Genomic DNA, 71,511 nt, shown 5'->3' on the forward strand with positions numbered 1-71,511 from the left:
CGGAGGTGGCAGAGTAGGTATTTCAACAGCTGCGAGCACTATTTCATTGTCATTTCTCGGAGATAACGAGTTCCTTTGGTTCTTGGGAGGTTTTTCACTCTGCTTTGTCTGGTCTGAGACAGAGGGTTTCGATTCTCTCGGTTAACTGGTTGGCTCCTAGGGCAGGATGTAAGCTGAACTCAGATGGCTGCACTAGAGGAAACTCGGGACCGAGTGGGGGTAGGGGTGTGGTTCGAGATTGGGAAAGGAAGCTCACCTTTGGTTATTCCTGTTTCTTTGGTTCCTTGACAAGTTTACATGCGAAGCTCAAGGCCATGCTTTTTGGGGTGCAGCTATGTGTTGCTCGTGGTTTGCATGTATTGCATGTCGAGGCTGAGTCGCTCGGCTTGGTGCAGATAATACAAGGGCAGCAGGGTTGTCCGTGGAAGCTGCAACGGAAGGTGGATGAATTGCTCAGCTATAAGCGGCACTTACGGGAAATAACACATTACTATAGAGAGGCGAACAAGCCCGCGGATTACCTAGCCAACTTTGGAGCAGATACGGGGCAAGAGAATATTTTTAATAGCCACTGCGCTTTGCTAGCAGTTGTCCGTGGGGAGATTACCATGGACCGTTTAGGTTTTCCTAACTTTCGTAGGAAATTTGTATGACTTTCGCTTATCTTGATCAATAAAATTATATATTAAAAAAAATAAAAAAAAAAAAAGAGTTAGATAATCCACAATAAAGAAGTCTAAACAAATCAATGTAGTTATGTCAATGTTGCTAGCAATGTTTATTTTAAACGAAACAAAATTAGTTAGTGCGTTTGGAATTAAAAATATTTGCTTATATATTTTTTTATTGTTACACTTTTTAATGTGTTTTATATACATGATTAAAAAATAAAAAATGTAATGAAAAATGTATTTAGAGAATCCTCAATTGTTTTTAAAAAATGTAGAATTCAAACAACATACAAAACAAGGTAAGAGTGAGATATAAAAATGCCAAATAGCATCTTATTGATTCGTAAAAATCTTGTGAAAATTGCAAGGTAAACGAAAATTATCAAAATCAATCCGTTTACAATTTAAAGAAAGAAATATAAGTAATGACAAACTTGTGCAGAAGTTTTAGGAATTTTTAAAATTTTTTCTCCACAATATAATTTTGAATTCTTTGGTATTATATTATCTCTTATTTTTTAAGTTTTTAAATCACGTGACTTTGTGTTTTTTCTAACAAGATATTTCATATTCCGATTAAAAGTATAGTATTATTCTAGAACCATTATATAGGGGCATTGATATCATTTTGTTAAAATTTTGAATAGAGAATTCAACATTAATATTTGACTAGTCAATGAAGGGAGTAAAATGCATATATTTAAAGTTGTTGGAGGAGGGAAGGGTTATAAAGAGTCAAGTTCCGAGGACAATTATAATTAACCCTATAAAATAAGAACTTAGGCCTTGTTTGATAACCTAATTCAGCACTTAAATATAATGGATTTAAATTTTAACATATTCAAACGCATTTGATAACAAAAAAAATAGAACAACTGAATTAATTAAGTAACATTGAATTTTGTACGCAAAACTTGATCCAAAAAATAAGTGATAAATCATTCACTTATTATTTAATGCGATATACACAACCCAATAATTTGACGGATTCAAATTTCAGATTTTAAATTTTAGTTTTTAGACTTCAATTTTATGAACGCACTCTTAGACCCAAAAAAAAAAAGCCTACAACAAATGACAATGGTGCACCGAGCCCAACTTAAGCAGCCCAAAACAATGCATCAACTAAGCATACACGGACCAAACAACAACCAAACCCTGCTTACTTAACGTCTAGGGCCCAATGTTCTAGTATTTAATAAGCATGCGTATGTTTCTAGTAAGAACAAATCTCGGGGGCCTTTTTTTTTTTTTTTTTTTTTTGAGATTAGCAAGCCCTGTCAACTCGGATGCAACACAAATCAAAGAAACTAAGGGTCCATTTGTTTCGGGTGAAAATGTTTTCCAGGAAAATATTTTCCTAATTTCCCGTGTTTGGTTGCACAAAAATTACTGCAAATATTTTCCTATGTAAAATATTTTCACTCATCTTATGGAAAACAACTTCCCTTCCAAACTTATTGAAGTTGTTTTCCGAAATACATGCATCCCACCTGTAGTATGTTCCAAACTTACTGAAAACATCTTGTAGTATGTTCTTTTTTTTTTTTTAGTGTAAACAGGAGGATTCGAACCCAAAACCTCTTCCTTACACTCCCTCCCCCGTACCACCCAATCCAACCCTCCCCCTAGTATATTCAAAATAAAAGAAAAAATCTCATCATGCTCATCCTATGCTAGTAATTAATTATGTATAATAGGGACATTCTTTTCTAGAGAAACTTTCAGCACTGAGAGTGCAAAATATATGTCACAATAAGCATTGCATATGATTGATATTTGACACTAAATGGCCAGCAATTTGTTTATTGTTTAAAGAGATATTTTTATTCATATATACATTTCTCTAAGATATTTTAAAATTAAACAATGAGATAAAATTTCTTATTTTGCATGGGAAGAAGTATGTAGTTATAATGTGTAGAAAGTAAAGATAGAGATAAAAGTGAAAATATTTCAAAAGTTAAACAAACACCAGAAAAATGAAGTAAGAAAATATTTTCAATAAACTAACCAAACACCTGAAAATGATGAAAGGGAAATGATTTTCATGGAAAATTACTTCCACGAAAAATATTTTCCCAAGGAAAACATTTTACTTCCAACCAAACAGACCCTAAAACCAAAACCAATGCATTCAATGCTTTAGATTACAGAGATGAATAGGCTTAGATCACGGATGAAGGAGGTTGTGGAATCCTCTCACCATCAGAATTTTATTGCAGATGATGTTCTAAGTCAACTTTAGCTTTCAAGCTGATGACTTGGTATAGAAACGGATGCCATGAGCCACACCCAATGTAATTACAGGAACCAAGAACTGGAGGAGCTTGATGACCAACTCCGATGTCTTGTCAATATGACCAATTGCGTACAATGGCCAAGGAATGGGCATTGACATTTTTTTGAGTTGAATTTGACTTTATCGTTTGATGAAATATCACAAGTTGTTGAGGTTCTACGGTGATTGTTGATTTTGTTTTTGGATTTTGTTCTTACAACTGATTGTCAATATCATGTACAGAAGATCATACTCCTAATTGTTTATTGTAGCCAAGGTGTATGACAAATTGAGAGTTAATTCTGCTTCAAATAATCAAGAGAATGATATTGCTCTCCAATAGAGATGCTACAGAATTTTGAATTCTACCCCATTTAGTCCAATTGAGACATTGAATTCTACAATAGGTTACCATTCATATCTAGCACTTTGATCAAAGTAAAAGATAGCATAACATTTATTTTCTCTATCCCTTCTTACCCTGAAAAAGCAAAGCAACTTACATTCTTGAACCGATAACCATCTTTCTGCTAACCTATCCTCCTCCGTCTCTTGGGACTGGCAAATGATAGTACAGAAATATTCACCTATTACCCATCGACTACATTTTTTGACCTAATCTTAGGCCCTAACTCACCATTCCTGGACGAACCTTGCAGAGGAACCCTTCAGTTTTTGGGGCATGTTTCTACCCGGGCTTCGGTGGTTAACATACCTGAGTTTTCTATCATTTGTGGCTTTTAATTGTTATATAGCTTTGGGAAAACTTAACTTCTTGTGTTTTCCTGTTTCATTTTTTTTTTAATCTTGTCGAATTATTTGTATTTATGCTTCCTTTATGGTTGATCTTTCTAGTTTCTATCGGGGAATGTAGATTCCTGGTACAACAGTTTCTTGGCAAGGAACTGGGTACAACTTTCCACTGATTCATTGACTTTGCTACACCTGCAACTATCAAGAAATTTAAGACGGGGGTGGTGATAGTAACCTGCGAACTGAAGATTTTGTGCTCCATCTATCATCCATGTGAAACACGTAATAAAAATACTCATCCATTTCCAAATTCTATATTTAGCCTTTTGTTTATTCCGACTTTTATTAGATATAACTAATGAAAACATAACTGGGTAACCTCGCGTAGCGCGCGAGGCCCCAATTAAGTAGTTTAGCATACCCGTTGATAGTTTATACGAGTCTGATTAATTTTATTATTTTTCTCATATGTTATTGTCTTATTGTGCATATCTGTTACATGTTACGTCCCATTTGGATTGTGCGTATTTTATGAAAAATTTTTAAAAATATTCTTCTAACACATTGTTTTTTGGAAAAATCGTTTAAAACATCCCTCACATTTTGCAGAATAATTTTTTTTTCATCATTCATTTTTAAAAATGTAAGTTTGCGTTCCTTAGAAATTCATATTGGTCAATTTTGGTCCCTACCTATATTTTCAACTAGTTTTTTGCTGAAATCCACTACGTGCCTTGGACGTGACCATTTTTTAGGAGTACAATTGTTAAATTAAATTTCACATAATCCAATTTTTTCGTTCCTCATATTTTATAAAATGAATTTTTTCATCCTTCACATTTTACAAAATGAATTTTTTTCATTTCTTACTGATCATGTGTACGAATAGTTTTCTTTTTTAAACCCATACATATATCTATTTGATTTTATCTAAACAATACGAATAGCATGTAATATATTTGTATTTGATTTCACTTACAATTACAATTAGTTTATTCAAATAAAATTAAATAGAGATATATTACATGCTATTCGTACTTCAATGCTATTTGTACTTCAGTTGAAATCAAATAGACATATACATAAGTTTTCAAAAATAAGCAAAGACTATTCATACACATGATTAATGAAAGACGAAAATTTTCATTTTGCAAAATGTGAGGGACGAAAAAATTTATTTTGTAAAATGTGAAGGATAAAAAAATTCATTTTTGTGAAATGTGAGGGACTATGGGTCAGATCATGTGAAATATGTTTGACAATTTTACCCCTCAAATTATCTGGATGATCACTAAACTTTTGAAATTATCGAGTTTTGACCATTGAACAATTAAAAGTTTGGTTTTGTCCACTAAAGTTTAGATTTTGGGTCATTTTCTCTCAGATTAATTGTTAACTATACCTCTTTCATTTGTCTCGTGATCGTGTGAACACTTAGATCTGACATAATTAACGATCAAATCTAACAGAATGGTCCAAAATCTAAATTTTTAATAGTTTAATGAGCAAAACTCAACGATTCTAAAATTTTAGTGGTACTTTGCACTTTTTCAAAAAGATAGATTCTAGAATTCTTTTGCTTTAGTCAGCGGCCGCTTCCAGCCCAATATGGTTGTGGAATTTCAGCAACACTAATACTATATTTGATTACAGGTTACAGGTATTATTCTATCAATTTCACTGTGTCAATATTCGAAATCTTTCCTCTAGAACTTTTTTTTTCTTTCCATTTTTAATCATGTAAAAAGACATAAATACTCTACCTTAATTGCTATTCCGACCACCTCATTTACACCATATTTATCAATGGTTCTTCTTTCACATGATTAAAGTCAATTAATGTGTCCTTAATGCTGATAGTGTCCAATAACAGGTAATGGCATTGGAGTTGGGAGAGCACAAAATCAGGTGATTGACTGAACGTGAAAAACTTTTGAATTGTCGAGAAAAATGGAAAGATAATAAATGTTACCAAACTCAAGGACGGCTTTAATGGAGACTCTATCAGTCCTAAATTGGATTTTTTTTTTGTTGGGGTGCTTTTGAAGACTAAATTGTTACCTTTCCTGTTTAAAGGACCAAATTGAGATTTGAAACCACTTTGAGGGGATTAAAATAAGATTAACCCTAAATGGCTACCCCACAGCCCCATCCATTGGAATCCGGAAAAAAATGCACTTTTTCATCCTCAAAATTTGGTTTGATGACCAATTTTGTTGCTAAAGTTTCAACAAGAATACACTTCATTCTCAAATTTCCTAAATTTGGGCAAATTAAAAACAATTGACAGAATAACATTCAATTTGGACAGAAAGTTGCACGTGAGAAGCATGCTCCGTTAGAACCAACGAAAAAGAGGTAAAACCCATTCATTCTTCATTTTTCTCCTTTCCTCTTCTTGTTGTAGCCTGTGTTTTAAAACTCGAACCGGACCGGCCGATTCGATCGGTCGAATCGGGAACCGGACAACTGTCCGGTCCGAGTCATGCTTAAAAACCGGATAAGTAAAAATCCGGTCAAATACGGTCAAAACCCGGGTTTGACCGGAAAAAACCGAATTTTTCGGTTCAAACAGTTTAAAAAAAAAACTCAAACTTTTTTAATATTATGTTTTGACGCCTAAATTATTAAAAATTATTAATATACCTCAAATATTTCATGCTTTATCAATATTTTCTTAAAGTTTGGTGTTGTTTTTCAATTAAGTCCATAATTTCAATTCTAAACTTGTTAATGCTCATTAAATAATATAAATTGTTACTTGATTGTTCTAATTTCTTTGTATTTTCTTGTTAAATATATTTAAAACATCAAATATATATAAATATACCTTTATTAATATTAACATGTTATTAGGTATTTTACATATAATATTTTAATTTTTAAATAATTTTTATTTATGACGTTATCCGATTCAATCCTTATTGAAACCCGATTAAACCCATTGACCCCTAACCCCTAAGTTTGACCGAGTCGATACCCAGTCCGGTTTTGAAAACATAGGTTGTAGCTCTAAATTTCTAACCACCCCCACCCTCCTAAATCCAAGCATCTGGCGGCGAGAAGGCCCACATAAACAGACGTCATGAGAATCCAACCAAAGAAAAATGACATTGCAAAAAAAAAAAAAACTCAATAATTGTCCACCCGATAAATCAACATGAAAATACAAGTAGCTGGCAGTTTTTTCATATAAAGCCATTTTAGGTTGGAACTAAAATTCACGCCTATAAACAGCTAATAGTTTTTCATATAGTAGGAAAGTCATAAACAACTGGTAGTTTATGGAAAATAAAAGAAGCCCACAAAAATTTCCATACACAACTAGTATTTTATTCGTTTCTCAAGAAAATAAAAAAGAAACTATAAAGAGGTAGTAGTTTTGGACAAAATAAAAGAAAAACTATAAATAACTAGTAGAATCTGTACAAGACAAAGGAACAAAAAACCACCTTTTGTTTCTGGGTTTCCTCTATTTTATCAAAAAACAACCAACTGTTGGGATTGCTATTATAACTTGCAAATAGGGTTTCCTTTATTATATATTTTTATGATAGGTAAAAAATAAAAATCAAATGGGTGGGCTAATTTAATGGGTGTGGATAGGTACCCAAATTCAAGCCATTTATAACCAAGGTTTGCAAAATTGAGATCCTACGTAGGATCAATTTTAGTTTCACAGGATCGGATCGTAGAATCGGATCGTAGGATCATAAGATCCCACCAAAAACTCCCAAATTAACTAAATTAATTAATTTGAAGTTCATATACAGTTTTGTACAAGTTAAAAAATATCAAATAAGTAAATTATTTATAAACATATAGCATTTTTTACTTATAATTTGACAAGAAATAAAGCAACGGAACTCTAAAATGAAAAGAAAAGATTCGGGCGTCTTGTCTAATTAGAAATAAGAAACAACCTATCTTAACATTTGATAGTAAAAGCATTTAGTACACATATATAATTGATAGGCATAATTAAAAGAAACAATCAAATTAGGGGTTACGAATACTCGTAGTTGTTTTCGTTGGGTGACTTCTTTTGCTGAAAATTCTTTGAACTTGGACAAGGATACAAAGACAATAGAGAATTAGAGATGGGAGATTGGCAAAATTTTGTGAAATTTTATTGGAATCTAGATGGGGAAAAAATATGGAATGGAGATTGGGAAGAACCAAAGAAACTTTCTCTTTTTGTCCTTTGTGACTTTGTCTCTGCTTGTTTCATTCATTTGTTCCCAAATCCTTTTTTGTTGTACCTTTTGTTTTTGAGACAAAAGTTGTTGCAAAATTATAATTAAAGGATCTATTTCTTTGATAAGTTACAAAAATGCTCAAAATGTTTCCATTTAGTTTCAAAATTTAGCCCCACATTTATAAAATTCTCAAAAATTTGTAGGATCACAACGGGATCGTAGGATCGTACGATCCTATATACGATCCTACGATCCCATGAACGATTCTAACGATCCTATGCAAATTAAGACAATTTTCTATTCTATGCACGATTTGAATCGATTTTGCTTATCCGGATCATAGGATCGTACGATCCTACGATCCGGATCGCGATTTTGACAACCATGTTTATAACCCATAAATAAGTGGCTGTCCGCCGTTTATATTGACTTTCTGGCGCATAGATGACCGGATTTATGATGGTGAATGTGACCTATGTTTTCAGAACCGGACCGGATAGCGACTCGGCCGAGGTCAGGGGTCAGGGGTCAATGGGTTCGACCGGGGGTCGATAGGGGTCGAACCGAATGACGTCATAAATAAAAATTATTTTAAAATTAAAATGTTATATATATAATATCTAATAATATATTGATATTAATAAAGGCATATTCATATATATTTGATGTTTCAAATATATTTAACAAGAAAATACAAAGAAATTAGAACAATCAAGTAGCAATTTATATTATTTAATAAATATTAACAAGTTTAGAATTAAAATTATGAATTTAATTGAAAAATAACATCAAATTTTAGGACAATATTTATAAAGTATCAAATATTTGAGGTATATCAATAAGTTTTAACAATTTAGGGGGTCAAAACATAATATTAAAAAGTTTGAATTTTTTTTTTAAAAAAATACTGTTGAACCGGAAAAACCGGTTTTTTCCCGGTCAAACCCGGTTTTTGACCGGCTTTGACCGGGTTTTAAATTTCCGGTTTTCTAATGTGACTCGGACCGGCTACCTGGCGGTTCCCGGTTCAACCGGTTCGACCGGCCGGTCCGGTCCGAGTTTGAAAACAGAGAATGTGACTACAAATTTTTTTTTAGGGCTACAACAAGTAGAGGAGTGGAGAGGACATAAATGAACCAAGAACGAATTTTATCTGTTTTTTATTGGGTGCAAAGTTGGTTCTAACTTCTAACTGGGCATGCTGCTCACATGTTCTTTTCTATCTAATTTGAGTGTTATTCTGTTAATCATTTTTAATCGGCTAAAATTCAAGAACGTTGAAGATGAAATGTATTCTTGATGAAATTTTGGAGATGAAATTAATCATCAACCCAAATTTTGAAGATGAAAAGTGCATTTTTCCCTTAGAAGTCTCGTCATCGTTGCAGTGCATTTTGCCCTGTCACCCACAGAAAAGCACACGGTTGATGGCTTCGTTATGTGTCAATTTGTAATGGCACCCCCCATACAGTTATCTTTCAAAAGATGTTCTACTCATTAAGTCTAATACAGGTTTTATACGATGTTTAATGGTGATAATGAATTACAATGGCTATAAAAGTTAGACTAATAACTAACAAAATGAGATTTTGCTTAACAATAAAAAATCACGTACATTAAAATCGACTGGCATTGAGCACAAAGTGATGATCATTTCGTCACACTACCTACAGCAACTAACTCTTGGCATGCGGTTTTAGCGCAAGTCAGTTTTTTTAGACGCTTAAAATTTATTGTCTAACATTCATGAATTTTCGTGCAATTGCTGGCTCTTGGGTTGCAGTATCATGATCCGATTTGAATGGGACAATCTAAGTGGGTTTGAGCCTACAATATCAACATTGAGTTCTTGGTTTGAACCATCAAGAATCAAGCATAATTGAAACTAGTTTTAAGGCACATCCAACATATGTGCAGTTAAAAATAATTATTAATTTTTATGAATATATTAATTTTATTTTTTACAAAATTAAATTTCATATAAATTCTTTAAAAAAAATTTACAATTTTTGTCAGTAATATTTTCTTTAACGCAATTATAGTTAATTTGGTAGTTACGGGAGATTATTTTAGCAAATGCGATTAGGTGGTTAAGATAAAAATTATTTTTTTAATGGCAAAATTTGAAGTTCAAAAAATGGCACAAAATGTTCGTCTCAATTGACACCTCTCTTCCTTTATTATTGTGTAGATTTGAGCCTACAATAGTTCAATATTGGGTTCTTGGTTTGAACCATCAAAATCAAGCATAATTGAAATGTTTGTACGTAGTAAAATTATGAGGAATGGCAGGAAACTTGTGAAATAACAAACCTACGGGAAAATTCTACTTTTCGTCCCCAAACCTTGGGCTAGATATATATTTTATTCCCAAACTTTGTGGTACAACACATTTAGTACATGAATTATCAATTTCTAAACATATTTAGTCCAAAAACAACAAATTGATCAATTTAGACAAAAAAAAAATGGCCACATGACCTTGTCAATACAGTTCTTTATTGGTAAAAATGACGACAATTTGTCCAAATTAGCTTGTTAATACAGTTCTTTATATCTACAATGCTTTTGGTGATTAATTGAGTCACCTTTTTATATGCACGGCACAAGTAAATTGACCAACTAAGGAATTTTCATTACTAGATTTTGCAGAATATACAGTGCACAGTAGGGTTAGTTTTTGATAAAATAGAGGAAAGGTATAAATAGTTGATAGTTTTTTTGTTTCTTTATCTTGTACAGAAACTATCAGCTGTATATAATTTTTCTTTTTATCTTGTCCAGAAACTACCACCTCTTTATAGCTTCTTTTTTATGTTCTCTAGAAACGGAAAAGATACTAACTGTTTATGGGATTCGTTGTGGGTTTCTTCTATTCTCCATAAATTACCGTTAGTTATTGGCTTTCCTCCATATATAGGTTAAAGATATTTTTGTTATATTTGTTAACATGCTAATGAAAGAGAATTTTGGCTATATTTTTAACATAAATTTATTTTAGGCAAACAATATTTTTCTAATAGTTTTCTAATGAAGCCAATAAAAGCTGGTAGTATCTTTTTTGGAATTTTTTTTTCCCTTAATGGTCGCGTGCTTGTCACATGACCCTTTTTTTTTTTTTGTCTAAATTGATCAATTTGCCATTTCTAGACTAAATGTGTCCTGAAATTGGTAATTCATGTATTACATATTTAAATGTGTTGCACCACAAATTTTGATAACGAAATGTGTCCTTAATCCAAAGTCTGGGATGAAAAGTGGAATTTCCCCCAAATCTGCTGGTCCTGCTATGAGTAGTGGACATTGAGATAAACACTAGCATAGACATTGTAATTGGGACAAGATTTGTTGCTTCTGTATATATTTTTATGCTTTGTTTTTTTTTTTCTTTAATTTTTTAAGGTGGCTATATGTCCTCCATTACAAAATTGTAATGCCATAAAACTAGGCAAGATCAGGAATACAAATAATAATGGCATTCCACAATTCTTTTATATATGGAGATGAATATGCGTGCACTTTTTATAGTTTCAACAAAACTGTAGAATAATTTTAGTGTATCAATTTAAAGCGCATTATACATAAATTGACTTAGAAGTAATTCTCACTTAGAATATTTCCTTTTCAATTATTATACATTCGTTTGGCCAGTTTTTGTTCTCTACCAACTCAGTACGTTCTCCGTGGTTAAAGCCTAAACCACATAATTCACTAATGTGCTTCAAAGTAAAGAATAAAGCATTATGGTTGTTGATATAGTGGTTTTTTTTTTTTTTTTTTGTTGCATAGTCTATACTCCATGGGTTACTGGTACATTAAATTATTCAAGAATACCAAAAAATATTCCCAACCCTTATCTTTTTCCATCCTAACATGGCAAAATGACAGAGTTTAGAGAACACTCTTTTTCCCTTTTTTGTAGGGTAGCAAAGAACCTCAGCTTCAACTCTCATCACCTTACTCAATTCTACACACACACACACACTCTCTCTCTCTCTCACACATTTGAGGCGAAATGTAGGAAATCACCAAGAAGCAAAATCTAAAAGCTACTCCCTCCGTCCCACTTTGATAGTCCTGTTTTTTTTTTCACACAATTTAAGAAAAAGTAGTTAACTTTGTTGGAAAAGTAAATTTAGATTGCTATTTTTCTAAAATACCCTCACATTAAATATGGTACAACTTTATTGGAACTTGAATTGATGGTAAAAAAAGAATCAGCTCTCATTAAATGGGTTAGGTTTATAGTAACAACTACTTACATTGAATAAGGGTATTTTAGAAAAATTAAAATACAACTACATTCTTCAATTGGAAGGTGTGCTATAATTTGGGACAGATGAAAAATGAATACAATTGAAATTTAATTTGGGTTTTTGTACAAAACTATTTATGTAATTCATGCCCTTTATGGTCTCAAAGATCCAAGGGATTTGTTGTGTTTGATAAGTGTTGGTTTCTGTTTGTTCTTGATGCTTGTGTTTCAATTGGATATTATGCACCGTTCTCTAGGAGACAGACGAAACAAAATTTGATTGGAGTCGAACACTGCTGTCGATTGTGTTAGATAGTGATTTGCAAGTGACATGTTATCAATTGTGTTGGTTAGTGATTTATACAAGTGCCTTATAATTTCATCAACGTACCTTGTCTTGTAAGAATAACTAGAATTGAATCCATTCAAATTTTTTATTTCGAAAAAAAGATACCATGTTCGAATACTGAAATATTTTCTATCTTTGGTTTCATTTGTAAATTATTTATAAAATATCTAATAAGTGTATATCCTGACTTGTAAGAATAACTAGAATCGAATCCATTCAAATTTTTTATTAAGTAAAAAAAAATGCCATGTTTGAATACCGAAACATCTTCGATCTTTGGTTTCATTTGTAAATCATTTATGGAATATTTAATAAGAATATTTTGACGTCCGGTGGGTTTTGCGTGGACGTTTCTTCGAAGATTCTGATGGATGGAATGAAGTTTTTCGATAAGAATAACGCTCGGGTTGTTCGATTTGAAAACACGCATTCCCACAGATACGATAATTGACTTGTCAACTCTCTGGGTGACTCGATCCATGTGCCAACAAACAACCCTTTTTCTGGATCTTATTCTTGAAAGTTGACTTCAAAGGGTAGCTTCTGACCTTTTTCAAATATTAAACAATTACTATATGGTAGTTATAACGACCTTGGTCCAAGTCAGCCCCCCAAGCTTATAAAGGCCGTTAATTCGGACCTCGTTATTGCATAAGTTGGAAACCCGACCCGAAAGGCAAATAGTTGTCCTGGATCCAATCTCATCTGTCCAAAGGATTTTGTGACCCAATCTTGAACATTTTTGTCAGTCATGGCATATTGAGACCCGCTGTGAATGTATGAAGATCCATTTTATGTAGATTGGATATCTTTCTTTCTTTTTTTTTTTTTTTTTCTGACGCAGGAGGTATTCGCGCTTTTACGGTTCGAGAGGAGAGGTCCCATCCTCCGGAATACATTAATCCTGGTTCTCGAACCCTTGTGGAGATAATGAATAACGTATTCGGAGGAGGGAACGTGACCAATCGACCTATCCAGGAGGCGCTGTAGATTGGATATTTTCAACCAGTCACAAATATATTTATTTGAAAATTGGTGGTAAAGATCCCACTTAATTAGTAGAAATGTTAATTACATGACCGTTTTGTCACTGTTTCGATTCTCGAGCCCTTCTTTATCTTTTTTTTTTTCTTTTCTTTGTAAAGTTCAGAATTTCCTTGAATCTAAAAGGAAAAAAGGCACAGTAAATTGGACTCTACCTTACCCAAATTTACACGTCTCCATGCTCGTGGCACAAATCAACTCACATAGGTAAAAAGAAGGAAATTTACGTGATTTTGTGCATTACATAGCATTGCCAGATGGTATACGTGGACTAACAGGAATTCTATATCAATTTACCATACAGTTGATAGTTTGTACAAGTCTGATTAATTTTATTATGTTTTTTCATAAGTTACTGTCTTATTTGTGTATATTTGTCACACGTTACATTCCATTTGAATTGCAAGTATTTTACTAGAAAATTTAAAATATTCTTTTAACGTATTTTTAATTACTTTTTTATTATACGTACATCACATTACCAAATCCGTTTGAATCGTCACTTTTTAGAAAAAATAAACAAAAATATTCTCTTTACATATTCTTCTATTGTCTTTCCTTATTTTGCATACAACACAAAACATACAGTATATTTTTTACAAAAAAAACTTTTGAAAAATTGCGAGATCCCGTTTGAATTGCAACTTTTCAAATTTTTTCTCCCGAAAACTCCAATGCAAACAGATATAATAGATTATCTATTTTGGTAAATTGATTATCATCACATGCAAATGTTTGTGGGGCAAAATCTGTGTCTCAACCCCCACTTATTTTTCGGTGATTTGGGAATAGAGCGTAAATGAGAGGTAACCTTCCTATTTATCCCCAAAAAAAAAAAAAGAAAAAAATTTGTCCCAACCCCCAACCACCCTTCGGTATAGGTCCGCCCTCAAGTTCAAACGGGGACGTCTTGCCTTAAAGGCATTGGTTGGTCCAAGTCAGCCACTCAAATAGAGTAAGTAATAAACCATTGCTCCATAATTTCCATTAAATTTCTCATCCTAGTACTATTTAATCCCTCCTTCCCGGCTCTTCTCCTCGGGCCTGTACAGAAATGACGAGCGAAGTCGCGAGCCGGCTGGAGCCATGGCACGAGCTGAGGGGCAAAGTGGTGATGGTAACCGGCGCGTCGTCCGGACTTGGGAAAGATTTCTGTCTGGACTTGGCTAAAGCCGGTTGCAAAATCATTGCGGCCGCTCGCAGAATCGACCGGCTTGAGACGCTCTGTGATGAGATCAACCGAATGAGTTTCAATTCCGACGAGTCGGGAACGAGTGAACTCAGGGCCGTGCCCATTGAGCTCGACGTTAGTTCTAATGGGCCGGCCATTGAAGCCGCCGTTCAGAAAGCTTGGGACGCGTTTGGACGCATCGATGCTCTCGTGAACAATGCCGGTGTCAGAGGTAATAGTCGTTATCACTTTTTTTTCTCCGAGAATTTGAATTGTTCTTTTCTGTTGTTCTATGAGAATTGAATTTCCAATGCTTGCTTATTTGAATTTGGATTAATTGCTTTTAAAAAGGCTTAAAATTTGGTGTTAGCACTTTTTTTTAATCTTTTTCTAGCAGTGGAGGGTTGAGATTTAAAAAGCGGGAGGGGCTGGGAATTAGAAACCATAACCTCTAACCCTCAATAGTGTTAGCACTTCTATTTTCTATATGTTTGTTAATGGAACTGTAGTGAAAAGACAAAAATACCCCTGTATGGATTGCTTACCACTACATCTTAATTGCGAAATAGAAAGGAGAATTTTGGTATCTTGGTTTTTAAGAAAAAGTTGAATTTATATTAAAATCGTGTTTTTGGTTTGTGGGGTTTGGCTGCTTTTAATTGTCAAAGTTGGAAATGAGATTTTGATTTTGCATAATGGTTAAAGATAAAATAAAAAAATTTTAAAAAAATGCAAGTTTCAGCTATTGAGGATTAGAAGGAAAAATTGTGGCCTTTTTAAGTAGGGGAGATTAGAGTGATTTTGGTGGATATTTTTGGACCTCAATTGAAATTAGATTGGAATGAGTTCATGATAGCCTAAATAGAAGTAGAAGACGCAGTCAACTCATGCATTAGCTTACACCTGTGCTTGCTAATGACGTTAAAATTTTATTTTGGAATTTCTAAAAAAAAATGTTATAAAGTTGCCATGTAAGTCCAAGTGAGATATGGTCTGATAAAACGTATCGTTTTTTTATTCTTAAAGGTACCCTTTAACATGTATTTCAAAGAAGTTGACCTCCTCCTAACTTTGGTAACATGTTCTTTTGGGGCTCATATTTAATCTTGGTAATTCACTCTGGCTGTTGTACAAAAATCTCTACACTGATATGTTCAACCCATTTAAGTTTGATTATGCTAGCAATTGCAATTCATTGAGACACATGTATGACTACAAGTTGGAAGGGAATTATGTTAAGCATTCTGGCTACTTGTAAGTCTTATTTTGCTGTACCTTCATTGGATAGAGTACCAGTGATTTAGAGGAGAATCCAAGTTGTAATTTTGATTTTCGTTTGACTAGAATAGATAACATGGGGATCCTCAATTTCTTTCACTGCAATTCCCTGCTAAGCAGTAAGCTAGTCAATTTCTACTTTTCTAGTGTTGATCCATCTAGTTTCATAGGGTTATTGAGCACTTCACTGCATCAGTTGTAGTTTTGTTATGAAAATGTCTTATGTACTTGTGAATTCTAGATGTTTAGAAAGAATTCCTGGTGAGGTACTAGTTGAGCACTCCAAATGAAAAGCTGTGGGTTTAGGCTTCAGCAATTCTCGAAGCATCAGTTCTCCAGTTTCATACATGCATTATGTGTATTTCGACTGAGCATGCTGAGATCCACAACCTGTGTACTTATTCCCATTATGTGTATTGCAGGCCGTCTGCATACTCCATTGGACTTGTCAGAGGAAGAATGGAATAATATCATTAAAACAAATCTGACTGGAACATGGTTGGTGTCAAAGTATGTCTGCATACGCATGCGTGATGCTAAGCAAGGGGGATGCGTCATCAATATATCCTCCATTTCTGGTCTCAATCGTGGACAGTTGCCTGGAGGTCTAGCATATGCTTCAGCAAAGGTTGCCATTAACACAATGACAAAGGTTTCATCCTTGACTGTTCCTAAGTTTAAATTCTGATGGATAAAATACAAGTATTTGACTTGCCATGAACTTCAATTAAGATAGAAATAGTTTATTGCTCTTGGATTGCCAATAAGAATCTCATTGATTCTATCATATCTGTACAACATGCTTCCTATTTGTGTGCATGTAAGGGATAATAATAGAAAATATTGATGGGACTGTTTCAGCTTTATACAGTAGCGGAGCCAGAAAAGATTTTCAGTGGGGCAAAAGCAACACTAAAATTTTTTACCTACTCTTTTTCTAGTTTTTTAAGCAAAAAAAAATATATTCACTAACAAGTTGAAATGAAAAGCCTTTTTTTAGCTTACTTCAAATGGAATTTTGTGGTCCACATATCCTTTTAGAATATTAGTTCATGAACCAACTTAGAGGACCATGTAATTCTTTCACTTTCTTCGTAAAAAAACTCTGGGGGCACACTTAAAATTATATCAAAATTTTACAGGTATTATAGGAATTTAAGGGGGATAGTGGGGCCCGTGCCCCCACCTTAAATCTGCCATTGGCTTCATGTACAAGTGAAGCTCAGGTGGTTATTATTTTTGGGTTGTTTCTGGCATAATTAAATTAGGAAACATGATAGAGTATGCTCTTAAATAGCCATATGCAATAAGATCAAGTAAGTTCTCAGTCCTATACTGAACTGCTTCTGTTAACCAATGAAAGTTTAAGTTTCTTGCTGTCTGGAGTTCAAATAAATGTTAAATGGAAGGGTAGTAAAAAAGATGGCTCATGTTAACTAATAAAAAGATTTGTGTAGTAGAGTTGCTTGATTTACCTGCATCCTAATCCTTTAAGTGTTGCACTTGTCTGGCTGTGTGTATGGAACCTTCTTGTTTTTTAAAATAAAGATCTTGTACATCCTAATGGTAGACATTGTAACATCTAAAATTGAGCATAAGCTGAAGATCGATGCAACAGAATTGTAGCTTTACATTCAATGAATATGTGCCTTCTTGCTGAATTAGTGCTTTGAGGAAATTCCTGTATACTCCTGATATCATATTGCATTGAGTTGTACAGAGTTTTTTTATGTCAAGTTATTTGATAGTGAAGTTAAAGTGGTTTCTGAGCACTGAGTATGGATCGAAAAAGCCATAAGTTCAACGATGTAAATGGTTTCCCCCAGATTAGAAGAAACTAATAGCATTATCTTAAGCTCTACACTAGGCAGTAAGATTTCCAACTTGGCCTTTTGTACAAGACATTTGTAGATGGCCATTGTATGTGGCACTCGTGCAATTGTTGGTATTAAGTTAGACAGGCAGACAAATTGGAACTCTCAATCTTGCAGCTTAGTTATTGAACACGCTTGGAAAGTGCTATTACATGCTGTTTTGAAGCCTCATGTTCTACTTGAAGTTCTTTTTTCATTCTGCAGTTATTGCATGATTTATAATTTGTTTGGCGTTGAAATGTTCAAGGCTTTTATCATCTTATCTGAGTTTTGCCCTATATCTTTGCTGGATTATCATTTGGATTTCTAACTCTCACTCCCTTCATGAACCAAAAATCTTTTGGATTCTCACTTTGCCCTTTCTTTTGCTGCTTCTTCAAATCATAAATAGGTTATGGCAATGGAGTTGGGGGAGCACAAAATAAGAGTGAACTCAATCTCACCTGGACTTTTCAAATCTGAGATAACTGAGGGGCTCATGCAAAAAGACTGGTTGAAGAACGTTGCTCTTAAAACTGTCCCTTTAAGAACATATGGCACCGCAGATCCAGCATTGACATCAGTTATTCGATATTTAATCCATGACTCTTCTGAGTACGTATCAGGCAATAATTTTATTGTAGATGCTGGAACAACCTTACCTGGTCTTCCAATTTTCTCCTCTCTGTGAATGTCTCTCTATCTACTTGAAATCAGTTACCTGTAGCATGGAACTTTATTTTGTTGAAGAAATTGGTTTTCAAAAAAAAAAAAAAAGGGTTTGATTGGTTTTAGTTTCCCAGTTTTTACTTTTAAAAGATTCTGAGGGCAGGAAACTCTGCATATCTTTTCCCTAGAATTATTCGTTCTCCATTTTGTTTGGTTCTTGTTTCATCAGTAAGTCATCAACCACTTCGTTTGTCATCAACATAGGCTTTCAGGTTCTTTTTCTGTATGTGATTTCTTCTCCTACCAAAATGAACATGAGGACTGACAAGGGGAAAGAACATTTGTTTGATATTCAAGATTTATACAAGAAATTTTTAAGCCTGTGGTGATGTAGATGGCTCTCAAATCTTATACAAGAACGTCCGACAAATTGTACTTGGACTTGGGAGTTGAAATGAGGCTGGCTAGGAGTCCAATCTTCTGATATGCTGTCGTTCGTTGCCCCACGCAGGCTGGAAGATGCAGTCGACTAGTATGCATTTGATCTCAGAAATTTCCAATCCTTCAATTGCAATTGCAACTTCGAACAAAAAGTCCAAATAAACAATTTGTGAAGAGTATAAACTTAATTACTTTAAGGAAACAAAATTACAATTAATTTTTTTTTTATGGTACAAGGGGCAATTGGAGGACTAGGGATAATGGGGCTAGCCGTAGTAATGAAGAAATTCCTTAAGAACAACAATTTTTTCAATAAAAACCTAGGATTAATCTTATACACACTGTCAGTGTATACACTATTATGATTAGATATATGCCATACGTGCAAAATTTGAATTTAAAATTCAAAATTTGATCATGTGCCATCCGTCCAATCGTAATAGTGTATACATTGACAATATGTATAAAATTTACTCAAAAACCTAATGTTAAGGTAGAGACGAGCATATTTGGGGCAGACATATCCAGATTGAATTCATATCGAAATTGAAATGAGTTTGGTAATTTGAATCCCGCAATTTGGCAATTTAGTTGATGCAGAGTAAGCACCGTGTTTGTTGAATTTAAAACGGACACCTAATTGGTGGGAAATTTTACCAATATGGCCCACACCAATATCGAATACAAATGCAAATTTCAAGACATAAATTGTAGCATATATTACTGATTACTATCATTTCATTATTTCTACACAATTAATATCATAAATTTTAACTAGTAAGTAGTAACCAATAAAGCATATATACATAGGTATAATCGTATAATAAATACTGATTCGTACCATAATAAATTGAGCCTGCCCGTATCTTATTTAAGGATTAAAAGGACTATCAATGTGCAAGTTAAGGAGAAAGAAGGACTAATGTGAAAATATTTAGTAAATCAAAATTAAAATATTGAGAAAAATAAGCGATATTTAGAATTTAGGGTCCCAATGAAAATGAACTCAACAGGAGATCTTTTAAATTTCTTTTTTTTTTTTTGGTGAACTACAATACGTGTTGTTTTTGTATCAATTTCTAATTGAATTTGGAATTGAACTCAATGCTATTGAATTTGAGAGTGAAATAGGTATAATATTTTGGAGCTTAGACAACCAACAGCAGCGATTTTTTTTTTTTTTTTTTTGTATCGAGAGCACAGATTTTGTACTAATGCACACCCTATATTAAAGGATGAATTGTGTATTTTAACCTCTATATTTTAAGGATTAATTTTATATATACTGACAGTATATACACTTTCATCAGACAACTAATTTCAATTTAATTTAAAATCTAAATTTTTATGTGTCATACTCATGCATCCAATGATGATAATGTATACACTACTAGTATATATAATATCAACTCATATTTTAATCTCCAAGTAATGAGAAATGTAAAATAACAACATAGTAAGATCATCATATTTCAGAATTGTACATTTTAACCCCTATATTTTAAGCCCCAAGTCATGAGGAATGTAAAATGGTCAAACCATCATATCTCAAACAATCAAACGTTCTCAAAACAAGACCAAAAAAAAAAAAAAGAAATCCCCAGAATGCAATTGGTTTAGAAAAACACATTGCTATTAATCTTTTAAATGCTTCAAAAAACAAACACGCTTCCAAAATAGATTTTCTTTCGGGTCATGACTGCAATTGCCTAGTGGTTAAGGGGACCAAAATTGAAAAGATTCAGTGAGAAGTATGGGCTCTAACAAGATTACGACTTACTAACTTGTTAAAAGCCCATTAACCGGCAGTCTTAAAAATCTTAATAATCTTTAGGATTAATTACATTTTATCCCCTTAAAGAATACCTCATTTTTCAGTTTACCCCCTGACATTTAATTTTGTTCACTTAACCCCCTTTAAGACAAAATTGCCCTTGCATTATTTTGACTTTTCATTTACTTTATTTTCCTTTCTTTTATTTCTTTTTCTCTTTTTTCTTTATTTAATTCTTCCTCTTTCCCACAAAAATCTTTACCTTAATTATTGAAATTAAAAAAAAGGAATTATAGAGATCTATTTTCTCCTTAAATGATTAAAAAAATATTCAAATCACTTTCATAAAATATAATTTTTTTAACCTTTCAATTCTTTTAATTTTGGATTTTCCTCTTTCTTTTCTAGTTTCTCATTTTATTCCCAAGAAAATATTTTAAAATGAAATTGTGACATGATTAATAATCATCAATTGAAATTTGTGACATGTGGTATCATACAAAAAATAAGAATTAGTTTTTGATACCTTTTAAACCTTCACCCAAAAATATGCAATTACAAACTCAAAACAAAAATTTTCGTTGAAATGGAATTTCTATTGGGAAGGATAAAAGAGAGAAGAAAGAGAAAAAGAAATAAAAGAAAGGAAAACAATTTCATCTTATGATATTTTCTTGAGAATAAAATGAGAAACTAGAAAGGAAAAAGGAAAACCCAAAATTAAAAGAATTGAAAGGCTAAAAAAATTATATTTTATGAAAGTAATTTGAATATTTTTTTTAATCATTTAAGGAGAAAATAGATTTCTGTTATTCTTCTTTTTTAATTTCAATTATTAAGATAAAAATTTTTATGAGAAAGAGGAAGAATTAAATAAAAAAGAAAGAGAAAAAGAAAAAAAAAAAGAAACGAAATAAAGTAAATGAAATGTCAAAATAATGCAAGGGAAATTTTGTTTTAAAGGGGGTTAAGTGAGCAAAATTAAAGGGGGTTAAGTGAGCAAAATTAAAGGTCAGGGGGTAAAACTGAAAAATGAGGTATTCTTTAAGGGGATAAAATATGATTAACCCTAATCTTTAAGCCTATAGTTAATCCGCCTCAACTTCTAATCCCACATCGCTTTTCCAGAAACTAATTAGGCAGTTTATATGAGAACATCTTCTGCTCCTTGAGCGTCCCTTCGGGGACATCCGATAAAATTGGAACGATACAGAGAAGATTAGCATGGCCCCTGCGCAAGGATGACACGCACAAATCGAGAAATGGTCCAAATTTTTTTTTTCCCTGCTTCCTGTCCTTCTCCTCCACTTCGACCCTGAAATTACCAAATCATCCCTCTGATTTATCCAATTCTTCGTCTTCGGCAAGAACAGTCCACTGCTAGTCTTTATCAATTCACTTTCAGGTTTGTCTTAAACAGTTTTATCATTTTTTCTTTATCTTTATGTGGGTTTTATTTTATATAAATAATTGGAGGAGGGTTTTTCTTAGAGCATGTAATTCACTATTGATTGAACTCTCTTTTTTTCTTTTTTTTTTTTCACTTTTTCCTCTTTCGGATGAGGTGCCACAAAATTGTTTGTGGGTTTTCAATCAACAAAATAGAAAAAGCTGTAAACTTTCTTATTTTGTTGTTTTTGTAAGTACTCTGTAAATTTGTCATAAATTTTCAAAAATTTATGCTTGATTTATCGGAATCTTCTGTTGCAAACGGTTGATAGATTTTTATTTTATTTTATTTTATTTTTCTTGGGTGCAGTTAGTTTGATATCAAATGTTAGCTGCAAAAGCCATTGATGGTAAACTTTCAAGGTGGAGGTCTTTTGTGCCCATTAAATATTTTGCTTCACTGCCTGCTTTCGAGAGGCCAATTTCAGCTCATGAAGATTTGACCAGTGGTGCCAATGCACTTATGGGTTCCTTTTCCGATACTTTCTGCGGCAGAAATGATGCTATGGAAGCTGAAAATTTCAAAAATCAAGGAGTAAATGGTTTCAATAGCCTAGTGAAGTATAGAAAGTAAGTGTATGCTCCCTAGTATGCTTTCTTCAAGATTTTGTTATTGGTTTTCCTGTTTTTTGCTGATCTTATTGCACTTGGGATATGATTAATGGTTATTATTGAAGTTTTTGACAGTCTTGAGAGATTATTATCGTTGGTGATGATATCAGATGGTATTCTAGTGTTTTTTTCCCAATTGCATTCTTTGTTTATAATTTTTTAATCTTTTCAACAATTCCAGGGGTGTTTTAATTGCTAGTATCGAATTCTTCGGAGATTGGAGCAGACTAAGGAATTGAGAGTTGCCAGGGCAAGATTAGTAGAGGTGTATACTTTAGAGACAACTGTATACTTTTGCTCGAAGCTTACCCGAGTGAAATCAAATGTTAAAAGGATATAACTGAAGTTTTACTTGGTTAAGAGGATATTGGGCAATTGTTTTGTTCTTTTGGGGGTAAGCCCCTCACCGGCTTCCTTAGAGAAAAGAGTTCATGGATTTATTTCACGAAATTTACTTGTATCTCAGACTGCTATTAGAGTAGACAATAGAGAGGTGCTGTTGGATTGACTAGTCTAAAATTATACAATGAGAGGAGTGCAACTTGGACTGTGTCAAGAACAGTGTACCAATTTTAAAGTTATTTGCAATTACTTTTACTACGTCCTAATGTGTCAGATACAGAGATGCTGGTTCAGAATTTTATGTTTCTCATTTTTTGGAAACCTGTGATTTTGAGTCTAGCATTTGAAGTTTGTTTGGTTTTAGGTAAGATGTATAGCGGGTAGTGCAACATGATTGGAATAGGTGATCATTAAAAGTGCACTGTTTAGAGAATCTATTCAAACTTTTCCATGACAATTTGAGCTGTTTTTGTGCTAGGATTTGTTCAGTATGCCACAGAATAGCAATTCATGTTTTTATCTATAATTGAACTGCTGGACAACTTAAACTATCACTATTAGCTATATTAGTTTGTAGCACCATTTTGATTGGCTTATTTCCCAACCCATACAAGTTAGAGTACAACATATCCTTGTTTTGAGGGTAAGCTTATCAAGTGGTTGTATTTATAATGTTCAACAATTACTGTTTCTTGTTGCATCTTAATATTAATAGGCAAAATTATTTTTCCAAATTTAAATTTTAAGATTTTTTTTTGGGTGTATTACACAACTGAAAGTGATAGTGGAAAGTTTTATGCAGTGATGAGAATATAAGAAGACCATCTCCATGGAATGGACAAAAGGCAGTTGCATCATCATATTGTTTCCCCAATCGAGTACATGACATGTTATACATGCCATTACGTAATTTTAGTTCTCAGAGCAGTGCTACGTCCTTTTCGGATGTGAAAACCAAGGTCAGCGATTATTTTGAATCTGTTTACTGCATGCCGCAGTTTGAATATACTCTGCAAAATCCTTTACATTCCTCAATATTGCAGCAATCTCAGTATTGCTTTTGTGCATTTTGTTGCTGGGGCTATGTCACTTGGTTACGCCACAATGTTGCAGTTCTTGGGATCAATTCCTAAATTTGTGAAGATTGTGGAAGTTGGGCCTCGGGATGGACTGCAAAACGAGAAGGCAATCGTGCCTACTGCTGTGAAGGTTGATCTAATAAAAATGCTAGTTTCTTCAGGATTATCTGTCATTGAGGCTACTAGTTTTGTCTCACCAAAATGGGTGCCGCAGGTAACTTATAATTTTTTGATTGCATATCACAGTTTAACAGTTGAACTAGTTATATATTATTTTTGTTCTCTCATACCCTGCCTCTGGTAAGAGCATTATATCTGTTTAACAACTTTTAACTCTGGTTGACTTGGTCTAGACACCCTAAAAAATTGTTCAATGGAAGTGTTCCACCTGAATGAGGTGACAAACTCTTGCAATGATCAACTGGTCATAGTTTTTCAGAATTGTGGATGCTAACTCTGGTATCAGCTTTTGTTGATAACTTTAGTATTAGTAGTTCTGATTGCAGATGTAGTTGGAATCTTATAATGTATTTTAAGCACGTGAATCCCTATTATTTGTTTATTTTTCATTGTATGAGTTACTTTTAGTAGTCTTTGAGAATTCCACTTTGGACTTTGGTTCTTTCATGGAATATTGTAGTTTGTTACCTGATGTTTAGATATACTGAACCAAATTGTAGCTTGCAGATGCGAAGGATGTACTTGAGGCAATTCAATGTGTTCAAGGTGCAAAGTTTCCTGTTTTGACACCAAATCTCAAAGTGGGTTCTCTTTCTTTTGATTTGTTAAAATTACCAAGTTCAATTTTATGCTTGATGGAAGTCCTGCTTGCAAATCTTAACTGAACCTTATTCTAGGGGTTTGCAGCAGCTGTTGCTGCTGGAGCCAAGGAAGTGGCTATCTTTGCTGCAGCTTCTGAATCTTTTTCCAGGTCAAACATAAATTGTAGCATCAAAGATAGTCTGTATCGATACCGTGAGGTTGCCCATGCAGCCAGAAATAGCTCTATACCTGTCCGTGGGTATGCCATCTGATCCTCTATACTCTCCTAATTCAGACGAATTCAACTGCTTAACATATGCTTGAAGTATGTTAGTCTTGTTTCAAAATAGTATTTGGAATTTTATTTCAATAGGAAAGAGAGTAATGTCCCTGGAAGCTGGTTGTTATTGAGCGGCATGAGGGTATATACAGTTATACAAAAATGTACTGTACTACGTGTTTTTTACTGCAAATTGGTTGCAGCATATTGATTGGCATCTATAATATCTCTGAAAATACCTGAAACTTTCTTCATGTTGTCCTCCAATGACATCAATTCAACAAGCTTTGGATAAAAAATAATGCTGTACTAAAAATCTGGTGAATGAGTACAGCATTTACAACTAGGCGTAGTTGCCCATGTTACGTCTAAAAACATTTTTTATAGTTCTGTTTCTTTCAAAGTCTTTTGTTTAGATACCTGCATTATGTAAGCAACAATATGTGCATATGAAAATTTGCTTGTAAAAATATGCCTGTGGATGTATATTTTGATACATTCTTTGCAAGCTCCTGTTACAAACTGATCATTACTCAACTCTTTTCAATTGGCAACGTTGTTCCTTGGTTGTCCTTGTTAATTACTCCATTAGTTTTTTTTTGACATTTCAATACCTTGAAAAAGCAACATTCTTCTCTGATTTTTTATAGTGATTTATTCACTAATTTCCTTAGGTACATATCATGTGTTGTTGGCTGTCCAGTGGAAGGAGCAGTATCTCCCTCGCAAGTCGTTTATGTGGCAAAAGCACTTCTTGACATGGGGTGCACTGAAATCTCCCTTGGCGACACGATTGGCGTTGGGACTCCTGGTAATGCTTAAAACTCATGTTCGCTCTCTCTCAAACATACACACTCCACATCTATATATGTATGTGTGAGCGCGCATGTGAATTTCTCTCTCAAATACTTGTGCAACCACCCTTCTGTAGAAGTTACATGAATACATAATCTTTGTCTAGTGATAGAAGAAATGAAGATTTATCTTCAATATTTGTCCATTAGGGAGATTTTCTTGTTGGGCATGTTGGATAGTCTCCCTTTTCTCTGTCGTTCTAAGATTTCCTGTCATATGAAACTTGGTCAATCAATTTCACCACCAAAATATATATATAATATATATATACATATACATATACATATACATATATATATATATATATATATATATATAAGAGAGAGTGACAAAAGGACTTTTTGGCAGTTTTTTGTACCTTTATAATTGGGGAAAAGGCATGTGTGGGTGTAGAAGATAGATTTTTCTTATTTTTGGAAACTAGAATTCTAGGAGTTAGAATGTACCGCCATCAGCTCTTCCATGGTTTGCCTGATAAGCACGTCTATTGGCTTACAGAGCTTGGCATTGCTAACCATTTAAAAACCGCAAATATTGTTTTTACATGTTCTCATCCTTTTACATTTTTCATCATGGCGCCAGCATTGAAATTGTAGTACCTTTTAGCAGTGTAAATTCATATTACCTCGGACATTCATCAGTAGCCAGCTGAAACTCTTGGTGCATTTTGACACTTTTCTTGTCTCGTTAATATAATGGAAGACAGTCTTTGTAGCAGGAAGGGCATTCGTTAAGAAGAAAGACTTTAGTACTTGTTAATATAACGGAAGAAAGACTTTGTAGAGCAGGGGAGGACACTAGATATTAGTACCATAACATTGGGTGGATGCCTAAGACTGATCTTTATAGTCATAATATAAGAAGAAAACTGAGGGTGGGAAGATATGTTCTTTCTTCTTCATTTTTTATTCTTTCTATTTTCTTATTTTTGATGAGTTGGATGTTTGGGTGGAATTAAAATATATAAGCTGTTCTTCAACTGCACTTGCCAATCATATATTTTGTGTGAAATTTTCCTGGTTTCAATTGAACATGATTATATGCACTGGACAAGTCATTGCTCACGCCATTTTCATAACCTGAGGAGAAGAATCCCTTGGTCAAACAAACCTGAGGATATCACTTTTTGTCTGTTCAGTGTTAAATTTTTGTGGTTGCAACAACTTGTAGTCTTATTTTGGTATGTTCCATTCGTCGCTCTCCTCAATGTCAGGTACCATTGTTCCGATGCTTGAAGCTGTCCTTGAAGTTGTACCTGTAGAGAAACTTGCTGTCCATTTTCATGACACCTATGGACAAGCTCTTTCAAACATTCTCATATCACTGCAAGTATGCTGTAATCTTTTATTTTGATTTCTGCATTGGAAGCTCATATTTTTATTCCAGTTTTCTACAAGAGTTACACTGCTTATCTGAAAATGAGTATTATGTTTATTTTGAGTATTTGAATATGTGTCCACTTGTTGGATGGTCATTTTGTACTATAAACTAATTATTTCCAATTAATATTTTACTCTTGAAAATTTGTTGTAACATATTTTCACAATATTCTTAAATTTCAGCAAACCACTAAAGCATTCTCTTTAAGCTGTTATCTATCACTTTATCTCCCTGGTAACTGATGCCCCAATCATACCATTCAAGGTGGAGTACTATTTTGCATGTACATGTATTTTCTATTCTAGGCCATGAAGTCATGAACTACGTGAGCGACTGGATCAGTTGAGAGTTTCCAGTTAGTTGATTAATCACACTGGTACAACTAATTTAGTTTAACACAAGTTATTTCAGTAAGGATCATTATACTTTTTGTTTAATCATTTTGCTACTCCCCTGGTTGTTATATGTTTTTCTTTACCATTCTGTTTTAATCATTGGTTCTGGTGAAATTTTGTCAATGAATAGTCTTACGTTGATGATATTCATTGGGCAGATGGGATGATTTTTTTTTTTTTTTTTAATTTAACTTGATTCCTTGTTATTTATCATATTATTTGTCTTCTGTGCAAGTGCTTCCATATGTTGTTGTACCATGATTTAGCCAATGAGCTTTCTCAAACTTGAAGTTAATCCTGAGAAAGAACCAGTTATCTGTCCTTTTTGCTTGTAGGCATAAATCACTGTCCTGAATTTTCTTTTTACTGTTGAGTTAGGCAGACTTTTTCAATTCCACTACGACACTGTAGAAAATGGCTAAAGCTGCTCTCTACACATGATCTTCAGATATTTTGGAGCTGCAAGAATTACATGGTACTAAAATATTGATGCAGCTTGCCGCCAGATAGATGACTAAATAAATTATCAGTCCTCCTTGTTGGTTATTTGTGTGAACTTCCAATTTACCTCAAACTTGGCAGTAGGTGTAATATCTCTTTTGCATGTATGCCAAAGAATAAAAATATTTCTGCAAAGCAGCAGGTTCTTGTCTAACAGTAGTTTCTTTACAGATGGGGATCCGTACGGTTGATTCTGCTGTATCTGGTCTCGGTGGTTGTCCATATGCTAAAGGTGCTTCTGGAAATGTTGCTACTGAGGATGTCGTCTATATGCTCAATGGACTAGGAGTGAAGACAAATGTTGATCTTGAGAAGGTCATTTTAGCTGGGGATTTTATCTGCAAGCATTTGGGTCGATCTCCTGGTTCTAAGGTTGCTAAAGCACTGAGCAGAATTCCAGAAAATGCCTCAAAGCTGTAAGGTGCTTCTGACACCTCAAAAGTGTAGTTTTAACTTGTGCATCCAAGCTGAAAGAGGATATCTGGAGCAACTTATATCCTGCAGATGCTACAATCCAAATTCAGCAGAATGTTCTTCGTTCTCATCCGACTTGTGCAGTCCTCACTAGCAATGATCTGCATGCCATACATGAAAATCTCAGGGTATATATTCACCATCATTTGTGGAAACTAATTTCGAAGAAACATTTTAAAATCTGTCTGCCTTCTGTTTTCTTGGTATGCAACGGCGGATTCGCTCTTGCTGACTGATTGTATGTGCAAAAGTCCTGTGATATTGACATTGAAGTTTTTCTTTGCAATTTATGTCACTCATATCAGGTACATCTGTAAGTTCTGGATGTGTTCTTTAGAGTTAAAAACTACTATTGATTATCAGTTCTAGTAAGGGAGTCAGCTATGTTCTCCATGCAATAAAATTGAACTTAATTGATTACATTATTAGCACTGCAAGATGATCAATTACTCCAGTGTATCTGCATGTTTTCCTTTGGCCTTTTTTTACTCTTTTCTGCATTAATGCTTGGTCATATATGGACATAAACTAGCCGTCCGGACTCTGCTTTCATTTCATGGTATTTGCCTTTCATAGCTACAAGATTCTGGAGATTGATTGTTTGCTTGTGGATTTTTTAAAAAAGCTACTGTAAGTTGGGAAACACATTTTTCAGAATCTCAAAATTTTCCACCATATCAAATATATTTCTCTACAACGCTGGTAGCGGGGAGGATGGCCATTGATGGCTCGTACTAAAAATTGTACTTTCGCGCGTAATGATAGAAAAATTAGCAAGCTTCCAAAAAAAAAAAAAAAAAAAACCATTTTGAGCAAATTTACTATTTTGATGCATTGATCACATCTACCATTGCGGTCAAACTCCACACAAATCTCGCATCAAGCATTTGCCAATTATAAAAAGACAGTAAGAGTTTTTACAAGGATTTTTTTTTCGCGTGGCCAGTACATTATTAAAAATTTTTATTAAAATATTACTGTAACATTTATTGTAATTTGATATATATGAGATCAAAATGTTATTAAAAATTGAAAGAATTATTGAAAAGGATATTTATAATGCACAAAATTTTTTTGAAATAGATCAATCCAAACAGAAAAATATATACCATTGATATTTTTTCTCGAGATACATTTTGTCTGGTTATAGTGTATTCTTCAAGATGCGATTATACACCTCTAACATCATGAATAAATTAGGAAATTAAAGAAAAATACTATAGGTTCACCGGACTAAGAAAATATTTTGCAATTCCTATTGTGCCATGTAAAATAAATAAATAAAAAGAATAAGAGTCAGCAAGTAATATGTGCTATTCTAAAGCCACAACTACTCGTCCCACATCGACTAAAATGAACTAGACAGCAACCTTTATATATATTTGCCTTGGCTGGACCGAACGTCCCTTCGGGGACATCCGATAAAATTGGAACGATACAGAGAAGATTAGCATGGCCCCTGCGCAAGGATGACACGCACAAATCGAGAAATGGTCCAAATTTTTTCGGCATCTTTACCCAGCCCCACTGATTCCACTTCCCGATTCAGGTTTTTGTGCTTTGACTTTCTGCATCGATTTTTTTATGTGGGTGTTTGAAATAATTGGTTTTGTCCTGTTATCAGCTTCATCTTCTTAACCTGGGTTTTCCCTTTATTTAATCCAATAGCTTACTGATTTTTCTGATATGGGATTGCTATGAAAGATGCTCTTTTTAAAAGTTGTATTGTTGGATTAGTTATAGGTTGATAAATAGATTAATTCTGGTTTAATTAATTTGGACATTACAGAGGAAGTAACCAGGCTAGCTCCGAAAATCCTTAGGGGTGGGGTGTGTGTGTGTGTGTGTGTGTGTTTTTTTTTTTTTTTGGTATTTTGTTCATGTTTGGTAGGCAGTTTTCCTTGTTATTGATGGTTTTATTGGAAGTGAACTTTGATCGATGGTTCTTGTTTGTCTTTACTTATCAGGAGAGACTATTCTCATTACTGATGATCTACATGATTATTTAGACTGCCTCCAATGGTGTATTTATTTGAATATTTTCTTTTCTGTTTGTTATTTTGAAGATTCAGTGTTTGAAAATATGGTATCGATTTGCGTAGCTAACGGAGCCTTCAAAATAATTGATCCATTCAACTCCTCAAGAGTTGATTTCATGAAATAGCAGGATAAATTGCAGTTCTCTGCATCAGCCGTCCTTTCTGTATACTTGCTATCAAAGTGGATAACATTAATTAACATTCTTGCTTCAGAACTTAAAGATTAGAAAATCATTGTATCTGTTCTGAAGGTTGGCTTATTAAGCAGCTCTTCTACATGATGTTCAGAAATGACAGTCTCTCGTGGCTGTTTGGTCTGATGATTTAGCAATTTATGGCTTTTCTTCCTTGCTGTTACTTTTTGATATGAGAGGAAGTGATATTGTATGTTTTCTGCAGTGGGGAGAGCATAAGAAGACCGTCTTATGTAAATATGAACTTGCTTCTGCTTGTTTGAACTCCTTTCTTGCTTAGTTTTTGTCGAAGTTCTTCATCACTGGTTTATATTAATTGCCTTCACTGAATTCAAGCAAACAGTTAGATTGTCGCAACTTGATTTCTTTTAACTGCTTATCTTATATCTGGTGCATCGATGGAACAACAAGTTTTGGAAACATCAATAAGCTATGACATTTCTCCTTGGAAATGAACAGTTGAAATTAATTGAAAGAAGTCTAGAGATCGGTCGTTGTTCTTGGTCTGAAGCCCTTTTCTGAGTTCAACATTTACAGTTAATGTTCAATGGACATTTAAAATAAGACTACCAACATGGTGGAAAATGGCTCATGTTGTTCTCTATATCTAGGTTTTAGCTATTTTTAAAGATGCAAGACATGTATGTGTTCTGTATTAGAATGAAGGTAGACTAAATTTTTTTAATGAATCCCCGTATTTGAGTAATTCATGTAAACTTTCGACTAACCTCAACTTGGCACTAGATGTAGTATATCTTTGCATATTTGCTTTATATTGAAGCTGTTGCAAAGCAGAATGTCCTTGTTTAAGGGCAGCTTTGTTTATTGATTGGATTTTATGGAGTTGATTCTGCTGTATCAGGTCTTGGGGATTTTCAATACGCTAAAGGTGCTTTTTTATCCTCCCTTGCAGGGGAGGGATGCGATTTAAGAAGTGCGGAGGGGAAAGGGGGATTTGAGCCCAAGACCTCTAATCATTAGGGCCTCAACCTCAGCCACTAGAACAGGGCCTCCTCTAATTCTAAAGGTGCTTCTGGAATGTTGCCTCTGATGATGTTGTTTATATTCTCAGTGGACTAGGTTTGAAGACAAATGTCAATCTTGTGGTGGTTATATTAGTTGGGAATTCATCTGCAAGCATTTATGTTGGCCTAAGGAATATACCTGCAAATGCCTTGAAGCTGTAAGGTTTTTCGGATGCCTTGAGTGGAGTGGTAACTCGTGTGTCCAAGCTGAAAGAGAATATCTTGGTTTTGGGAGGTTGGCTTTATTATCAGTTCCATGCAATTTAGTGGCAAAGGATTTATTGGTCCATGAAAATCTCAATGTATATATTTCTCATCATTGCAGTAAAATAGCAATAGTGAAGAAAACCTTTTTATTTTTTTCTACCGTCTATGGCGCATATATATACAGAAAAGTTCAGTAATGCTCATGTAAAAAGCCTTTTCTTTTCAACATTTCTGAATGAGTACATTATTTTTGGAGCACCAATTTGTAAATCAACCAACATTCATGGTCAGAATGATTAATGCTACTAATTGAACTTAATGGAGTACATAATCTGCATTTCTGACTCCTCAGAAACACTGCAGTATGTTCAATGAATTGTTGTTTAAGAATTCCTTAGTTAGAACAGAATGATTTGATCTATGTCAATACTTTTGTTTGCTATGTTGCATTGGGAAGTGTAGATTTGTCTGATTGTGCTGTAGATATTACAGTGCTGTAGACACTCCAGTATGTCTGATTTGTCTGTTAGCTTTCTGTTTTTATATCATAACATAACATACAATGAGATGTTAAAATTCAAATGTTTGATCTTGAATCTTGTGAAAGAGCTTGCTCAAGTGGTGTAGCACACTTTTTAAAACTTTAGCATCCTTCACCAGATCAAAGATATGTTTCTATCTAGTTGTTGGAGGATGGCCATTGATGGCTCTTATCCAAGCAGGAGAGTGCTTTAAACCTGTGTAGGCATTGAGTAGCTCATTCGGCTTAAGAATGTACAAATGATATATCAAGCTTCCTTGCCTGTACTTTGATTACGCCAGGTTGTTTTCTTATATCAAGATAGGCTCTGTCCTTTGATTTCTTTTGAGTTTTTCTCTAAGCAGTTGTCTTGTCTTCAAGTGGTTTTATGGGTACTGAACTGGAGCTTGCTAAAGCTGCGTTTACTCTTTCTTGATTTTATCATAGATGCCCATACATGTGATTCTTTACAATAAAAAGGAGAAAAAGGTTGGAGAAACTTTTCTAAACAAAGATATGGACAAATCTAAGTTAGCATTTCTGGGTTCAAAGGATCCTCTTTTTGGCCTACATATTTGTTTGGTAACCAAACTTCCCCAAGTGATTCTTGGCATTGAAAATGTACCACATAAATGACAAGTTGTCTTCAATGTTATTATCCTTTTGTCCAAGTAGCAAAATGTACATCCATGCTCCAGCAGATGTCCACCTTGAAAGCACAATCAGATAAAATCCATTCCATTTTTGTAGGATGTAAAAGCCAATTCCAAAGGCCATGCATTCTTTTCCCCCAAAATTTTGTTTCTATAAGTGGAATAAATAGTGTTGGCTGGACTACTTTATGTTCTATATCCTCAAAATATCTTTTCCTTTTTTTTTTATCCTCATAATTTTTCATTCAATAAAATTTTTACTACTCTATTTTCCCTTCTTCAAGTTGGAATATTTACATGAAAAGAATTTATTCAATCAGATACTGTTCATTATTACCTCACTTCATCTAGAACTTGACTTGGATAAATATCTATTGTTGTATCCATGAATATTCTTCACTTCTTTATAAGGTGTAAAAGTATCCTCAAAACTGGATGATTTTGCAATCTTTTGGTGATGAGGTTTCGGATTAGTTCGTAGGGCGGCTTAACTTTATATAACTACATTTACTCCCCATCTATTTTTATGAACTAAAATTATCATTGTACTAACACAGAAATCCAATATAGAATGGACTAAAACAATATAGATAATTGACATGCTAAAACCAACATTGAACATGAAGTATGTATAACGGTTGGAATAACTTCTTTAAACAATTGTTGGGGTTGATCCAATAGTCAGGAGAGGGCTCTTAGAATCTTCTTCGCTGTCGAATTCAGAGTTTGAATTCAATACTTAACACAATGGGACGAGAAGGGCATAAGAAAGTGTAAGAGTGTAGGGGAAAAAAAAAAAAATTCTTTTAAGTGCGCCGCCCACGTGATATTTTTCAGAGTAAATTGCCTATTATTTGCTTCTTTGATTAATTCAGTTGACTTTAATACTTGAACATACTTTTGGAAGACTGTCCAATTCTTTCGGTTAAAAAGCTCCATTTACTGTATTAAAATCTTCTAGTGTTGTTAAATCTTGGGATCCAGTGTGTGCTGTATGTGATTAACAACCCTCACTGTTCAATCATTACCTTTAATTAAATTATGCCCAGATAGTGACAATTGATGATGTTAGCTAACCTTGTTTTGCTTTTCTGATGGAATGTGTTTTACCATTTTTGGTGAAAGCTGGAAGAACAAGATCAATGAAATGTTAGGTTAAAATTGGCAAATTATAGGAGCCAAAAATTTCAGGCACATTACTTAGATGATCCTCTGCTGTTTTGCACCAGTACGAATAGTATATATCCTAGGCTTATGAGTGTCCGAATCTGATAAACAATCTTGTCCGGTGTAGCATAAAAAAGGATTAATCTTCTATACACTGATAGTATATACATTTTTACCATTTGATGCATAACACATAATCCGAATTTGAATTTGAAATTTAAATTTTACATATATGTCATATATCCAACCACGACAGTGTATACAAGATTTACTCTTAAAAAAAACACTTGATCTACTCAAGCCAATAAATTAATTCATAAAACTCAATATTATGTTAATTATGAATGAACTTTTTAGGAATAACAAAGAAACAAATAAAAAAAAATAGAATATAATTACTTGAAAACTAAAAGATGACGATTACCGTAATATTATTTCGATGATACTTCAAGGATTTTTTTTTTTAATTTAAGTTGATGTCCCCTGTCACATTTAAATTTGATTTGAGGGATTTTGTTTTGGCAAAAGAGAATTAATTATTACTACATGGTTATTTACATTCAATTGTAAATTGTGATTGCTTACATTTCTTGAGGATGCATTTCACTTATTTTATTTTAATTTATTTTATTTGTTTGGGCGTGGAGTATCGACTAATAGTTTTTCGACAGCTATCACAGTAGTGTGACGTCAGCATGATTAGAGATGGCTTAAAAGTTCATTCTTTTTAACTAATCATGCTTTTTAACAACTTTTTCCATCAGTAATCAACAGGTAAGATGCTAATAATGACGATCCTTGGTCACCTACTTGTCCCCCATGAGAACAGCCACCAAATAGAACAGTTGAATGCTTTTTGTGCATGGAAAATTAATACAGGATTTTTAGCTTTAATTCCTGGATTTATAAATTTATTGGGCTATTATTTTTTTTTTAATATAAGACCATGGTTTAGTATATTTTCCCTGGCTCAATATAGGTAATTGACATCCTAAGATAATTGACGAGGAATATCAAAGCAGAACATGTATCTCTTTTAAAAATTTTTTGGGAATAATTGCATCCAGATTTTTTTTTTTTTAGAAAAAGAAAGAAGTAAATACAGGTTGCATCAGGAAAAATGACTACAAATCCAGCTGGCATTTTTGTTTTTCAGTTTTAGTGTAGACTATCAAATTTGTACGTCTTCCTGCTTAAATATTTTGTTGACACATTTTTTTATTAATCTTTGTACTTCACATACATCACCACGCAACTATAAAATATCCCGTTTTCAGCAAAAAGCTTTCAAAAACTCCAATTTAAACGGGCTTGAGATTGAATGGAAAGAGCTTAGAATTGTTCAAAAGGGCCAATGGCCAACAAACTGCTCTCTTACATCTCATAATGGTCGTTGCATCCTAAGATTGAATGTCTATTATATTGCTTTACTTTTTCTTCTTCTTCTTCTTTTCTTGTGTTCTTTTTCTTTTTTTTGAGGCCAATTTCATGAGAGGAGATGAAGGAGGAACAATCCCAAAGGAAATTTGGGAGCAGCGAAAAATGAGTCCCTTTTCAAGGATGTGGTAGAAAGACATTTGATCATCAAGATATATATCTCCAATTTACTATGGTCACCCCTCTTTAGATATAGGTCTTTTGTTTTTGTTGACACAAACTTTGAGAGCCAAGAATTCCTTTATATTTTGCTATAGAAGCTCCCACATATTTCTAGTTTTTTTTTTATTATATGTGATTCAGCTCTTCCTCAAAATCCAGTTTTTTTTTTTTTTTAGTAGCCATATTTACTCTTTCAAAATGTTACCAAAAGTTGTACATTGCAAAAAAGTCCAAATATTATTAATTATAACTTTTACCATACAAATACCCTAGTTCCACTTTTTTTTTTTGTGATTTTTTTAGTCTCAAAGATCTTAAACACTAACATCACTTTTAAAACTCGCAAAGCGATATATTAAACGTAGTTCTATTTCCACAATTATCAAAAAAAAAAAAAAAAAGACTTAGAGATCCTGAGTTCAAATCCCCCTTCCTCCCTACTTCTTAAATCCCACCCCTCCCCTATCAGAAAAAAATTTTAAAAAAAATTAAAGTCCAACAATCAACTTAATGAATGTAGAATTGTTGGTGATGATTCTTAAGGGCAAAATTAATCTGTAATCCCTAAATCTCCATGAATAAAAGAAGCAAATCCACTAGTAAAACTCTTGATTAGTTTTCTTTTGTTTTCTTCCTTTGTGGCCCTTGTGTACATCGTACCATAACGCCTTTGAATTTTGAATGGGATTCATCAATAATTTTGTACTGTACTATATAGTATGGAGCTTAGAACCAAACAAAAACCAAAGGCGTCTTTCAATCATTTAATGCGCCCTATTGAGACAGACAATGTCACGTTTGAAGAAAATAGTGCAGTGGCCGGGCATCAGGGAATGGGACTTCAATTGCTTTTTTACTATGCAGGGTATGGTGAAATCTTCAACAAATATTTTTTTTGTACGGTTTATTAATCAAGTCGTGTACACCATTGCAAGCAGGACGTGAATATAATTTCCACTTCTTTTTTTTTTTTTTTTGTTTTTAACAAAACTGATGATGCATAGACCGCCTTAGAAATCTTTACTAGCTAGTACTAATATGATATAAGAAAACACATCTGAGATTGGATATTATTTAGTACATCTCCATCTAATATCACCCTTCAAAGAAATGCAACTAAAAGGTTAAGGATTTTATGTTCCTTATTTTAGAACCAGAAAGAATAATGGAATGCCAAATTGGTTCTCATAAGCACCTCTCTTCCTGATTTTTCTACTGAAAATATGCAACATGCAATTCATCAGATGGGGAAGGCTTGGTGTTGGTATGAAAATATTTACCAACTGCATATATTGCAGTTAAAACGTTTAAGAATCAGACCCTAAAGAAAGTATGTGAGATTTTGTGGAAATTTTTAAGGCCGGTTTGGATTGAAGATTTTATGAATTTCTTTTTAAAAAAATAATACAATTGTAGCACTTTTCAGAATGTGAAGTTTGTCAAAAGATACAATTAGTTTGCATTTATCTGAGAATTTTAACTTCTAAACACTAATCTTGCATGTATAATTTGCCAAAAAAAGGGGGGGGGGGGGGAAATTAGGTCTGTCCTAGTGTCTAGTTGCTGTCCAAACACAACTTGCAAGGAAGTAAAGTATAGGTTTTACCAGCAGCTAAAAGGGTGTACAAAATTTTTGAGGAAAATAACAAAGTAACAAGCATGATGATTCTGAAATTTGCGAACTATCAACTGCTGAACTTTAAAGTACACTATAACCAAACTATGTGAATAACATCTGAAATCTGACAATACTTTTCTCCCCTATCTCCAGCTACAGCCTAAAACATATACTATTTTCAACTTATGTGTCTAGATGTTAACTTTTGAAATCACAACGAATCCTACTAGAGTCCTTTTTTCTGACCAAAGTAGGCAAAATACCAAAGCTAAAGCAAACTAGCTAGTAGCAATTTGTAGCCGAAAGGGCAGTATAGAATTAGAACCCCACCAGGTTAAGAAGAAAAGCAGGATCTGGCTGGGGGTGGGTCCAAAACCATTGTAAAATGCCACAGAAATTCACGTTCGTTATAAGTGCTTTTGTTTTCATCTTGGCATGCACAAGAAGCAATCTATGATACATCTACATGCATGTACATTTCATCATTTGTCCATATTGTACATTTCATTTATGTAAATGTCCGTGCGCCCGTGTACCTGTTTCTGTATTCCCTGCGTGGTCTTGTTTGTGTGTGTATGTGTGCGAGAAAAAAGGCCCATACTCTACTAGAACTAAGCAACTACAACCTTTTCCATTATCTTCTACTTACAAAAAAAAAACACACACACACACACATATATACGTATATATGTATCTTTGTATGTGTATATGTTTATATACACATATATATATATATATGCATATGTATACCTATTATCTTCTGGTGGAAGTGTATGTTTTCTCTTAAATTTTTCTAGTTTATACCTCGTTTGGATTGCTATTTTTAGTAGCTTTTGTAGAAAAATATAATGTAGCGATTTAATGTATGTGATATAAAAAGATGATTAGAAAATGTGTTTACAAAAACATAGAAATTTTCTATGGAAAATCACAATCCAAACAATTGGTTGAGAGAGCCCATCTTCTAAACATTTCAATTTTGAAAAATGGTGGTCTTGTATCAACCACGGGAAATGGTGATTAGTTATAAGTTTTTGTGTCGATATCACAACTGAGGGTTACATGTAATATTATCGACAAGTAGTTAGACATGAATGATCTTCAAGTGTAAATTTCAGAATGATTGGTCAAATAACCTAAAAATAACATTTAAAGTTCAAAGGTGCTTAAACCTACTATTCATATAATCATGTCTAGGAAAAATCTACAAAAGTGGAAAACAAACTAAACTTTCCTGTTCAACTCCCTGGGTTTTTTGGTACTAGAACGACGCCATTTTCTCTCTATAACTTTTTGCCTTGTACTTTTCTCTTTTCCCTCCAGAATAGTGAAACATATCCCAGAGGAGTCGTGCTATTTTGTCTTCTTTGCTTGATTGTTTTATGTAAGAAATGAATTAATTTTCTCCACCCTGTGATGCTATTAATGAAGAACTGCAAGGAATAATCACCAGAAAAAGGGAAAGGAAGCAGAGCAACGAGTAATATTAATTACATCAACAACCACATTAATGGCATTAATAGTCACAGAATAATCAGCTAAAAGTATTTCCTGAACAAATATTTTGGTTATACAGATTTTCCTTCAAACAATTTAAGTATTTGCTCACCAAAAGAAAAAGAAAAAGAAAAAAGAAAATGTCAAACTAACTTCCATATACAACCTTACTGGTTATTCTTCTTTTTTTTTAAGGCAAATGAAAATTTCGAAAAGAAGAGAGGAAAAAAAAAAAGAAATAGTAGGATATTATGCTATGAAAGAACAAAGAAAATGAGAAAAATCAAAAAGGAAAAATGTCAAAGGTTGAATGAGTGAATCAAGCTTTTTTTTTTTCTGCTACTTATCTGTTGTGAAGAGGATTTGGACCTGTATACACTTTTCTCTTTTCACCACCAAAAATCTCATCATCGGCACTATCCTTATCTGCATTTCCTCTGAAATTTTTATGGGCTCTTGCAGCTTCTGTTGAAGGCACAGAACCAACTTTGAAGCTGCTGAATTTACCATGGTGATCTTCTGCAGAACTCTTTGTTGCTTCCAACTGAAAAAGAATCAGCAGAAGAAGAGATAGACAGGCCAAATTTCTCCATAATCCCATTTGTTTCTTGATAAAAAAGCAAGTCATGGCATGTGGGATTTCAATAGAAAAGTTGTTCGCCCTTCCCTAGATGGTGGAGGCTGTAAATGTTTTTGTGCAGGCCAAACAGGTCACTAAAACTAATGGTGGAGAAACTTTTTGTTTTGGCCTTGCTTAGATGCCTTGAAGTTTGAAGAAGCTGCAAAGTCAATGGTGGGAAAAAGAGGCAATATGCATAGGTTTTGCTGCGCAGGCTAATTTAAATTTGGTAAATTGTGTATTCTTGGGAACTTTTCATTTCTGATTTCAGAGCCAAAAAAACTTGCTGTCTAAAGCTCTACTTTCAGGGACACCTTACTGGGATTTCTTTGTGCTTCTCTTTAGTCCTCCCTATTTTTCCTTTTCCTTTTTGTTTGTGGGGGGAGTTTTTATGGGGGTGGGGTTGGGAGAGGGTGGTGCTGAAGGAGAATGGTCTTTCTTGGTTTTCTTGGTTAGAGAGGAGGTAGAACTTTTTGGGTGCAGATGCTGACTGACTTGTTTGAAAGTCCACCAAGTCTCTCCTCTGAATCTTTAGTGATCTTGGGTCATGTGAGATCAATCATTTTCTTGGCTTTACCTTTGGGTTTGTTGGAGAAGGCCTAGTGTTTTGTAAGGAAGGTTGTTGCCTAGTTTGTGAGTAGAATGTCTGTCATGCTCTTAAAGTTTATGGAATACCATTATATATATTTCAGATAAAGTCAATAAAAAGTGCCACCCCTTTCAGTTTTCAACCAAAAAATAAAAAGACTAAACATTATTTGTCTTTAAAATCAGGCCTCACTGACTTGGCAATAAGGACTTGTTTGGATCTGCGCTTTTTTTTTTTATCAATATTATTTGTATTTTGACACCATTTTCTAGTGTACTAATTTGCCTTTTTGACCATTTTGCCCCATTGCATGCGAAGGGATATCTGATTATAGACATCAAACTAAAAGAATTTTGCTTATATTTTGCCTTGGCATTTTAAGGGAGGAAGCTTGTAAATATGTTTTAGTGATGATTCTCAAAACAAATCAAATAAGTAATTAATTGTTTCAGGCTTTTGGGAACACATACTTTTTTACAACAAACAGTGCCATGGACACCCTCAAGTCTTGATATAAGGCTCTGAAATTGTGACAGTAAGACCCCAAGTGTCCAGAGATGCCCTTCTTTCTCAAAATTGTCATAGTGTATCCAGGGTGGTGAAATGCTCTCAAGGCCAATTTATGTATGTTGATAATAAGTAAATTTTTATTTTTAAAGAAGTTATTTGTCCAAATCATTGGCAGGCTAAATTTGCAAAAGGTTTTTTTACCATAAATCATGAGAATGTTAGGGGTAATTTTTTTGTACAATTCAAACATATATCCCCAACAATTCCAACTTAGCAAAGGTAATAAAATTTTCTGAACTTCTTTCTTTTCCCTGTACAGTCAAAATTTGCTTCATCAATTCTGATATGGTTTTAACACATAAATAAAATGCCTAGTACTGAAGAGCAAGTGGTCAAAACACACTGTGGGTAGCAATAATCCTAAATTTGTCTTGAGATTTTATCACAGCGGTGCATTGCACCAAGATGTTTCCATTATAAGACTAAAACTGAGCTAAAACATGGGACCTTACTACATAATAATTGGCCAGCTGAAGAGCACTCTAGTGCTAACCCTCCAGTGATGGTTTAGATATGATACAGCACAACTCCATAAAATATATTTCACATGATGTGAAGTCACATAGAAAAAGAGATGTCATATCTAACAGCTGCTTAGAAAAGGAAATTAGAACAGAAAATATTCTTTTCAGGTTAATTTAGCAGTCTTCCAATCTAGAAGATTGATGTGAAATGCCAAAAAAAAAAAAACATGGACAAATAGTGAGAGTCAGGGAATGTTTTTTTCTTGTAGTTTGGAGTATAACCTATACCCCAACCAAACTTGTCACTTATAGGCTCTGAAATTTGATATTGAGTCCCTTTTTTTTTATTGGAAATTCAGTTGATCTTTTCCTGTCCTCTCACATATTTTAGATTAGTCTGAAAAGAAATGTAATGCCAATATGCTTAATTGCATGCTTATTAGTACGTGTTTTCATGTGATAAGGCATGAAAAACTTTTAAATTTTCCCTAGAAAAGAGTAAATATAGCCCTTTACACAATATCATGATTAACAAAAGCATAAAGCTCACGCACCTTGAATTATAAATCCGACCTATTAATTTATGATTAATTCTAATATCTAATTGAAATTGAACAAATGAAAATGAGAGTAATTATAGAATCTGAAGCTGTCGAGTAATGAGACAACATCATTTGTGAAATGACTAAAACAATTAAGATTACTAGTGGGGCATGGAGATATGGAATGTGAATATCAGAGAGTTTATGCAGCGGTCACTTTCTTAGAAGAAATGATGTTGTCCCTTGTTACCTTTCTTATTCTAAGAAAAAACCAACAGTAGATGGAAAAGTTATGTAGACCAAAGAAAAATTATGCAACCCCCCAAAAAAAAAAGTGGCAGCAAAAAATCTTGCATTTCATTATTAGGTAGAGAATATTTCTAGCAAAATCTTCTTCTAACAACCACCCCTTTCTCCTCCTTTCTCCTTGAAAGGAAAAAAAAGTAAAAAGCCCTTTTAATTGTTCATAGCCTAATCTGCACAAACAACTTTATGTGAATTTTATGGCTCCTCTGCAGATTTAACCGTATCAATATGAAGGTGCTTGTATCACTACGAAAGGATAGGCAGTCACTGAGTTAAACCCTGTTTGCTGATTCCTTTGATCTTACGTTCTTTGGTGGAAGAGAATGATGAACCTGGACTGATTTTCATGGTGACCTTATAATATATGATGAGTTTTCCTACGGTATAGATCGTTCATAATAGGCCTGATTTACAGTATGGCATTGCAAAAGGATATTGATTTTAAGCTGCACCTTTAAAGTTTAATATTCTCCAAATTTGTACTTTGGACCACATACATTATCCAGCTCAGGTTTCTTCAATTTTATTTCATAGTTTCATGAAGATTGAGCCAAGGGCGGTTTTTATCTGGCATTTAGATATAAATTTTCCGTGGGATTGGCAATCCTTTGACGATGATCATATATGACTCTATTGACACAACTTTGCCCTCTCCAGTGAAGAAGAATTTCTGAACCAGCTTGGTGGAGTCATGGGACCAAATTGCAAAAAGGAAAGAATGGGGATGTCTTAATGATGAACTTGAAACGTCAAAGGGGCAATATGATAATAAAACATTGTGGCAAGGAGTAATTCAGAATTAACTATGACTAGTTCTTTTGTTAGAGTAGATAATGAGACAAAATACCGGAGAGATTTGACTTTCTAGTTTTTTAATGTGAATAAAGAAACAAAATGCAGACGAGGTAAAAGCATGTAGATGTAAATTATGGTGCCAAATTGATCAATGACACTACCCTAGAATAAAGCATTCACATTGGGCACCTCATGGAACCTAGCTATTTGATCAATATGCAGGCAAACTCCATCAGGATTGCATTTTTTTTAAAAGAGATTTTGAAAAAATAATACTGTAACAGTTTACGTGATGCACCAGCTAACGACATGTGAGATAAAAAGATGACCAAAAAATGTACAATTGAAATAACATCGTAAAATCCAAAAAATTTTCCAACATTCCGAACGACCTCTAATGCCCTCCCTGTAACATCTTCAGCAGCTCTATATTTTTGCTTTGAACTTTGAACTTATAATTTATTAAAGGAAAGATAACACAATAGTGCTCAATATTAATTGGTTAGCTTCTTTAGCTGACAGGTTAAAGTTTTCCAGTTTAGATGACTCATATCCAGGATGCTCTACCCTGACCTTATAGTCCCTCTCGTATTCATCATCCTTCCTTCTGCAAGTGTTGCAGATTTTGCCACCTTATAGTCCCTTTCGTATTCTTTATCCTTCCTTCTGCAAGTGTTACAGATTTTGCCAATTTCAAACTTAAACCTGGATCGAACCTAGGACTGACGCCTCCTGTTGAATTGGATATTTTGGTCTAGTCGCAGTGACACTAACAGGCGGCAAGCAGCTTATGTGATGGTTTTGGTGGATTTTATTGTCAGATATTTTGCACTACTATATCATTGATTAAAGTGTACAAGAAAAACGGCAAAAGTATAAACACTGTAAATTTGAGGGTTACAGTTATAAAATATGCAATTTATCTGTGATCTTGAAAATCACAACGTTTGTGATGATATTATTATTGTTTGTTATACAAATATATGCCTCCAATGTGCATACCTAATTGTGTTCTATATCTTCAAAATATATATATATACAAAAGATTACCGCTTGAAGCAATCGAATCGCAATAATACCTCACTCGGTAAGTTTCAATGTTCTAGCAAACATGGTATATCACGTGCAGCAGTATTCTTCAGCATTTGCTCTAATGCAGGAAGCTTCATTCACAATTTTACCAATTCGTGTGCTCTCAATTTTCATATTTAGATCAATTGGATAGACCCACCAAATTCTCAACATTGAGCTTGTGATCTGCAAAGTGTTGTAAAATGGGCAACAGCCATAGATGGACACCAGCAAATGGTCAGGCGCTTCTTTAATCAAAAAGTGTCTTTTTAGCAGACAATTCATCATCACTTCAAAGAATAAGAAAGGCACAAACAAGCATTTCACATTACATTTCTGCCTCTGACTATAAAATTTTCTTTTCATGTTGCCTTTCATGTTGCCACTCTCCCTTTCTTGCAGAGATCCCAAGGTGGAGGGGTTGAAATTTCAGGTACTATGTAACAATTTATGCTCATTGCATAACCACATGACCAGTAACTTGTAAAACAATATTCATCCATAGTAATAAATTGTGAGGGCCCTTGTAACTTTTCTCTTTTTTTTTTTTGTAAAAGAATTATGTAAAATGGACCCATAACTTGCTTGATTGTTTTTTAAGCTCAAATCCTAATTTCTTTAAAGTTTTTGTTCTGTGTTTTTGGGGGTGGGGGTGGGGGGGTGTAAGTTTGGGGTCAGGTGTTGTGGGCATTTGGTCAAAGCCATGGCATGGACATTATTGGAACATCAACTGCTACATGAAATTTATCATTATTAGGCCTACTACTTTCAAGTTTCAAATGGCCACCCTCATTTATGAGTAATAATAATCATTTCTAAAGAGCTCTTTGACTGCTTTTACCTTAGTCTTACTCAATCATACCATATCAAAGCTCTAATCCATGATTTCTCAACCAAAAATTTAAAATAAGAAAAAAAAAAAAGAAGAAAAAGCTTTACTCCATGAGAATGATTTTTGATTTCCAATAAAGCAAGGAGCTTACATATATTACTGTTCCATACTTTAGCTGCTGGTACTGCAATTATAAAGGGGCTTCTAGCTAGTTTCATTGCTGGAAAACCCTTGAGATATTAGTACTGGATATGCAGTTGCTGAAATGAATGAGACTTCATTTGAAAGCCTTCTCAGTGTACTCATTTGCTTGAAATTCAACTCCTCATTTTTACTTTAATAAAAGGTGTTTTTCCATGTCTTTGCCTTTGATTTTCACTCCTTTTTCTTCTTTCTTTTGATTTTATTTTATCTTAGCTTCTTTTTTTTTCTCGTTTCAAGCTTGCTTGAGAGAAGAATTAACAGTAGTGTCGAGCAATCTTTGCAAAATAGCATTTGCTATTTTTGAAGACGAATATGCTATCTCAAGTTTTAGAACCAATTCTAAAAGTCAATTCTTATATATAAGGAGTCCTGCAATATAATTTGTAGCCCCTTCTTAAGAAACAAAAGAAAATGATAAAAAGAGTTATTACATCACATTTTAGCGTATTTGGTTAATATTGTTATGATGATATTGATGGTAATTATTGGAGCATGTGTAGAAATTAGGACTTAGGGTAGCACATTTTTGTGAATGCATATATTGCGGGGATAAACTTGCACTTTTAATTGAACTTTAGGGAGGTAAATTCTAATTTTATAAAAGTTAATATAACTGCAAGTATTAAATTTATTGATGAGAAATACTATAATTTCTAGATTTGACTAAATATGGGACGTATAATGGAAAAGATGGAGGGCAAAATAAAAAAATTAAAAAAAAATCTCTGTCTCGAGTACAAGTGAATTGCAATTTCTGAAGAGCTATTGCTTTTGATGGCAAATGGAAGAGAGCTTGACCATAAATGGCACTAAAGAAACATTTTTGAAAAAAAGAAGATAAAAAGATGTAGAAAAGTCTACATGTTTGAAAGGGCTGGATTGCAGGAATGATGGTTCTACCAGATTCTGAAGAAACATACAGATCATAACAGTATAATCAACAGTTTCATGCAAATATGTTTTCCACTTCATTGGTCAATTGTTATGTGGCCTTGGTGAGTTTTAGTATTTAAAAGAACACTTGTTTTTGTTCTCTTATTACTTGTTAAAAAATTGAATTAATCTTTATATACACTGTCACTGTATACATTGTCATCATTATATATGATACATGTGGAAAATTTAAATTTAAAATTTAAAATTTGTTCATGTGTTATCCATCCAACTGTGATAGTATATACACTGATAATGTATATAAAATTTACTCTAGAAAAAAATAATCGAGCTCCTATATATCACGGCAACTAATTAAGCAAAGGGAGAAACGCAGTTCTAAACTGCTTCTTGATGTTTTGACCAAAATAAATGTGAGTTCCAAAGTTTGTGATTTTTGTCAGATTTATGACAACTAATAGAAATTAATATATCTAATGGTCAAAAACAAATAGAGTTTGTCAAAAGTTTTGACTTTATATTTGTGGTCCCTAATGTTTGAAACTTTAACAATATGGTCCCTTATTTTTCAAATAATTATATTTAATTTTTGAAATGAAATAAAATATGAATTAAATTAAATACATGAAAAATGTGTTCTCAAATTCCTATAAAATTCCCTAAAAGCAATATTCCATATCGGCATAACACTATTCTTTAGCCTAAAATCATCTCTTTGTTAAATTAATTGCAGTCAAATAAAAATATATGATAATATATATAAAGAAATATTAGTAGGAAGGAGAGAATCCTGATTATCGTATATAACCATATTCGAAATGCTATTGCACAAATTGTTGCATTGCATTGCTTGTTGGATGTAGGTTTCAATTAGTTATGGTCATGATTACATTAACAAGTAAAGTTACTTACCAATATAAAGTACTCGTCTGGATATTTGAAAAAACTTGTTTTTTTTTTCTTGTCTTTCCTTCACATTAAATCAAATATTTCAATAATAATGTTTAAATGCATTTGTATTTATGCACATCTATACTAATAGTTTTATTAAAGAATTTAAACACTTATATAAAATGCCATTTGAAGCTTAATGGATAACCAATTGCAATGCCAAAAATGGAAAAAGAAAAATTATTGTTCTATCAACTTATAGATTCTAGAAGCTTATACCGCATGACCGCATGGAATTAAATGAGGGATAATTTTACATACCTCCGCTGAGGTATATAACAATTGCAGCTAGACCCCTTGTGGTTTGATTAATTACCCATACCTCCCTCAATTACACTATTTGGATAACAATACAAACCCGAAAAGCTGTCATCATCCAAAAGTCCTGAATACCCTGAAATAACCTTTTGTTATTATTCAAAGAAATATTTTTCTCTAACTACCATGTCTCTCTTACCACAATTTTTGGCCTTTCCCAAATCAATTGTATATTGTGCACTGGCATCTCCATAAAACTCCTCATGGCACAAGAATGTTTATATTGGCCTATAACCATTAGCATCTACAGAACCACTCTCAAAGTCCTAAAGCACTTTAAACCTTATCTTATAATGTTCTGCTTTTGCTTTGTCCTTATTACAATTTACAACCCATGACTTGGATATCTATCTCTACCATCTTATTCATTGTCACGTCAATCGTGAGAGTCTCTACCAGTAGGCATTAAAAACCATTTTGACTTGTAGATTGGATATTCAAATCATGGCCTTGTAGTTAGAAAAAATTGAAAGGATTTGCCTCTAGTGCACCATTCTGGTTTAAACGACTCTTCTCACTAACCCTTTTATACAATCTAATTGGATTTCCTCCCCTTCCTATAATATAGGATAATATAGATGAAAAAAAAAAAGAAAAAATGAGAGATTCCAACAACTCCAAAACTGTTGCAAAACTAGCCAACAACAACTCTTAACGATAACATGTCAAAAGAACTCAAAAACAAACATCATCATGTTGTTCATACATATATCAAAATTGGAGACTTCTCATCAATACATATCTAGATGTACACATAGGGACATACTCATAGTACCATGACAAATTTTTGAAAAAGTTTAGCATTGCTAGATTTAAATAACTTGATGGATTGAGCGACCAAGAATCTCATAAGAAGGTGACGGAGGCAAAGGATATTAGTAGCTCCAATATATATGGGTTGGGGAACAAAAAATAAGAGTGGAGGATCAAGAAAATGAAGTTCGGTGGAATATTAGTAAGTAAAATTTGTGGTCCAAAGTGGTTGTGGCAAAAAAAAGTGAAAACATTTGTTTGTCTCTTTTTTCTTGGCTAGTTCTTTTTTGTTAACATTATTCATTTGAAAGTTTTGCCAATTAGTTAAGAAGGTTACTATAGTCATTTTATAAGCTCAAGGGACGTATGTGTAATTACTTAAACCACGGGGCTTCCCTATATTATAATATATCTTAGGGGAGGAATGTGAAATTATCCCATTAACTTACCCAATCTCTTTCCTCCCCAAAAAAAGGTATGACATTTTCACTTAGCGCCTTCAAATATTAAAAAAATCTCATTTGTCTCCTCTTTTTCAAACTTTTTGTATCATTTACAACCCAATTTAAAATATAATATTAAAAATTTCATTTTGAGAGAGTAAATATAATCTGATTTCAAATTTGCCCTTTTATTGTCTTACTTTTTACTACAAAAGTGTGAGTATATTAATTATAATTTAAAAACAAAAATAAAAATACAAAGGTTTATTCTGATTAGACAAATTATAGTATACTTTTACAAGGAGTTAACACTTGAAATTTTTTCAAGTTATAAAATTAATATTTTCTTTTCCATAAAGTGTTTTGAATTAACTTAAGGAGTTTTATAAATCCTTTATATTTTTTAAAATTTTTTATCTTTTGTCCAAATTGACGGATTGAAAACTAAAAAAATACAACATGCTAAAAGTTATATATGAACTTGTTTGTGTTGTTTTTAACTGGTGCAAAAAAGGTACTTTCATTATTGTAGATTATTTCAAGTTGTTTTTAGGAGTATTGTAAATCATTCATAATTTTAAATAATTTAGCATTTCTTGTTCGAACCTGTGAGGACCTGTAAATTTCCTTTATTTTATATTATTTTCTCGCATGCATTTTCTTCACTATACCCTATTAGATTGATTTTCCAGAGATTTTATAAGTGTGTAGAGTTTTAAATCATTTTTCCTAAGCTAGTTCATATTAAGTTTGAAGCGTATTATGGACGTGGGACCCGTTAGTGCGGTAAATGCGATATATTTTTGACAACTAGTTGAAGTTTGTATTAAGGGATATTATTTTACAAGATGTTAGGAGATAATTAGAGGTTAGTTAGATTAATTAGTATTGAGAGATAAGAGGATGAGATAAGCATTAGAGGTGCCACGTGTCGTGTTACCATTCGAAGGTGGACTTTGACCAAAGCTTTCTTACCTTTCCTAAAACTAATTTTGACCAAAAATTTGCTCCATTTTTCCTCTTCTTGGCCGGCTCTCTTGAGAAGAAAAACCAAGAGAGAAAACTTCATTTGCCAACTTCAAACTTGCTTCAATTTTGAGTTCTAACCAAGTAAGTTGCAAAATACTCCATAAAGGTTGTTAACTAAGGAAGACTAAGGGTGTTGGTGGAGTAATTTTGGAGGAGGAAGTGCTAAGCTACCACCTTTCTTGAGATTTCAAGGTACTTTGCTTAGAAAATCCCCTTTTTGTTTTAATAATGGTAAATTAATGGCTTATAGTGGCTAAGTATGTTGTTTTGTGGAAGATTTCATGGTTTAAAGTAGAGTTTTGATAAATTTCAGATTTATTGGTGATTTTTCTGTTCTTATATGATGAGTAATGTTTGGCCATGGAATGATAGCTTGGTTAGGTGTAAGATGAAGCTTATATGTACTAGTTGTGGTTGCTTGTGGAAAATTTCCGCTTCTGGGGTTAAATTTCTGATTAGGGTTTCTAATTTGGGGCTTTGTTGTGATTGATTATGGAGCTATCTAATGGTTATATGTGAAGGGTGTTGTGACCCTAAGGAAGTGTGTTTAATAACTTATGATTTTTGTGTGTGATTGCGGCTGTTTTGAATGAATGTTGGTGGTTAAGTTTAGGATGGAAAAGTAAGGAATTTAAAGGGAAATGCTGTTCAATTTTCTAGGCCGTTTGATTTCCTTAAGTTTGAGTTGCATTTTGATAAAAATGAAGGGTTTTGGGGTTGTTCGTATCCCTAAGACCAACTATTATCCTTGTTGCTCAAAAGTCACATTTTTATTCCTTTGTACTGGTATTTAACTTAGAGAGGCACTTGACTTGTAGTCGAGCCTCATTTATGTATTCCATTTGTTGGGTTATAGCTGTGGAACTATAATTGTTTTACCTTGGTTATTTTAGGGTTTTTGGGCAATTAAAGCCATATTTTGGGTGAAAACTTTTGAAGTATCTGTGCTTGAACTGGTGAGTGTACCACTCCTCTCATTTGTTGCTTAACTTGGTTTCTGTACATGCAATCTGTAATTTGAATGACTGTACTATCTGTTTATTCTGTTTGAGACGAGTATGTACTTTATCACACTCGTTCTCTTGTCTGTATGCCCATTTACTGTGAAAATTTGAATTTGTTATCTGTGCTTAATCTGATATCGTCTGGACATTGCATCCAACGACCTTTCTGTTAACTCTGAGCTCAACCTCCTTGGTAGTCAATTGAATCGAGCCAGCAAAAGGCTTGGTCGAGGAAAATTGATAAGCCATGGAGATGATTTCTGGAAAATCTTTGGGTATTGGAGACTCTAGATTTCTAGTATTGATAGGGTGTAATTTCACTATTTATTTTATTATTAATTTCCCCTATTACCTGACCTGATGTGAATTAATTAGTAGATTCTACTCACTTTTCGTAATTTGCACTTATTTCAGGGAGTAGAACGAAAATATGATAACAGGTGCCAATTTGACAGGAAAAAAGTCCAGATGATAAAGATTGTCCCAAGGGCATTTTTGAAAAGAGAAGATGTCACGCCCACTTTGGTAATTTCCGCAAAGAAGTGACGGACGAAGGGCTTCTTCCTCCTGGTGAGCCGCGGCAATAATAAAAGGAAGGAAAAGAAGGAAGTTTGGCGGCTGGCCTGATGATTAGTTTTTGACCGTCTGTAATTGAGGAGGAATGGTTGACTTTTCCCAAAAACAATGCTTTTTGCTTTTCATACGCATGGCAGGCATTAGGAATTGGTAGCTTTTGATTTTTCTTCATGTTAAACACTTGGAGCTTTTCTTTCTTTCCTCGTATGTCGTCTGTAGCGAGGCAGAGGAGCATGTCGTGTAACTTTATTATCTCCTCCTGATTGGAACGGACTGAATTCTCAAATATCAATGACAATGGCCGCAGCGTTATCTTCAATTTCTTGGGGATTTTGTTCATCAAATATGAACTAATCTCCTCACCCTAGTCAAGGAGAAACGGAGGCTCTGGGTTGCCTAAAAATTGTGAGATCGTTCTAATTTAATCTTTTCCTTATATTTATTGGTATCCGCATATTTCTTGATTGCTATGCTTATGGTTATTTAATTAATTGATTGTCTTGGATCCGGATAGTTAATTGATTTGGTAACCTATAGTCATTTAGGGAATTAAATCCGTAATTGTTTAATTGTCCTGAAATAGTGACAACTGGCATGATTAGATTTGTGTCAGGGGAATACGTGGGCTAATCTAAAATAACCCTGGTAGTGCGTTATTTGGTTAGAATAGGGCTCCTCTAATACGTAAGGCAGTTGGGGAATTAAATCTTACGAGCGTACCTGAGATTATTTCCTAATTAGAGCAGTGATTAACGGGCGTACCTTAATCACCGATACAGTAAGGAGGGGTTGACTGTCATCGCTTGTTTGGCAGGTATAACCTATTTATCAGTAAATAATTGGAATTGGCTTGCATCAATGATCAATTAGGTGAACCATTGCTGAAGTTACTTCTTGGCTAGCTCCTTAATTAATATTATCTTGGTTTTAGTGAATTGTCATTTGATTTTTAGTTGCCTACTTGACTTTATTCTTAATTGTTTTCTTGTTTTAATTGATTCAGGCCTTTAATTATTGTTACTCTGAGTTCAGTGAAGTATTGTTTAGTTTCTAGTCAGTTATTTATTTTTATTTTCATTTTCTTATTTGAATTTATTTGCTTGTTATCGTTCCTACAAAATCACCCCCTGTGTTACTTTGAATTTCTTAAGAAACAAGTATACCCAGTTCCTGTGGATACGACCCTACTTGTCATGTCTACAAATTCATAATTATTTGTGAAAAGAAATAACCATTCCATTCGGGTATATCGAATCAAGCAAACTCTTCGGGAACAGGGTGAATCAAGTAACCTATTGCACACCTAGAGTCCCTGCTCCAGTACTTGGAATTGGGTTTGGTCATTTTAACTGGCAACTAGGTTTAATTTTATTATTGTACAGGCTTCGACACCCTGTCAGGTATACTCGAGTATTACTACCTCTGCTTCTGTTTGTTTTGCGGGCCCAGGAGAGGTATGTTCGGTGAACGGAATTTGGTGTAAAGTGGTGTTCTACTGGACGAGATACGTTACTTGAGAGTTGATGGAGTGTCAACTAGTATTTGATCAAACTCTGGTGAAGCAAATGGAAATTTGGCTCTTGAGAGCCACCTGTATCCTTTCTCTTTGAAATATTGTGTTTAAATGTTTCATTTTACATCTGACGTGTGTATCTGGCTGTTTAAATTCAAATGCCATGTTTCTTGACTGCTTATATGTTTGGTACCTCATTGAGCGTAAACTCACCCCGTTCTATTATCTTTGTTATCCTTATAGGGTACACTGTTTTGAAACCATGATTTTGGAAGGAAGGGTCGAGCTAGTGTAAACGTTCTTTTGAAATAGAAAACCCTAATTGTACTTTCCTCAAGTATCGCACTTTGATTGTAAAGTTCCAACGTATGTATGTAAGTGTTTATTCATGTTTCCTTCATGTAATTACTAGTGAATGTACGTTCCATAGGTGTATATGAACTTTACTTGTAACCTTTGGAAAGACCGGGCGAGCGCGGCGTTTGATCGAGGAAAGAAAAATTTCTGGCGGAAAAATTCTTCAGAGAATCCGCCCGTATATCCAGCCAGTTCTTGGCAGGATTGTTTGTCGGATTGACAGGGGTAGTTGAAAAAAAAATTTGGGTTTCGCTACTGCCTCGAATCTGGCCGTTAATCCGGCTGGATTGTGATGTGGCCACTTTTCGTTTCCTTTTCGTTTTGTTTTCCTTTTCATTGAATTGTGTAATTGAAGTCCTGTTTCGCCGTATGGTTTGGTAAATCATATTTTAGCTTAGTGGTCTTCATTTGTTGGTTTCTTGGGGTTCTATCGCGCATTACGTAGAGTTTGCGAGTGTTTTGACTCCGTAGTCCTGACGAGAGTTGGGCAGGCGGTCCACCGAATCCACTAGTTCGTCTTAGGGGGAGGTGGGGTCGTCACAGAACCAATGGCACAAAAACTATTAAAGAGTTTTTTTATCTTTTATCAATTTTTAAATTTCAGTTAAAGAACCATATCAACCAATTTACAACAATTAACAGATAAATTTGGAATGAAATTATATTATCTCTCCCATTATGAGTTTTTTAATACTATATTTTGAAATGGGTTTCAAATGTTACAAAAAGTTCCAAGTACGGGATGTGGATGAGATTTTTTAAAATTCAAGGATGTCAAGTGAAACTGTTGGAAACCTCAGGGGAGGTTTCTGAAACTATCCCAAAGAAAAAAAAAATCTTGTCCTTTTTGCCTAAGGGTACATGAACCCAGTTTTAGGCTATTGGTGCTCTTAGTTCAACTTGTATGATTTAATGTCATACAAATTCAGTAAAAAAGGTAGAAACAATTCATTCAACAATTTGGTAAAAAACTCATTAGAGGAAAAATACCAGCAACTTATATTCAACAAGTCTTGAAGTTCTCAAACCATATTTTTTTTCTTGTCATAGCCTTTTTTTCGTTTTGAAAATTGAGCCAAATAATTTGCATATTTATTCTTTTAGTTCAACTTGCCTTAGTGTGAAGCAAATTCAGTAAAAGAGCAGACAAACAAATTTTTTATTTTGCTAACTGACAAATTTAAAACAAACAAAATTCACGAGGTAAAACTCCACTAGTTCTTCTTCTTTTTTTTTTTCCAAGAGAAAAAAGGGAAAGCTTACAACTCGAATCAAGAGTTGTAATTATACAGGTTCATTTGCATGAGGATTCACATTTAAAAAATTCTTAATTCACCAATACCCCAACCCCCCCCCCCCCCCCCCCCCACACAAAAAAAAAAAAAAAAACTCCCATCCCTATACCTAAAAAAAAAAAGATTATTTCTTCATTTAGATGGGCTAACTAGGTGACATGTGTTAGCCCGAGCATGTTTTAGATTTAGTCTCAGCAAAAATTGGGCTGCACAAAATTTAAATGAAGGTGTTAGCCGAGTTGTGGCCTTGGTTGAGCAGAGATCAATTTACCTTTGGGCCCATCTAATCCCAGCCCTTTCTTTGATGTCCATTACCATGGTACCCATGCTACCCAAAAAATAGGTAATGTGTTTCATGGATACTGAATTTGACCGACTTTAATTAAACCCATAACTGTATAACAAGTGTCCTACAATGTCTTTGCCAACTAATTGGCTGAATAGTGGTTCTTTGTGGGTCTTTTTTAGATTGCTTTCGGGCCGTTCTTCGATTAATTCCTGCGATTGTTTAAATTAGGTGGGTGTGTGTGTGTTATTTATCGATTTCGATAAAAAAAAACCTTGTCTTTGCCAAAACGGAAAAAAGTTTTAAAAAAAATGCCTTGCCTTTTATGTACACAATGAAGACAAGAATTTCTTTTCCTTTTTTTTTTTGTTTTTTGAGGAGGAATGATTTGTCAAGATTCCTAGTTATGGAATCTTTTTTTAATAAAAAGTAAATTTTATTAACAGAAGGTGGGAAATCGTTCAACGTGATTTGATATACATCAAGGGACAATCTTTAATTTTCAAAAGCAATTTACTAAAAAATTTCAAATTCATAAAAACAACAATATACTTTTATTGATCAATCGAGAGAGAGGGGGAATCGAAAGTGGTTCTCTTCAATTTTTTTTAGACCAATTTCATGTCATATCATTTAGATTTAGAAAAAACCCCCATAATGTGTAGCTTGTAATTGGATTCCTATGGGAGTACAAAATATGAAATCCTCGTACTAATTGATTTTGATCCAAAGATGTTTTATTTCTCCATATTAAGACCACAAAACTTATTATTAGAATTGAGCGGCCCAAACATGGTCTCAGCGGATTTGACCCAACCCAAAACTCTTATGCTTGTGAGCAAATATCAAAAAGGATTGCAGAGAGGGCATTTTAGTCATTTAATCAATACGAAGCGAATCCGTAAAGCCCCGTGCCTTCTTAAACCCTTCTGGAAGGCTTTAACCCTTTAGCCGGTAAAACCCTCGTTGTCTTTGTCCTCCTTTATCGTCTGCTGCTTCTGCCCCAAAAAGTCAGACGAAACAAAAAGGAAATTCAAATGGCAAAGCGTTTAATTCCTCTTCTTAACCGAGTTCTGGTGGAGAAAGTGATCCCTCCTGCTAAGACAAATGCTGGGATTTTGCTTCCGGAAAAAACCGCCAAGGTACTTTTGAATTTTCTCTCACCTGCACACTTTTATTTGTTTATTCTTGCTTGAAAAATTTGTCTTTTTTATGTGGGCATTGTCTGTTTCTGCATCATTTGGAGTCGTGGTTTGCCTAATTGTGTTCAATAGTGCACAGGAAATGATTAAGGCTTGTGGGTCTGCACCATATGCACATGGTTTGCAGAAGATGTGTTAATATCTAAATCTACAAAAATATGCTACTAAGTTGGGGTGGATGATGTTAATTTGTTTCTATGCATTTTTTCTATTTTTTGAGATTTTTTTCTTGGGGATATTTGGTTTTCATGGATGATGCAGTTTACCATGTATGAATGGTGGATAATAGTTCAAATGTGTATGCTTTGAGTGATAGTGTTGTTATGCAGATTTAGAGGGAAACAAACTGGGAGAGATGATGAGGCTGTATTAGATTCGATTAAGGCTTTTTGCTTGTAAAATGTGTACTTTGTGAAAGATTTTATTTTTTTATCTAATATACTAATTACTGTTGATAATGCAGTTGAACATGGGGAAAGTTGTTGCTGTCGGTCCAGGGTATCATGATAGCCAGGGAAAGCTGATTCCTGTTACCGTGAAGGAGGGGGATAATGTGCTGCTGCCTGAATACGGAGGAACTCAAGTGAAGCTCGGTGAGAAAGAGTGAGTAACACATGTTTATCTTTTAGATGTTTATCCTTAATGTTTGTCTCCATTCACATAAATAACTTGAACTAAGTAATTTTGGTTGATGAATAAATTAATGACTGAATCAGCTTTCTTGGCACGTTGAATGTCCTTTTTGATCCAAAATAACTTAACTGGTCATAATGTTTAACACTTCTGAGAATGCTAGCAGTTTTTCAGTTTTAACATTTTGTTATACCATTGCATTTCTGTGTTGAGGGTCCCAAATTTTGGAGGACCTTGAAAGTTAAATCTAGCTAAGTTTCAAGGCTAATTATAGGTTTCCTTTTATTAGTAATTAAGCATTTGATCACATATAAAGTGTGCTTTTTTGATGCAAGAACCATCTTCCCTTTCGTATGTGTAGCTCATGCTGATCAGAGATCAGTTACTTAGTAATGTCTACCTACTCTTGAACCAATGGCAGTTTTGTTATTATACTTACTTTTGTCTGTTAGTTGTTCCATTGGCCAGGTCTGTTAATTTGTCATACAGCATGGTCTATATAATAAGTCAATCTCAAAACAGTCTTTGTTTAATCCTCTACGTATGGCTTGCTCTCAAGCCACTTGTTCTTTCCTCATTAATCTGTTCTAGAACATAATGCAGTGCCATTCTTTTGGAGAAATGATATCATCTCTGACAATTGTCTGATGTTAGTCTAGGAATATAGTTCATGGAAAGCATGTCAGCCAATCTCACCAGAATTTGCATCATGTAAATCGTGGGGGATGGTGGATCACACTACGTACCCATTCTAACCTTGAATTTATTACATAACAAGTCTAAAGAATAGCACCCCTTATTCCTTCATAGCTAGATCAAAGTGTCAAAATGAATGTAAAGGCTATGATGGACCATGAATGAATTGGTTTTATCTCATTTGAGCGATAAATATTAACAGGAAATGGCTACTAATGGGTCTGGAGTTACCAGAAATGATGTCTCTACTATAATAAGTGACTTATCCACATTATTACAACTTCTCAATATTTTGGATTGACTTGGGGAATCTTACAAACACAAGCAAACCTTGTGCTGTACCTAGTGCAATTGCAGTCCGGTTTTTACAGATGAAAATCTCACTTGTGCATTTGATCAATGCAAAGTACTGAATTTATCACATATTGCTGATCCTGGATGTATTTTACTTCTACATGGTTGTCATTGTTTCAAGTGAATCATGTGATTCATTCTATGATCTACCTAACACTCCTTTTTGGTCAGATTGAACTTCTTTACTTTGTTTTTGAGTTATACAAGTCTGATTGACTGAATCTATGGTCACAGAATAGTCTTATCCCTTTGATATAGTTTTCCAGCAGTGGAACTGTCTCCACTAGTGTATTTATTTCTTTTTAAAGTCAAAATAGAAAAACGTAACTGTTTCATTGGGTAAAAGAATAGCCAGGGAACTGCATTCCTCACTTCTCTTTCGAGCTCGAAGTACTATGAGAGTCCAATTAAGGCATTCAATTATTAATTGAATTAGTACAATGTTGAAGATGCTTGGGATCCATTGCTGTGATCTGATATTTCAGACAATTAGGATATAGATATGTTTCTTTCACATAAGTAATGAGCTTCAGATAGATGTATTGTCCAACATTTTGCAAATCTACGTGATTTGCCCCAGGAGTTATGGTCCTAGATGCAGTCCAACTTTTTGGGAATTTTTTAAAATCATCTTCAGTATATCTGGGCGTATTCTCAATGACTTGTACACTTGTTCCTCCAAGGCCTATATTATGCCTGTATGTAATCTTATAACAATTTCTTATTAAGCAATTTGAGATTTGGAATTTCCTGAGTTTGTATTTTCACCTTGAAGGCATAAGCAAATAATTTTTTTTGGTGATGGGTCATGATCCTTGACTCAGTAGTTTTACCTCATAGGGGTAGCATTTCTTCAGCAGCTGGTATGTAATATATTGTTAAAGATTGCTCAACAGGACATGAGTATGCATTGCTAACTCAAGTTTCATAGAATTTCCTATATGAGAAAATGAAGCACTCAGGAGAGACGTGCTATAGAGCTAAAAAGAAGTCTACCAATTAGATAATTAGATGTGACCAATAACGATGAGTATGATTCCTTTAATAGAATGAGAATGTTTTTGAAAACGTTTGCCAACTCCAACCTTGATCTTTTCTTCTTTTATTATCATGAAAACCGTGATTACGGCAATAACTTTGAGCTACAGCAAGTGTTGTGTATATAGAACATGAACAGCTGAGACTTGCATGATGAAAAGTACCACGTGTGAATAGTGGCATGTGATGAACAAATTCCGGTCAATGTTACTGTGAATTGTGCATTCAACTTTTTTACACATCATTATCATCTCCAAACCCTTGGTTTTGATTTTTCATCCAATCTGATGCTTAATGATGATCATCATGAAAACCCTTTGCTTGTTCGTGACAATACTTCCTGTCTGTCCTTGAATAAATTGATTAAGAGCAATAATGTCAAAAATCAGAATTTTAGATTGACCAAGTGAAGTGCCAGTTGTATCATTTTGGCTGTTCATTTCATTAGCATCTTCAGCTTTAAAATTTCAAACTTGGCTTTTATTTTGAACTGCTCTACCTTTGTTGAATTGACTGGGAATTCAGAATGTTGATTGCTTATCACTTTGGATTGGATTGTAGGATTAAGTTCTTTTTTGGCGAGAATGCTAGTAGTCAACTCTGTGTTTTTTGTGGCTGGGTGTGTGTAGATGGGTGGGGGTAGGTGTGGGCTTGGGAGTGGGGTGTGTTTTGTTCTGTTTTGTGTTTGTCTATGTGTTTATGTATGTTGCACACGCTTGACGGATCTCCATTAATTCTGTGTAAATCTGTGGCTATATATAGGCATGATTTACTTTTTTGTATTCATATTCTCCTGTGTATGAGACATGTCATGAGTTGGATTGCCAGATGCCCGAATAGGTATGTTTATGTCAATTGCAGTGAATATGTCATTATCTCTTCCTGGTTTTTGTGGAGCTGGTGTTGTCATGTAAAAATGATACATGCAGAACTAAGTTCATTTATTGCCATTTGCAGTTAGCTTTGTGTGGTCTTCATCACCTTTACTGACGCTGTTTTTGCAGGCATTTATTATGGAATCCTTGTCTACTCATTCTGCACTTAGTATAATCCTGAACAAGTAAATATTCATTTTCTGAATGCCTAATAACAGAATTGACGCTTAATCTGCGTACATAAAGGGGATGATTCATGTTGGATAATAGTCCATCCATTGATATTGGTTGATCATTGAGCTACGTTTTTTCAAGGAAAACTGTCATTCACAATGAAGAAAATCTTTGAAGCATGCGTGCCATGTGGTGTTGTTTATCATTGCTTGTGTACATATTTAAATACTGAAGTCTTATTGCATGAAAAATATGTGAAGTATGTAACTTTAGCTGTTTTGGGTGGATATCCTTTTTTTTAACCAATAAGCTTCAAAGTATGCTAGCCTTGATTTTGTGGACCCTTATCTGCTTTTGTCATCAAGAAAGCGTGTTTCTTCCTTGAAAGAGGCTAACTTACGATTCATTTATTCAGCTAATTATACCATCTTAAACTATTGGAAACCTTCTTTCTTCTCCTCTGTGTTGAGTTCCTGAGGTCTTCGCTGTATTTCAGCAATTATGCCCTACTAATGTGGAAATCACTTTGCCTTGTTTTCAGGTACCATTTGTACCGAGATGATGACATCCTTGGAACATTGCATGATTAGAAAGCTGCAACTTCCACCATGTTAAAGATATTACATTGGTGGTCTGCTAGGACTATGTATCAGTGGGTCGTAGAATTGGATTCTCTTAGGATGGAAAATGCCATTTCTTAGTTTTAAAACGTTGATTAACTCAGAACCTGTCTTGACTTTTTAATGAAGTATTGTGTCCTTCTGACCCTTGAGCTTTAACTCGTGAATTGGCCAATTGTGTCGCAGAAACTGTTTAATGCTTGCATTCTTGTAGGTAATAGACAATGGAGTCGTTAATCCCACTACACATTTGAACAATTCTTGGGCAACTGCATTTTGCATTTTCTTATTCTTTTCCTTTTTCGAACGAATGAATTTTAGATTCAAGTCTTTAACTACTATAAATTGGGATCCTGGAGACAAACTATTTAAGCCCATCCAAGTGTAAGCAGAGAATGGTTCCAATGGCATTGGAAAACAGTTAAGTATAGGATGGAGCTCCACCTCCATTTCCTGATAGCAAGGATGAGAAGAACTTTTTCTGTTTCTATTTGGGTTAATAAGTAATAACAGTCCCCCCCCCCCGGCCCCCCCTCTCTCTCCCCGCAAGTTTTAAATATATACATTTTTTCCCTTGATTCTCCCCTCTCTCTCTCTCCTTTCCTCCCCTCCCTCCCTCCCTCATCCTCTCCTCTCCTTCCATCCTCCTCCTCCTTCTCCCGCCAACCTGCTCCTCCCCTCTAGATGTGCGATCGAAGGGGAGGAGGAGGTTGGCGTGGGAAGGTGGGGGGAGGAGGAGGAGGAGGAGGATGGGGGGAAAGGAGAGGAGGAGGAGGGAGGGAGGGAGGGAGGGAGAAAGGGAAATAAAGAAAAAATAAAAGGGAAGAAGGAAAAAAAAAAAATTTTTGGCGTGTTTTTGAGTATTTTGAGATGTGTATTTAAAAAATTTTGAGGAGTTTTTTGAAGTTTCTATAGCTAAAGTTATTAAAATATTTGTCCAAAATAATTCACATAATCCTACACTTGGAAAGCTACAAAAGCTTTTTAGCGTGAGCAATAAGCTTGTAAAAGAAATATTTGGTTAGAGTAATTCACATAATCTTACGCTTCAAAAGCTATAATAGCCTTTTAGCGTAAGCAATACAAGATGGGATTTTGAGAATTAAAAATTTTAGATTTAAATTTCTCTTTCATTTCTTAAACCTACACCTATCCTGTTAGATAAAAATTTGAAAAAAAAAAAGTTCAGTTTAATCAATGGAACAGTTATATAGAAATAAAAAAATATAAAAGAAATGGTCTGAAAGGTATAAAACTTGAATGTTCTTATCTGGACCCTCAATCAATCCTTAGAATCACTTCCATACCATAGGCAAAAGTGATTGTAGGAAGCCTATTCACATATTTGCCAAGGACACCACATTCGAATCGTCCAAAATCAAATGGTCCTTAGCAGCATATTTCTGAGTTAGAGGCATTGGGATTTGAAAAGTCATGTCAAATTTAAGATTTTAAGTAGAGCTGGCAATTATATCCAATAATCCACCCAACCCACCCACTAATTTGAGAGGTTGGGTTTTGGGTTAATTTTGGGTTGGGTAATAAAAATTCATATATATTTTGGGCGGTTTGGGTATTTGTGTTGGGCACCTATTACCCAACTTAAATTAAAAAAAAAATTAAACAAGTTAATTTAGAGCGGTACCTGATCTGCCCCATTGAGGAATTGTAATTTAGAGCGGTTCAGAGGATGAACCCATTGAAACATGATGTGACATATGCTTTTTTTATTTTATTATTTTTTTTACAATGTGACGTAGCTTCAATTGCTTGGTTCTGAGTAGGGATGCAAATGAGTTGAGACGAATCGAGTTTTGAAGTTATCGAATCGAGTTATACTTATTTATATACGAGCTCGAGCTCGACTCGCTGTAGGAAAAGGAAAACTCGAGATCGACTCGCCTATGGCTCGTGAGCTTAGCTCGAATTCTGGCTCGCGAGCAGCTCGAGTTTCGCTAGATTTTCCGGCTCGCATGAAGCTCAAAGTCAACTCGATTCTAGCTCGTTAGGAGCTCGAGTTTGAACTCGAAAACAGCTCGATTTTCTGGAAATTTAAGCAGGAAAACAGCATTTTTGTCCGCATATTTTTGATAAAATTTGAGCATGATAACAACAATTTTTCACATATTCTTGATCTTGGGGTCTACAAATTATGCACTAATACAATCATAAATGTCCAAATGTCCACTAATACAAATTATCCAAATGTCCACAAGAAGTCTAAAGAATACCAGCTTGTTGTCCATAAAAACCAAGGCATGACATGAAGCTAGAATTTCCTGAGTGCGTCCTGGAACTTTACTCATTTCTGTTTCTAATTCCTCACGATCAGTTAGTCCACCAACATTGAACACTATGGATCAGCAATGGGGAAAAATCACTTTCTAACACTCAAGATCACATACAACTCATATCCAACAAATATCCTGAAGTTTCATGAGTATATTCACATTAAAAGAGAAAAGGATACTGACAAGCATGCTAATCAAACTATATAATATAAGAGCTTTTAATAATTAGTCTCATGATACCAACAAACATGAGTTATTCAATTTGACACCCGTCATCAAACAAGTAGCAGAAACCCACCAATAAAAGGTAATCCAACATTCAATAATAAAAACCTTATCCAAATTGCTCCATATGACAAGTCTGCTAACAAATACAAGCTGACCCTTACTGATATAACACAGCAACATGGCAGAGGCACCCAAGTGACCCAAGCCAATACATGATTCCATTACAAACCTCCACATCTGAATACAAGACAACCCATCCTAACTAATATCATTTCAAATTCTCTTCCCAGCCAGAGGTAAAAGAGTGTTTATGTGTTCTGCATACGTGTATTGTACTTCTCACCATATTTCTTTTAGCCACAACTTGATACTTTTCGTACTCTTCACAACTTAAGATCATTCATTTCTTATTATATCGAATACTTTTCACTTTTCCCGCATTGTTGCAGAGCTTCCAATCAACGTTTAAAAACAAAAACAAAAAGGAGCTAATTTCCTTCCCGAATCTCCCTTTTCACACCATCAAAATGCAAACTTTTCTTTAGTTCAGTAGTATAGGCAACAAAACTAATTCAAGAACTAGCAGCAATTAACATTCTCACAATCTCCAAGCTTTTACTTCAGCTTAAAAAAAAGGGCAAATTACATTTTACCCCCTTGTGGTTTTCGTAAAAATCACATAACCCCCCTATGATTGTAAAAGCTATACATAAACCCTCTGTGATTTGGGTTAAAGTGTCAAATAGACGGAAACATCCATCGTGACGATTCGTGTCTTACACGCGCTTGTACTACTGGTAACAGTAAGAAACGTTCCCATATTACCTTTGACCACTTTAACGGATCCAATAAAGCCTAGATCTGTGCTCCTTAGCTCTTTCAATGACGGCAATGGATATGGCTCTGTTGATGGTAATGGTGGTGGTTATGGGGCTGGAAGCAGAGGCAGCAATGACGGCAGTGGATTTGGCTCTGTAGGTGGTAATGGTGATGGGCCGGATTGGGTGGAGGTGGTGGTCCAGGCGGTAAATATGGTCAAGATGGCGGCGGTAATGGTGATGGATGGAATAGTGGTAGCTATGGTCCTGGTGCAAGCAGCAGGCAAGGGAGTTGGGGCAGCAGGCAAGGGAGTTGGGACAGCAGCTATGGCTACGGCAGGGGCTGGTGCAGGGGCCCTGGCTTAAGATATGGCAGCAGTAGTACTGGTCATGGCAGCGGAGGTAACAATGGAGAAGGGCAGTATGGAATCACTGGTGGGGGCCTAGACAGGGACAATCAGCAGCTCCCATACAGCATGAAACCATGACTAGAGCTCTTGTTTCAGAAATGGCTTTTTTTGGTAATTGACCAACGGAAAAGCATGGGAGAAAGAAAGATGCAGAAACCAGAATCCTATCTCTTGAAGAGAGGTGCAGAAAGCTCTCCCTTTGACTTTGGTGGGCCTTCCACCACTTTGACTGTTGCGGACGCGATTCCTCTCGTTGTGAAGAAAGAAGTAATGAAAGGAAAGGGAAGCCCCGGCCGTGTTCGTTGTTGCCTTTTTTGTATTTATATTAGGGTAATTTGGACATTTCGCCCACAAATCGTTACGATAGGTAGTTTCCGTCTATTTGACACTTCAACCCAAATCACAGAGGATTTATGTATAGCTTTTAAAATCATGAGGGGGTTATGTGGTTTTTGCGAAAACCACAGGAGGGTAAAATGTAATTTACCCTAAAAAAAATAGCGCAATTAACAAACAAAAATCTCCCACACAACTGCCAATACCGTAATTAGACAAACAAGATGCAGTTTTTAACTCTAGATCCAACCAACTGGAATCCCACTGACATAAAACTTGAAACACGCGATCCACCGACACATCCATGCAGCATTTCTAAGCATCAAAAACTCCAAAATCTCTGAAAGGACAGAGAATACTCAATGCAAACAAAATTTAAACTCTAAAATACTATAGTTGGAACAATTAGCCATAATTTTACGGCAGCCATTCAACAAATAACATCAAATGGCGCATTAAGTAGAAAGAAAAAGAAGCTGAGTACATACCTGCAAAATCTAGGAAAAGCTCAGTGGGTTGCGCACTTGAGCCGCTGGAAAAGCTTAGACAAAGCCCGGAGATAGGAATTCGCCGGGAAGCTGGTTGGGTTTGGAAAGGCCGTCAGTCAGCCTCGATGAAGTGGTTAGGTTCGGAAAAGCTAGATGGGTTACCTATGTGGAGCTGGCGAAAGTGGCGGAGATGGAGCTAGCAGAAGCAGCGATGGCAGTGGCGGGGAATTGGGAGTTTGGGACTTGGGAGTTGGGACTTGGGACAGTCGGCAGAGAAAGCTTGGAGGTTGCTGAGGAGCTGGTGGAAGTGGTGGGGGTGGAGTTAGGAGAGATGGCGGTGGCAGAAGTACGAATTAGGAGTTTGACAGTGCCGTGGGACAGTCGGTCGGCGGAGGAAGAAGATCGATCGAAGGAAGTGAGGAAGGAAAATTAGGTAACCTAACCTAATAGAAGAAGTTGTAAATTTTAATTGATTCAGGGGTATTTTTATAATTTCACACTTACTCGAGCCTAACGAGTGGCTCGTCGAGCTGTCGAGCCTAACAAACGAAGGATCGAGCAGGAAGTTGTAAATTTTAATTAATTCAGGGATATTTTTATAATTTCACACTTACTCGAGCCTAACGAGCGGCTCGTCGAACTGTCGAGCCTAAGAAACAAAGGCTCGAGCTCACCTCGTTTATCTTAACAAGCCGAGCTATGACTCAAGCAGCTCGCGAGCAGATCGAGTCGTCAGTAGGCCTAGTTTTGAGCAAAATGTTGAGCTTCTTTATTTATTTGTTTCTACATTATTGTTTTCCATTTTGGCCAAAAGCTTGTTAAACTTTCCAATATGCTCCGCCAATGACAAATATTTAAGATGATGAATCCACTTAAAATACAATGCTCTGTTTCGATTGCTGAGGTTGTTCGAGTCCTGCCATGGATGAATAGGAGCTTTGATTATATTAATTAGCAGGATTTCATTAGCCAAACATTGATTTTTGTGGTTAGTAATTACAATTACTCAACTGGGATCATATAATTAAAAACCCGCGTTACACGACCTGCTCCACACATATATATATTTTTTATTTTTTTATTTTTATACATATATTATAAAATAATAATTTAGAGCTAAATAAGTAATTTTGTTGAACAAATTACATTACAAATATGAGAGATTATAGTTTATTTACAAGATTCATTTATGGGTTAAAATTTCAGTTTATAACTTTTTTTAAAATGTGATTGGGTCCAAGTAGTTTAAACAGTTAGTATGTGTGTGTATTTATGAAAGTATATTAGTGTGTATTTTAGTGTGTTTGTATGTGTAAAAATAATGTATTTCAAAAGAATTTAAAAAATGAGCGTGTGCTTGCATCTGTAAAGTGTTTTAGTGTGTGAAAATATATTTATGTGTGTGAATTTTTTTTTTATATATGAAAATATACTTGAGAGAGTTTATGTATCAAAATTTATTATTTAATATATTGGGTCATATTTGGGTCATGGGTTTGAGATAACCCAATATGACCCAACCCAAGATTAAGCCAATCTAAAGTTAGGCAGATTGGGTGTAACCCATTTAAATGAAAATCCAGTATTAACCCGCCCAAAACCCACCCAACCCGCTCAATTGCTGGGCATAATTTTAAGGGAATAATCATTAGGTTATTGACTAGTGTTATGCCATTCCACTGGATTGAAGAGATTACTCTACTAATCTGCTTGCAAGTGTTGCTGATGATATCTCCAGAAAAAAGTTTATAGGCAGAGTAATTCAAATAATCCTACATTTGGAAAGCTATAAAAGCCTTTTAGTGCTTTTTTTTTTTTTTTGTAGACACGAACGATTTTATATTACAACTACTTTTACTCTATACTAAAGGGAGGGGAAGCTAAACAGCTCAAGGAGAATCCGATGAATCATCACCGAATCAAATGGGTGCCTACGCATCCATTAACAAAATATTTTCAGAAAAATTTGAATATTAGAGTACAAGTGTAGGGAAATGATCTCTTAATTTACACTCGAGTAAAGATTTAAAGGTCTTTGGTTCTTTTAGTGCGTTCAATGCTGCATAAAATGGATAAGGTTAAACTAGATTCATTTATATCTATTGCTTCTCCTTAAAAAGCACAAAAGACAAAAGACAAAAGAGTATCTAGAGTTCGATACGCCCTGCTCAGCTCGACACTGTCCATGTCATTCGGAGACTTGCAAACATAAAGCCAAGTAAGGCCCACGTATGTGTTCGCCTAACTCGCTCTATTTTCCCATTACTTCCCTCTCTCCTCGCCGGCGAAAGTCAACTACAGAAGCCCTCATATAGATTGCCGTTGGTTCTGCAATTTTTCTTTACTGGATCAGTTTGATCTGCTCTTACCGTCTCTCTCTGGTATGTACTTTTAACACTTTTTTTTTTCCATTTTTTTGCATGGTGATCAGAAACCTGTTTGCTTATATCCTTTCCTCTCCTCTTCCTCCTTCGTCTGGCTTCTTCTCCATTTTTTCCCCTCTTTTTTTGGCTTATTGATATTGTCAATTTCTGGTGATCACTCGACGTTGTGTATTTACTGATTTTGTAGGATAGTGGGCATTGATGGGTTACAATATGGGGTTAATCCTATACAATTAAACATTTGCCTGAGTTTTGACATGACATGATCTGCATCCTACACGTTATGCATTTGTCTGTTTTGCTCCAGCAAGTTGGTTCTTTTTGTTGTGAGGTTTGTCTTGAAGGTAATTGCAAATTTGTGTAGTTTGTGATTCTGATCTTTAGTTCATTTTTAACGTTCGGAATTTTTCTCTTTATGTTAGCTATTTGATGCGAGATTTTGTGCTTTGTTATTGGGAAGATACATATTGTTTTTGTATTAACTACACTCTTGCTTATTATGTAGCATTCTGTTATTGAGGTTTTTTCTCTCATTTTTTTTTAAAGGGCGAATTTTTTCTTTTATTATTTTAAACTAATTTGGCTATTTCAGGCAAGATTAACTCTACTAACTACATTTGACCAAAACCATGCACCATAATTATTCCTTTCTAGACACTCTCCCATCACTCTCCCGTCCTTTTTTAATTTAATTTACCTGTCTATCTTTCTCTTCTCACTTTTTCATTGTTTTTAGCCTTTTCTGATTTTTTTTCCCTCTTTGCATCCTACTTGATTCTTCTTGAAGTATGCTTTTTTGTTTTTCTGTAATTATCTGAGTGAATGTTTGAGGGAAGATAAGATTTTATCCAATTCTTCCAACAGTACTTCAAGCAAGATTGGTTAAATGGTCAATTTGACTTCAAATTGTTCTTAAGTTCTTCATTTAATTGAGGTAATTAAGTAGTTTGAGTATTCTGCTATTCTAGGTTCATTACGAAATTTGGTGTTGTTTTCGTGTTATCTGCTTGGTAGCCTGAATTTAGTGCTTTTGGATGACAGAGTCAATCTCATTGTGTTGTAGGTGTTAGCTAAGAAATTAGGTTCCTTCTTGTTTGATCCTAGAAATAAGTGATTCACTGCTTTAGCTTAAATAATAGCTATAGCTTCTCTGCCCTGTTCCCTCTCAATGGCTTATTATAATTGGTTTGTATTGTAAGTTTTATTAGTGTTATCTTTTTTTAGTATTTGAATGAGTTTTTGGTACTTATTTTTTGGCTGAGCCTTTTGCGCCTTTTTATGGCTTCAAGTTGTTTGATACTCTTTGTTAAACTTTTACTATATTTTACTCATAATACATATCATGATTTGTGATAATAGCTCCAAAATCAAAGCATCTAAAGGAGAATATGAATTGCTCTTTCTACCACAACTTAAATTTCTTGGAACTTCCAAAGAAGGGTAGCTTTATTTTAAAATATTTTGCTTACCATTTTCTTGACTCATCTTTAGTTTAGGTTGATAAGGCTGAAAGAGGCAAGTTGAAGTCTATATGTGATGTCGTGAGTACTTTTTCCCCCTCAATCTAAAGAAACATGCTTATTTCCAATTTTTTTTTAAATTTTATTTATTCTGAAATTACTTTTTGGCCCTTTTTTAGAGAAAAATTCCCTAAGGCTGACAAGAGGAAAGTTGGTAATTATGTGAAGAATCTTCAGCCTTACAACGAAAGAATTGTAACTACTTTCCCCCCATAAAATAATAAATGCCATTATACATATTTATTTCAGTTTTAATTTTTGTTTATTAAAATTCTTCTTTGATAATAGGTTGATAGTGCTGGAGTGGAGGAAGAAGAATTTGACAAGTGAAGGTCCAAGGCGAATGATGATCAGGAAGGAAATGGAGAGGTCTGTTGAATTAAAAATTAATCAAAGTCTCTTAATTTATATAGATAATTATGGTTTGATATCTAAAGTTTCTTAATAGTGAAAAGTGGTTATTTATTGGATGGGGAGGATGATGTGTAAAGGAATTGTTGGGGCCAGCATTTTAGGATGTGAAGAAAATGTTTCTTATAACATCTTCATTTTGGATTACTAGCCTGTATCTATGAATAGGTAGTTTATTTTCAAGGCTTTTAATTTTAGCAAATGATAATCGGAGAATAAAAACAGTTTAAAATTAGATTTCAGAATCATTTGCTTAAGTTGGTCTTTTGGATTTGTACTCTTATCCCTTTCTATTGTCCCTAATGGTAATGTATTTAGAGTTTGGGGTGATTGCTAGACATGGAACTGAACATATTGTGACTATTTGGCTGAAGGAGTTGGTAACGTTTTATTGATTTAACTAGCTGAATTAAGGACTGCAATTGGTGGTGGAAGTCTGAATTGAGGCTTTCAGCCTAGAGTGTGACTCAGACAAGAAATTGTTAGAAAATTCAATTTTCATTAAGAAGGCATTTTTACAATCAAACAAGTGGTTGGTTTTGAATTTGTATATGTAGATCGGGAAACATGGTAGTTCATATTTTTATCTAAGATTTCTATTTGTATTCTAGAGCTATTTGATGGGATAATGTTCTCACCTATTTGTAATGGTACAAGAAATGATTTAAATAGATGGATTAACTAGCTATTCTCCCAAAAAGGAAGAAAAATGTGCAAGTTTGTATGTTTTATTGATGTTGAAGACTGTGACAGGTCTTGGTGGCTTTCTAAGCCTTTTTTGATTATTAAAGTGCTAGAAGCATTATGACTGCTTTTGGTTTAGTTACAACTGAAGTTATGTTGCTATTATTCGGTAATGCCCTCATAGTGTAGTTACTATCTCTCCTTTTTTGGTATCATTATGTACACACAATACCGGTTCAAAAATCTTTATCCAGATCACAATGAATGTGGGGCTAACTGCACAGATGGAATTTGTCTTTATGGCAAATTTTAATTATTTTGATGCTCAAATTTTCTCTCGTATTTCTTTTAATTATGTACCAAAAAAATATGTTGCTATGTGTTCAATCAAGCTTCTTTTCTTGGAGGCCCAGGCTGTATGACCCCATCCGATCTGAATGGTACCTGTAAATTGAATACACAATCTTTAAATCTGGACATAATCTTTCTTTAATATCCATACTAGAAAATTTCTTTCAAGGCATAAAAGGGATTCCGTGACGCCTTGACCTTCATATTGGGTCAACTACGTCAAAATCACCCAGCCATGTTGATGATCTTCAGTGGCTGATGGGAACCCAAATTGTAGTTTTCTTATCTGTTTTTTTATTTTTTTTAGGAATATGCTTTTTGGTTGATCAATAAGCTCAAGCCTTCGGACCTATAAACTTGGCCGTGTTGGTTTTGGATTGAAATCTCTGCTTCCGAGGCGCCTAGACACCATGCAGTGAGTTTTTCTTGGCATTTTTGCATTGATGAAAGGCTTTAATTTTTAAAACTTATTCCTTTGCTTATTCCTTATTGTTCTAGATATTAACTTTTGCTAATTTTACTAGGGTAGAAGAACTGTTTGATTTGTATTTATGATGCTATGAATGTTAGCTTCTTGGTTAGGAATTATGAGTAGAGTGGGAGAGAAATGCTTGCTAGCTCTCTCTCTCTCTCTCTTTCTATATATGTATCTATCTCTCTCTCATTTTAATAGTATAAGTCAAGGGCTTGAATCGGGACCTCTCACTTACACTCCCTCCCCCCTAGCCACCCGACCCATCCCTTCCCCATGCTTCCTAGTTCTTATTAATTATAAGAAAATAAAAATGTTGTAATTTGTGTGGAATTTGCATCATAAAAATCCTGCTTGTTTTGGAGTTGGGGGCTGTTAGGACACAAGTTCTTGTTGTTTTGGCAATATTAATAAAGAGTTCTGAGTTATATTAGGAAAAATAACAGGGTGGGGTATTGTTGAATTAACATGGTTGTCTAGTTGTGATATTATGTTCCAGATCCATATTATTTGCTGTTTGGATGGATTTTTCTATTTGATCAAGGTGATCAATAGGATGTAGTTGTTGAAATGAATATCTATAATTTTTTTAGCTGGCATTTGAAATGTAAGCTTGGCCCAGTATTACAGAAGCGGGTGGAGTGATTTTGTGTGCTTGTGCTTGCTTGAGGAAGCGGCTGCGGCTAAACAGCTTAATTTAGTGAAATCAGAGGAAAGAAATACCAATCT

The 71,511-nt window shown here is 34.3% G+C and overlaps 4 protein-coding genes, 1 long non-coding RNA gene and 2 other non-coding genes across 19 annotated transcripts in view; all 7 read left to right on the forward strand.

The window, feature by feature from the left end:
- The first annotated feature begins 14,503 nt into the window (after positions 1 to 14,503).
- LOC113692022 (uncharacterized) lies at positions 14,504 to 18,651 on the forward strand. Its single transcript, XM_027210352.2, has 3 exons — positions 14,504 to 14,955; positions 16,424 to 16,653; positions 18,267 to 18,651. Exons 1-3 carry the CDS (start codon positions 14,607 to 14,609, stop codon positions 18,543 to 18,545), a joined length of 858 nt encoding a protein of 285 aa, XP_027066153.1. The 5' UTR covers positions 14,504 to 14,606; the 3' UTR covers positions 18,546 to 18,651.
- A 3,190-nt stretch (positions 18,652 to 21,841) lies between these two features.
- On the forward strand, positions 21,842 to 29,287 carry LOC113694207 (hydroxymethylglutaryl-CoA lyase, mitochondrial-like). Of its 11 annotated transcripts, none has more exons than XR_011815990.1 (10): positions 21,842 to 22,143; positions 22,498 to 22,757; positions 23,944 to 24,100; positions 24,255 to 24,434; positions 24,901 to 24,981; positions 25,078 to 25,241; positions 25,913 to 26,073; positions 27,331 to 27,446; positions 28,341 to 28,473; positions 28,565 to 28,797. XR_011815990.1 is itself a non-coding variant. In XM_072053293.1 (10 exons), the coding sequence occupies exons 2-10, from the start codon at positions 22,513 to 22,515 to the stop codon at positions 28,811 to 28,813; spliced, it is 1,380 nt and encodes a 459-aa protein (XP_071909394.1). In that variant the 5' UTR covers positions 21,842 to 22,143; positions 22,498 to 22,512; the 3' UTR covers positions 28,814 to 29,287. The 11 variants fall into 11 exon arrangements, 8 of the variants coding, with proteins under 8 accessions (XP_071909394.1, XP_071909396.1, XP_071909397.1 ...); XR_011815992.1 differs by having other exon boundaries at positions 28,271 to 28,367; positions 28,565 to 28,692; XR_011815991.1 differs by having other exon boundaries at positions 28,341 to 28,477; positions 28,565 to 28,692.
- Positions 21,913 to 22,015, forward strand: LOC113694384 (U6 spliceosomal RNA). Its single transcript, XR_003449340.2, has one exon. It is a non-coding gene; the product is annotated as a U6 spliceosomal RNA (small nuclear RNA).
- Positions 29,288 to 30,204: 917 nt separating the features above from the next.
- On the forward strand, positions 30,205 to 32,651 carry LOC113691298 (uncharacterized). The gene is made up of 2 exons (XR_003448660.2): positions 30,205 to 30,416; positions 31,963 to 32,651. It is a non-coding gene; the product is annotated as an uncharacterized lncRNA (long non-coding RNA).
- LOC113694372 (U6 spliceosomal RNA) lies at positions 30,270 to 30,372 on the forward strand. The gene has a single exon (XR_003449329.1). It is a non-coding gene; the product is annotated as a U6 spliceosomal RNA (small nuclear RNA).
- Positions 32,652 to 55,730: 23,079 nt separating the features above from the next.
- On the forward strand, positions 55,731 to 60,548 carry LOC113692205 (10 kDa chaperonin, mitochondrial-like). The gene is made up of 3 exons (XM_027210572.2): positions 55,731 to 55,939; positions 56,463 to 56,602; positions 60,311 to 60,548. The coding sequence occupies exons 1-3, from the start codon at positions 55,835 to 55,837 to the stop codon at positions 60,357 to 60,359; spliced, it is 294 nt and encodes a 97-aa protein (XP_027066373.1). The 5' UTR covers positions 55,731 to 55,834; the 3' UTR covers positions 60,360 to 60,548.
- Positions 60,549 to 67,118: 6,570 nt separating this feature from the next.
- LOC113693973 (uncharacterized) overlaps positions 67,119 to 71,511 on the forward strand; it is a 7,186-nt gene continuing 2,793 nt past the window's right edge. For 2 of the 3 annotated variants that reach the window (XM_027212786.2, XM_027212792.2), the window contains exons 1-5: positions 67,122 to 67,341; positions 68,836 to 68,885; positions 68,984 to 69,059; positions 69,153 to 69,233; positions 70,618 to 70,725. In XM_027212786.2, the coding sequence (XP_027068587.1) occupies positions 70,721 to 70,725 (5 nt within the window). In that variant the 5' untranslated portion in view covers positions 67,122 to 67,341; positions 68,836 to 68,885; positions 68,984 to 69,059; positions 69,153 to 69,233; positions 70,618 to 70,720. Of the gene's footprint in view, positions 67,342 to 68,835; positions 68,886 to 68,983; positions 69,060 to 69,152; positions 69,234 to 70,617; positions 70,726 to 71,511 lie in introns of all 3 variants that reach the window. The other variant, XM_027212791.2, reaches the window with a different exon arrangement.

Source organism: Coffea arabica, chromosome 6c (assembly GCF_036785885.1).
Source record: "Coffea arabica cultivar ET-39 chromosome 6c, Coffea Arabica ET-39 HiFi, whole genome shotgun sequence".
NCBI classification, from domain to species: Eukaryota; Viridiplantae; Streptophyta; class Magnoliopsida; order Gentianales; family Rubiaceae; genus Coffea; species Coffea arabica.

Bases quoted from the DNA above. Each gene is read 5' to 3' on its own strand.
- LOC113692205 (XM_027210572.2), top strand. From the start codon at position 55,835: ATGGCAAAGCGTTTAATTCCTCTTCTTAACCGAGTTCTGGTGGAGAAA. The intron at 55,940-56,462 runs GTACTTTTGAAT...TTGATAATGCAG, and splicing joins TTCCGGAAAAAACCGCCAAG to TTGAACATGGGGAAAGTTGT. The intron at 56,603-60,310 runs GTGAGTAACACA...CCTTGTTTTCAG, and splicing joins GTGAAGCTCGGTGAGAAAGA to GTACCATTTGTACCGAGATG.
- LOC113694207 (XM_072053293.1), top strand. From the start codon at position 22,513: ATGTTAGCTGCAAAAGCCATTGATGGTAAACTTTCAAGGTGGAGGTCT. The intron at 25,242-25,912 runs GTATGCCATCTG...GATTTTTTATAG, and splicing joins AGCTCTATACCTGTCCGTGG to TGATTTATTCACTAATTTCC. The intron at 26,074-27,330 runs GTAATGCTTAAA...CCTCAATGTCAG, and splicing joins GATTGGCGTTGGGACTCCTG to GTACCATTGTTCCGATGCTT.
- LOC113692022 (XM_027210352.2), top strand. From the start codon at position 14,607: ATGACGAGCGAAGTCGCGAGCCGGCTGGAGCCATGGCACGAGCTGAGG. The intron at 14,956-16,423 runs GTAATAGTCGTT...TGTGTATTGCAG, and splicing joins GAACAATGCCGGTGTCAGAG to GCCGTCTGCATACTCCATTG. The intron at 16,654-18,266 runs GTTTCATCCTTG...AATCATAAATAG, and splicing joins CCATTAACACAATGACAAAG to GTTATGGCAATGGAGTTGGG.